This window comes from Gossypium hirsutum, chromosome A10, assembly GCF_007990345.1.
Source record: "Gossypium hirsutum isolate 1008001.06 chromosome A10, Gossypium_hirsutum_v2.1, whole genome shotgun sequence".
In the NCBI taxonomy this organism is placed as follows: domain Eukaryota; kingdom Viridiplantae; phylum Streptophyta; class Magnoliopsida; order Malvales; family Malvaceae; genus Gossypium; species Gossypium hirsutum.
In genome coordinates, this window is record NC_053433.1 from 108,619,194 (window position 1) to 108,691,282 (window position 72,089).

Here is a 72,089-nt window from a genome sequence, read left to right on the forward strand (position 1 = left end):
CTCCAGATCAGTTGAACTCCTAACTCCAAGCTAGTCAACCATCGATTGTCTATCATCCTCTGATGTATTTCGACTGAAAAAGATAGTTAATTTATCAAAATTTATACATTGACCCGATCTTCTTCTGTATTTCCGTAGAATATCCTTAATTACCCGCGCCCCCGTCTTGTTGCTTTACCAAATAAAATGCAGTCATCTGCAAAAAGTAAATGGGACACTTGTGGGCCATTTCTACTCACCTTAACCCCTTTGAAGATCCCATCTCTTATTATTAGCCTCATCAAACTTGATAGACCCTCTCCACAAATTAGGAATAAGAACGAGCTCAGTGGATCTCCTTGACGAAGTCCCCTAGATGGATAAAAATTCTCCTATTCATTCCATTCACCACAACCGAATAGGAAACAATAGATATACATTTCATAATGGAATTCATCCATTTTTGAGCAAATCACATTCTCCTCATAACCTGCCCAACAAACTTCCATTCCACTCTGTCATAAGCCTTACTCATGTCTAACTTGTTTGCCATGTAATCCTTTTACCCCAGTCTCTTCTGTTTCAGCAAATGAAGAATTTCATATGCTAGCAATATATTATCCGAAATGAGTCTTCTTAGAACAAAAGCACTCTGCGTTTCGTCAATACATTTATGTATAACTCTCATAAATTTGTTTGCAATAGCTTTTGCCAGTATTTTATAGAAAACATTGCATAAGCTAATAGGTAGGAACTGTTTCATATTAGACGGGTTAATAGTGTTCGAAATAAACACTATATGCGTTAAGTTGATAGAGCTGACCTCCATATCTTCATTCAATAAGTGTAAGCAATAGGAAACAACATCATTCCCAACAATCTCGCAGCATCTTTGATAGAATAGGGCTGGAAATCCATCTTCCTCTGGTGCCTTTGTGGGTCCCATTTCAAATAGTGTCTCTCAAACTTCCTCTCTAGTATATGGCGCTGTAAGCTTCATATTATCTTCTTTGGTAATACAATGGTTTATCCCTATGAGTAAGTGTTCATTACCCATAGTATCTTCTTTGGCGCTGTATGTCTTCCGTTTCACCTCCACTTTCATTTTGTAACTTATCAATTCGATTCCACTTCCGTCTCTGTGTAGCCTGGCTATCAAAAAATTTTGTATTCCTATCACTGAATTTTAGCTAGTTCAAACGAGCCCTTTGCTCCCAGTAAAATTCATCTTTTTCAATTTCAAAGTTCAACTGAATCTTTGTATCAATCAACTCAGCCAAATTCTTATCGTCCCTTTCAGCTTCTACTAATTTTGATAATTTTTTAGTTAAGAACTGTTTTCTCCATTTACTTTTTGTTTTTATCTGTCCTGTCTAAATTTTCAAACCTATTTGTAAAAAATCCAGCTTCTTCAGTAAGTTTCCAGCTGCCATCCTTTATAGCCACTTGACCTCAGCATCGAAAAAAGTTTCCAATATCTACCAGGCTTCAAATTTAAAACCATTTCCTATCCGCCTATCATCTTCTCTTTTTATGACGAGTAAAAGAGGACAATGATCTGAAAAAGACTGAACCAGGTGCTGAATTTTTGCCCCGGGAAACATCAGCATCCAATGTTCATTTGCCACCCTCTATCGAGACGTTCTTGGATGTTTGTCTATGGTAAATTTCCTCTCTCCCATGTAAACCACCTACCGAAAAACCCAATGACATGTAGCCGACACTCTTCTAATGTTTTTTTGGAAATATTTCATCCATCTTTCATTTCTAGGTAGACCTCCCTTCTTCTCAAACTCGTACATAATTTTATTAAAATCCCCGTACACAAACCAAGGGATCTCATCATCATGATAAAGATTTTTCAAAGTAGTCTACAAGTCTTCTCTGTCGTGGGCGTATGGGGTACCATAAAACCCTGTAAATTGCCATTTGTCTTTAATTTCAATATCTTCTACTATTACATCAATATGTCTTTTGGAAAAACTTTGGAGTGCTATATTTTCTCCATGCCAAACACAATCTTCCTCTAGTACTGTCCGTATCCACCTCAATACCATTTACATAACCACAGCTCCTTCTAACTCTCTCCATTTCAACTCTGCACAGTTTTGTCTCTATAAAGAATACAACTTGGGGATTAAAAATCTTCAGTATATATCGAAGTCTTCGAATTGTCCATGATTTCCCCAAACCACAGACATTTCAACTTAAAATTTTCATTACGATCGGTCGACTGACCTCTTGGTAGCCGCCAATAATAAGTGATTTTGATCCCCCATTCTCCTGTTTCTTGACAATATCTTGTTGACCTCTTCTTTTCCTGATGAATCGTCTCTTTCCCTCCTGGACCTCTTTTTCCCTTCCTCTCCTAATAAGGTTGTATCTTCTAGATCGTGATCCATCGTAGTACGGAACTGATCTAATAGAAAATCTTTCTTCCCTTTGTCAAACCCTAATGAGCCTCCTTCTAAATTAACTCCAAGGATTAGATCTATATTCTGTACACCAATCTTTTTATTTTTTGCCATCCGATGTCTGTTTCCTATATTACCAACGTTTTCTTCAATACCACCCATTATGCCATCATCATCTTCATGTAGCCAAATACTTTTCATGGCTAGGGCTCTCCAGGATTGAGTTCGAAGAGATAAATCCTATCCCATTTCAATAACCTCTACTCCAAGTGACATCTTTACTTCACAAAAAGAATTGATATGACCCAATCGTCCACAATAAAAGCAAAACAGTGATAATAGTTCATATTTTAAGTTGACATATGAGCGTCTCCCATAAAATAGAATATGTTTCTTTCTTTTTAGAGGACGTCTAACATCAAGTTGAACTTTAACCCTCATGAAATTTCTATTCTCCTTCCCCAATTTTGATCCGTCATATTCTAAAAAGACACTGATAAAATTCCCCATCTGTCTTGCCAAATTCTCAAAGAATAGACTAATTGGAACATCATGGATCTGTACCCAAAAAGGTGTCATAACTAACGGCACTTGTAATGGATCCTTCCCCCACTGTAGTTTATAGAGAAGCAGTAGATGATTATTAAAAGTCCAAGGAGAACCTTTAAGAACCCTCTCCAAATCCATAATGTGGAAAAATTAGAACAAATACCTTTTTTCCCCCAGATCTCGGATCTGAACTCTCCGAACCGGGTGCCACAAGTTCGCCAAAATACTCTTCATTACTGGAAAATGGATGATACTGGCTGTCAAAAAATAACCCACTAATTGAAAACTCTCCCCCGTTCCTTCTCTGCGCAGATCTGGTTGTATTTGAAAAACTTCGTCTTCTTCTTCATTTATTGAAAGTTGATCCATATCTTAATTTATTGAAAGTTGATCCATATCGTTTTCCATTCTTTGCAGGTGTAGATTTCAATCAAACAGAGGGGCCGACTCACAATGAAACAAAACCAACAAAAAACACAAAGCAACCTAACACAAATAGCGAAAAACCTTAACCTCTTGCCAAAGACGGCAGACAGTTTCATTTTCATTTTCTTAGAAATTTGAAATATTTTTTGTACCGAATCAAGTGAAATGAAATTTAAGTCCAGCGAAGTCGGATAAATTTATTTGGGTTAAAGTAAAAAAATAAAACCGGCCATTTTGAAATTTTGTTGACAATATAACTAAATTTCAAGTTAAAAACATAAATACTATATAAATATTTGAAAACAATTTGAAAACAAAATAATTAATATGATAAACTTGATTTGATAATTTACTTGTTTTAAAACAGTTTATTTGATTCACATAAATATTTTTAAAAAATTCAACCTTTAACAAAAATTAATAATTTTAATTTAAAATATAAATATTATTGGTATTTAATTTAATCAAAATATTTAGATAAAGTATTCTATTTTAATAATTAATTAATGGACTTTTACTTTAATAACGACTTTTATATTAACGAGAATAAAAAATAAAAATATTATTATTTGATATTAATGAAAAATAAGATAAAATAGTTAATTAAAAATTATTAAGGATACAAGTGTTTTTCACAATTTGCAATTTTAGAGTTGATATTTTTATAAATAGATAGATAAAAATATTAAATTAAACGTCAGTTACTAAAAAAATACGAACATAAAATAATATTAAATTAAACGTCAGTTATTAAAAAAAATACGAACATAAAATAATATTAAAACATAAGTACATGATACAGAAAAAATAAGTAAAATACAACATAAAGTAGATAATAAAAAACTAACACAAATATGATATGATTGCAACAATGTCTCAAAATCATTGTAATACAAATTACTAGCATATAAAAATTATAAAGAACAAGAAAAGAAAGCATCAATTTAACTGAATAGGCACTAATATTGTTGCATAATCTCAATGTTGCGGATTGTAACACCTCCAACTTAGTTTAAGTTAAAAACGTTAAATTCGATTTCCAAAGTAATATTGTAAAGTCATTCTTTTATTTGCGTTGATTTATAAGGAAATCGCTCTTCTATTTTTAGAAAAAAATTTATTATTTAAAACCGATTTTACTTAATAATTCAATTACAATATTATTATGATGGCATTCTAAAAGACGGTTGTAATTTTTGAAAAAAAATTTTATCAAAAATTTTAAGTATTTTGAAAAGCTGTGAAAAACTTTTTATGACGAATGTTAATTGTCTAAACCATCTAGCATGCAATTATCAGATTTTTAATTAAATATCATGTTAAACATAAATATCTTAAATAATCTTAAACCTATAATCTAAGGGCAGAAAATAATTAATAATTACAACCCACAAATAAAATGATTATAAAAAGCTTTAATGAAAACTTTTACAATAATAAAACAAGCTGCTAATTCCAGGTTCTTTCAATGCTATTTTGAGTCTTAATTTTCTATGTTATCCTAGAGGTTAAGAAAAATGAAGAAAGTTTATAACAATTTAGCGTGAGTTTAAATTATAAATCATTATATATAATTATACAATCAATTAAAGCATTAATTGATAGCATAATAGCGAATTAAACATAACAAATGGAACATATAGTGAACCAATGTATATACTAAAATGAAATATTATAAACAAGATTTTTCGAAACTACTAATCAAATCAATCAAGTCATTGATTATACAATTCAACTAATTCGTCCCGTTCAACTAAATAAAACATGCTAATAATTATAATTCAACACAAAAAAATTATATATGTTATTAAAACATAACTAATACAGAAACAAAAAAAAAACCCACTTTTATTGATAAGGTGTGATTGCTTGTTGTTCAGAAAGAAACTTTAAGCTCTGGTGATTTGTTTTGATAAAGAAATGTTGGCCGACCAAATAAGAATGTCATTTCTTCACCGCAAGCAAGACCTTGTCATAGATGGACAAGGCCTAATACTTAACTCCCAATGCCTTACTGAAGTATGCTATTGGCCGGCCATTTTGTTGCAAAACAGCCCCAACCCCTTGACCACTAGCATCGGTTTCCACACAAAAGGGTTCTTGAAAATTTGGTAATGCAAGAACCGGGGCCTGACAAACGACCTTCTTGAGCTGATCGAAAGCAATTTGTTCCTGCACTATCTATTGCCATGGTACATCATTTTTTAGCAAAACAGTAAGGGGCTTAACCAACAGACCATAACCTCGAAGAAAGCGTTTGTAGTACCCGGAGAGTCCCAAAAACCCTCGCAACTCATTGACTGATGTCAGTGGAGACCAATCTAACACACCATCCACTTTGGTACGATCCATGCTAACCACTCCTTGAGAAATCACGTGGCCAAGGTATTCAACCTGTGTAGCACCAAAAATACACTTGGACTTCTTAGCATAGAGCTGGTTAGACCGCAACACTTGAAGCACCTATTGCAAATGGACTAAATGATCAGCCCACCTTTGTGAATAAACGAGTATGTCATCAAAGAAAACAAGAAAAACTTTCTCAAACAGGACCGAAATATCGAATTCATCAAAGACTGGAAGCTCGATGGAGCATTGGTCAGGCCAAATGGCATGACCAAGAATTCATAATGACCCGTATGAGTTTTAAAAGTTGTTTTGTACACATCTTGCTCATACATTCGAATCTGGTGGTTGCCCGAACGCAAATCCAATTTGGAGAAAAATTGTGCTTGCCCCATTTCATCTAGAAGCTCCTCAATGATTGGAATAGGAAATTTATCTTTGACTGTCAATTTGTTAAGTTGCCTATAGCCCACACACAACCGCCAACTGCCATCCTTCTTTTTGACCATCACCATAGAGATGCGAATGGACTGTTGCTATCCCGAATTATGCCCGCATCTAACATTTCTTGTATCAACTTCTCTATTTCTATTTTTTGAACTGCTGGATATCGATAAGGTCGCACTTTGACAACCTTGGACTCATCCATCAAGGGAATTCGATGATCCTGCAATCGGTTTGGTGGTAAACCTATAGGAAGTTGGAAGATGTCTTCAAAGTTAGCAAGAAGACCTTCCAAATCAAGTGGAAGCTGAGCTAGTTGCATTGTAAGATTAGTCTGATCACAAGAAGTCAGTAACATCGGACACGGGCCATTATCGGCCAAACTTAAGCACTTAGCAAGTTGGTTACTGGAAACAATCTGAAGTGAGCCTGGTACAATACCTTACAACACACAGTCCTGTTCCATGTGTTTAAATTGCATGGTCAAACTGGAAAAATTCCACACAATTGGACTAAGGGATAACAGCCACTGAATGCCAAGCACCAAATCAAACCCTTTTACTGACAAAATTAGAAAATCAGTAGTAATCTGATAACCCTACGTCTCTCATGAAACTGTTCTACATAATCCTTGAGTAGATAGTCGAACCCCATTTCCTACCATTACTCGCAAAGTACTACTCAGCTCCACCACTAAATTCAGCCTTTTATCCACCTTAAGTCGACAAAATTGTGTGTACTCCCAGAATCCACCAACACAACTACTTCAGTGTGGTCAATAACAGCTGAGGAACGCATGGTATTAGGTCCTTGTAAACCCTACAAAGCATACAACGACAACACGGGACTCTCCGAAATCGGATCCATTAAGTCCGATGGTTCAAGATAATCCGAAGACCCTTCAGATGATGGACTTTTAACATCAGATCCTTGTTCCTACATTGGTTCAATAACAAGTTGATACATTTGGGACTTAGAACACTTATGGCGTGGAAAGTATTTCGAACCACACCAAAAACAAAGGCCCTTCTTTTGTCTATCATCCAATTCTGCTTGGGACAAAGACTTAGATGGAATTCTTTGTCCCGTGTTACCTTGCACCGACCCCCTTTTGAAGGCGAACTCCCCATTCCTTGTTGTACTCGTAAAGTAAGAAATAAAGGTCGCGATGAACTAAAGCCACTGCCAGTACTAAACCCCTTCTTTGATGGTCCACACACAATATTTTCAACCTGCCTAGCTAGGTTGTAACCTTCCATCAACGATTGAGGTTTAAACAGCCTGAGATACTGCCCAATTTTCGGCTTCAAATTACTGATGAATATACTCAAAGCATAAGATTCAGGCAAGCTTAACTGATTTAACAAACTCAAAAATCCATCACGAAACTGATCACCGGATCCATGTTACTTGAGAGTTACTAACTCAGTCATGGGATCGAGAAAAAAGTCAAAACCAAAACGCTCCCTAATCTTCCTAGCATACAGCTCCCAAGTTAACTGATGTAACCCTTCATACCTCTGTACAAAGAAGTGATGCCAGTTTAATGCCCTCTAAATGTAACATGACCACCCTAATCTTAGAATGATCACTGACACTTTCGGCTTCAAAATATTGGTCTAGTTTAGACCACCGGCCTCTAAAATTCTCACCATCAAAACGCGAACAGTCAACTCGAAAAGAAATATTTACAGTTTCGACTGTACCTCCACGTGAAGACATACTCGAGTGTCCCAAATCTGGCATCGGAGACACTATGAGACGTTCTTTCGCAAAAAACCCAGAAGGAGAACCTAAAATTCCCTTCCCTTTCTCGACGCCAACCCAGTAACTAGAACAGGAGGAACCTGCCCAAAATACTGCTCAAACAACAAATGAAGCTCAGATCTAAGCTCAGATCGTATCTCTGACCGGACTTCCGACTTAAGTCCCTCTTGGAAATCCTTCAACCTCGCGTCAATCCTAGCGTCCAACTGAGAAAACTTAACTTGCAGCTGAGCAAGTTCCCCTTGCATCATACCAAGCTCTTTCTGCACCTTGGTCGTCACTTCTTCCACAATCATGAGGATCGAGAAGCTCTGATACCTTTGTTATGGAGAGAATCTGAAGCAACAAAATAGAGAGAAAAAGAGAAGAAGTCGACGGGAGAAGAAAAGAGAGTTCTGAAATTTCTAATTCAAAAACTTCATAACCGTTTTCTGGCCTTCAATTACCAGTTTTAAATAGACTAAACTTATCATTTAACTAATACAAAAAAACGCACCGTATAACTAAAATGAAAGTAGAAATAAACGCAGTGTTCAGAACAAGAAAAATAATAGTAATAACAAAAATAGGAAATATGAAAATGGAACCATTCCATAATAGTAGGTTCATAATTATAAGTAGAAGCTATCTAGCTATATATATATATTAATACCTTCCATTATGAGATAAAGTGGAGGTAGAAGATGCTATCTGCACAACGTCGAGAGGAAGATTCAAGGTTTCCTTTCCTAACGAGCGATGTTCCTCCTTTGATTATTGACAATTCGAGTCTTTTCGTTTTTAGCCTTATTGACTTTAACAATTCTTTTTTCCTTTTTCAAAGACCTTATTGCTTAAGCTACTTAGCCTTTAAGCGGTTAAATTTTATTATTAGTCCTTATTTTATCTTAAATTACTAATTTAGTCCTTATACTTTAGTTTTACATTTTTAGTTTTTTAGTTTTTCAAATTTTAAAATTTTAGTCTTGATAATTTTTTCTCGACTTGATAATCTTGTTAAATTTATTAAATTAAATTCTATTATTTTCAAAATTTTATACAACAAATATATATTATCACATACTTAATATCTAGATTATTATTTATATATAAATACTCATAAAAAATTGTCATTTTACTTATTAAATTTAATGGCTAGTAATGATTAAATTTTCAAAATTAAAAAAAATAGGAAAAAATTAAATTATAAAACAATGATTAAACAAAGAAATTACTCTTACAATTCACTAAAAGATATTTTTCCTCAAGATGTATAAACCCTAATCCCATTCAGCTGTAGGTAAACATGGAACCAGCTGGCTTGAGCAACTCGACACATGTGCTGCAATTTGGCAACAGGTGTCCTTTGTTGGGTCAAGATTGATAGTGATTAGCGTTTTAGTGTTAGAAACCTTTTTAGAGTTTAAACTGTAATTTATTAAGAATTAAATGAGATTAAAAGGTTCTATATTATCCTTAGAAAAGAGCATGAGAAAAAGAAAGAAAAAAAAAAGGAAGATAGAAAATGAAATACAAGAAGAGATGGGGCCAATTAGTAATAAACGAGACAAATCCTAGCCATGGGAGGCAATGACAAAATCATTAACTGTCGGAAAAATCCTGCATAAAGTCAAAACTATGGACCATGAGCAACTCTTAGCTCTTGGCAAAGAGCAAATCCTGGGTTGAGGAGATAATCATGTGGAGAGCCTACTGACGAACGGGAAAGAGAGCATGCAATGGGTCGTGTGTTTTTTTTTTTTTAATAAAAATTTTGTTGATATAATGATACAATAAGCAATTATAAAGCAGAGGACTAGGGGTGAGTAAAATCTGATTCGATTCGAAAGATTCGATAAAAAATTTGAATTTTAAATTAAATAGTTCGAGTTATTTGAGTTAATCAAGTTATTTAGATTAACTCGAATAAAAAATTAAGTTTTCGGTTTAACTCGAATATGAATTACACAATTCGAGTTATCCGAAAATCCGAATAAAAAAAGACAAAACTACATAGTTTTGATAAATGTTTATTTTATTAAAAGTTAAAATTTAAAATAATTAAGTTAAAAGGTAAAACTACGTCGTTTTGATAAATGTTTACTCATTAAGTTAAAAGACTAAATCATTATATTGTTCGTGTAGTTAAATAATGTTGTACTTCATCTACCAGTTAAATAATCGGTCTATCTAAACACAACATTAAGTATAAATAATAGGATTCGTTAATTCGACTCGATTTGACTCGAAATTTTTTGACTTGATTCGATTCGATTCGAAAAAATTTCAAATTGAGTTTGGTTGCTAAAATAAGATTTGTCAACTCGACTAACTCGAAAATTTTTGACTCAATTCGACTCGACTCGATCGAATACTCACCCCTAGAGAAGACCGTGATTATCACGGAGACTGGTTCACTTTATTTTTATTCAGTTGAAGAGTTGGAGATTGTAAAGAATGAAGGTAAGGTAAATTGGTGAAGTATAGGCTTAGTATTTAATTGTTTAAATTTCATTGTATCATTCTAGTAACGCCTGAAGTGTTATTCCTACCTTATTGTGCATATATAATATAAGTAAAGAACTATTCATCCATTAGTAACATTATGGTAAAAGTCCAGACTTGAAAATACCATATACAACATAATATATGATTTTTTTTAATACAAGTTACTAACATATAATGATTTTAAAAAATGTTGATTTCAGTATTAACTTGTTAGATGCTAATGTTATTGTAGACTTCTGAAAGTTGTATATTTATATATCCTTCATTCAATTTAAGGAGAGAAAATGAATCAAGGATGTATGCATATAATATAAAGTCTTGCACAAAACACCATTACTACAAAATTTCCTCCATAGTTTCTAAATCTTTCCTTTAATGGAAGAGATGAAATCTTTGATTCTTCCCCATTCAGCCAAAACAATACTCTCTTCCTCCTCGGCAACCTTGGCCATGGCCTCATACTCTGCCCATTGCTTTTCCAATGCTTCCAACTCCATTTTCATTTCCTTGGAACTTTTAAATATCTCCTTCCGTTCAGCCAACATATTCTCCCTTTCCTTTTGTGCTTCTTCAACTTGTACATGGAGGGCAGCTAGTTTTTTCTCTACCTGTTTCACCTCTGATTCCACCTCCTTATATCTGATTACATTACGATCCAATTTATGCGTAATTGTCAACTTAATAGATTCCTTCTCAGTAAGGAAATTCTTGTCCTGCAATGCTTTCGCTGCTCGGTCAGCTAGTTCTTTCAAGCTCTCCTCCATGGCCAACAACTCTTTTTTTTGCTCCATTGTAAGGGTGGTAGAGGAACAATCAAAACTAGCTAGTATCTTGAATGCATGCTTAAGTGGAGAAAGCTTCCCTGAATCGTAAAAATTAACCGGGGTCATATTCAAGGCTTTTTCTACTTTAGCCAGTGCTTCCTTTGCTTCTTCTCGAGAAAAAATAGTGTTGAAGCTCCAAAGCTTAGACTCTAAGCTGGTGAAGAATGTGTTCATATCTTCCTCAGTAGGCTGAAATGGTGGAATGGAAATCATACTGATACATAAATGCATTAATATTACCAACTAAGTTAGCTGACTTACCATAATCTGGCAATAAGGTGGAGTTGGTGAAGGATTAGTGATTTCAACTGCTTTGGTTGATGTAGTTCTCTGGTTGTCCATGGCTGCCTTAACACAATCAGATTCCTTGGTCTTAAGTTTATCCGAATCAGTTTTGACTATCAATTCGTGTGAAATAAATCCAATACTCCTATCAGTGAAAACGTAGGCTTCAACCAAGCATGCATCATTGACGAGATAACCTCTTTCAGGGTTGCGTAATTCAGTAAGAGGTAAGAATGAAGGGAAGCCCCAATTATCCGCATTCACATTGAACACATGTGTAGTGACTGCCAAAAGCAGCAAGAGTGTCTATCATCACCAACCACTTGAGTCATTGAAGAGTGTCTATCATCACCACCGTGCCAGGCACAGGTGGAGAGGCTTACAAAATGAATGCTCAGCCCCCAAAGCAGATAAAGGCAAAATACCCAAAACAAAAAATGAAGCTGAACAAGGGATTTTGATCAAGAACAATCAGGAAACCAAATTATAAGTAACTTCGTTTTCCTAAAGCTTTAACGAAGAAGTGACCCAAGATAAATAACAAAAAGAATTGAATTATATAATTGGTTCATGTAGTCACCCTTAAGAGCTAGCATTCAGTATACTATAACCATCTTTGTATGAAAACAAATAAATTAGAATCAAATACCTATTACCCATAGTGATTAGATGTGTTTTGTACACTCATTAACTAAGAACAACCATAAAAATGCTGATCCTTTGTTCTAAAGAGATGTTATTGATTTAACAAAAAAATACCTTCCGTAATGGAAAGTTCACGATCAAATTGGTCGATCACTGCTAATCCGAAATGGGCATATCTGATCCATCCAGCAGGCAAAGTTGATGAATCTGCAACACCTAAATAAATTGACAAATGATCCACAGCGTCCCCCTTGGGGTAGATAATAAATCGCCTGCCAAATAAGTTGGCTAATCCAAGTCATGGGACATAATCATAAAATGCAAATTAAAAAACATAACCGAAAAGAACGAAAATCAACGTTACCATTTGTTGCCATCAACAGTGAAATTTTTAGAGCAAAGCTTCTTGTCTTGAATAGTGGAGAAGTTCTCAATCCTCCATGTGACCTTCGTTACTTGTCCATTAACATCCATAGACTTACTATGAACATCACTCAAAACTTCAATCTTCCATGTCACCTTCGTTATTTGTTCATTAACATCCATAGGCTTAGACTTACAATCCACTGCACTCAAATTTCAGTAAAAAAACAGGGCTTGGATTAGAGAAGTTGGAAATGCAAAACAAAATGTAGGGTTCATAATTATAAGTAGAAGCTATCTAGCTATTATCTATATATATATATTAATACCTTCAATTATGAGATAAAGTGGAGGTAGAAGTTGCTATCTGCACAACTTCGAGAGGAAGATTCAAGGTTTCCTTTCCTAGTGAGCGATGCTCCTCCTTTGATTATTGACAATTCGAGTCTTTTCGTTTCCCATAAAGTCAGTCTTATTGACTTTTAACAATTCTTTTTTTCTTTTTCAAAGACCTTATTGCTTAAGCTACTTATCCTTTAAGCGGTTAAATTTTGTTATTAGCCCTTATATTATATTAATTTACTAATTTAGTCCTTATACTTTAGCTTTACATTTTTAGTTCTTTAGTTTTCCAAATTTTAAAATTTTAGTCTTGATAATTTTTTTTCTTACTTGATAATCTTGTTAAATTTATTAAATTAAATTATATTATCTATAAAATTGTATACAAAAAATATATATTATCACATGCATAATATCTAGATTATTATTTATATATAAATACTCATAAAAAATTTTCATTTTAGTTATTAAATTTAATGGCCAGTAATGATTAAAATTTCAAAATTAAAAAAAATAGGAAAAAAAATTATAAAACAATGATTAAACAAAAAAATTACTCTTACAATTCACTAAAAGTTATTTTCCCTCAAGATGTATAAACCCTAATCCCATTCAGCTGGTAGCTAAGCTTGGAACCAGTTGGCTTGAGCAACTCGACACATGTGATGCAATTTGGCAACAGGTGTCCTTTCTTGGGTCAAGATTGATAGTGATTAGCGTTTTAGTGTTAGAAACCTTTTTAGAGTTGAAACTGTAATTTATTAAGAATTAAATGAGACTAAAAGGTTCTATATTATCCATAGAAAAGAGCATGAGAAAAAGAAACAAAAAAAAAAAAAGAGAGAGAAAGTGAAATATACGAAGAGTTGGGGCCAAGCAGTAATAGACGAGACAAATCCTAGCCATGGGAGGCAATGACAAAATCATTGACTATCGGAAAAATCCTGCATAAAGTCAAAACTATGGACCATGAGCAACTCTTAGCTCTTGGCAAAGAGCAAATCCTGGGTGGAGGAGATAAACGTGTGGAGAGCCTACTGATGAACGGGAAAGAGAGCATGTAATGGGTAGTGTTTTTTTTTTTTTAATAAAAATTTTGTTGATATAATGATACAATAAGCAATTATAGAGGAGAAGGCCGTGATTATCACGGAGACCGGTTCACTTTATTTTTATTGAGGTGAAGAGTTGGAGATTGTAAAGAATGAAGGTTGAGAGCTGAAGGTAAGGTAAATTGGTGAAGTATAGACTTGATAATTTTGGAGAGTCCTGGAAGGTATTTATAGACGAGAGTTTTGTGTAATACGATGTTAAGTGTTAGACTAATTTTATAATTATCATTATGGAATGTGTAATGTGTGGTATAAATGTCATCGATAGGATGAGAATATCTGTAATAAAATAAATTTGATCATTTATTCAGACTCGATGACTTGGAACTTATTCGAATGGTAATGGTTGTGGTGGGTGAGTTCTAGATTTGTTGCCCATCGTCTTGTTGTTGGAGTATCCTTTTTACTTACTACGTGGCCTCACACTAAATCTCACAGAACTTGATGTTATATTCTGTTTTGAAAGTAGCTTCTATTGAAGTATATAAGGTGCCTAGGCAATATTTCTCTAACTAAAGTAGTTTGTTTTTGCAGAAAGAAAACATTGAAGATTTCAAATATTTTAGGGAGGTGGATGTATAATGATATGAACAAGAGGGACAATGATCATGTATCGAAATCCATTTTTTTTTCTGTAAAGGACATCTAAATCATCTATTAGACTCTCTTTTTTTTCTTGTAAATGAACTCAATTTTATCAACAACAGAAACGAAATCAATTTAATAACAACTTTGTCATTCAATTTCACTCGCATTGCCCACAAGCGGAATAAAAAAATATGGTACAGATCTAAAGAAAAATCTCAACATGAGCTTTGAAATAATGACATTTCTTATATGATAGATAAATGAAATTCTAACTTCAGCTCAGTTTTTCAGTTTATTCCTAAGTTTATGTTTAATAAACTGCTAAAAAATAAGTGTTGAAAAAAATTAAATTATTTAATAAAAGGATAATATAATCATAAATGAAATTGAATAAAATAAAAAATAATTAAATTCATTGTCTATTAAATTATAATGATGTTGTAGGCTTCTGGAAATTGTATATTTATATATCCTCCATTCAGTTTAAATAAGAAAAAGGGGAAAGGAGAGAAAATGATGCATATAATATTAAGTCTTGCACAAAACACCATTACTACAAAGTTTCCTCCAAAGTTTCTAAATCTTTCCTTTAATGGAAGAGATGAAGTCTTTGATTCTTCCCCATTCAGCCTCAACAATATTCTCTTCCTCCTCAGCAACCTTGGTTTTGACCTCATACTCAGCCCAATGTTTTTCCAATGCTTCCAACTCCATTTTCATTTTCTTGGAGCTTTTAAATATCTCCTTCCGTTCAGCCAACATGTTCTCCCTTTTCTTTTGTGCTTCTTCAACTTGTACATGGAGGACAGCAACCTCAGATTCAACCTCCTTATATCTGATTAGATTACAATCCAATTTATGCGTAATCGTCAACTTAATAGATTCCTTCTCAGTAAGGCAATTCTTGTCCTGCAATGCTTTTGCTGCTCGGTCAGCTAGTTCTTTCAAGCTCTCCTCCATGCCCAACAACTCTTTTTTTTGCTCAATGTAAGGGTGGTAGAGGAACAATCAAAACTAGCTAGTATATTGAATGCATGCTTAAGTGGAGAAAGCTTCCATGCCTCGTAAAAATTAACCGGGGCCATATTCAATGCTTTTTCTACTTTAGCCAGTGCTTCCTTTGCTTCTTCTCGAGAAAAAATAGTGTTGGAGCTCCAAAGCTTAGACTCTAAGCTAGTGAAGAATGTGTTCATATCTTCCTCAGTAGGCTCCTCAGGTTCAGTAGCCTGAAATGGTGGAAAGGCATTCATAGTGACACATAAATGCATTAACATTAACAACAAATTCAGCTGACTTACCATAATCTGGCAAGAAGGTGAAGTTGGTGAAGGATTAGTGATTTCAACTGGTTTGGTTGATGTAGTTTTCTGGTTGTCCATGGCTGCCTTAACACAATCGGCTTCCTTAGTCTTAAGTTTATCCGCATCAGTTTTGACTATTAATTCATGTGATATAAAACCAATTTTCCTATCAGTGAAAACGTAGGCTTCAACTAAGCATGTATCATTGACGAGATAGCCTCTTGTTGGGTTGTGTAATTCACTAAAAGGTAAGAATGAAAGGAAGCCCCAACAAGTAACACTACACGTGAAATCTTTCATAATGACTGCCAAAAGCAAGAGTATATATCATCACCAAACACTTGAGTAAACAAACTAATGACAGATTCTTTAAAAAAGAATGGCATAGGTAACATGTTTGGCATTTGTCTGTTTTAACCATGCCAAAGCCTCAAACAAGCTGAGCTACTGGGGAACAATGGGAGGTTACTTCTCATAGAATTCAATTCCTGCTTTCAACACAAGATCAATATGAATTCAAAGTGTCCGATTCTAGTACATTTTTTCTGTTTCTATGTATGAATGTACGTATGTAGGTATGTATGTGCAAAGAAGGGACCAAGTAAATAACAAAAAGAACTGAATTACACAATTGGTTCATGAAGTCACCCTTAAGAGCTAGGGATGACCCTTCCCCGATTATACTATGATAATTTTTGTATGAAAATAAATAATTTTTTAGAATCAAATAACCATTACTCATTAAATAAGAACAACCGTAAAATGTTATTCCTTTGTCTATGTTATAGAAATGCCATTGCTGCAACAAACTACCTAGTGTTTTCGAATTTTCACGATGGAATTGGTCGATGACTGCTAATCCGAAATGGGCATATCTACTCCATCCGGAAGGCAAAGTTGCTGAATCTGCAACAGCGAAAAAAATAGACCAAAAACCCAAATTTTTCCCCTTGGTCCCCCTTGGGTAGATAATAAGTCGCCTGCCAAATAAGTTTGCAAATCCAAGTCATGCATGGGAGTTAAAAAGCAAATTAAAACATAACCAAAAAGAAGAAAAATCCAAGTTACCATTTGTTGCCATCAACAGTGAAAATTTCAGAGCAGAGCTTTTTGTCTTTAATTCTGGAGAAGTTCTCAATCCTCCATGTGACCTTCGTTACTTGTCCATTAACATCCCTAGGATTAAGGTCCCTATACCCTGCACTCAAATTTTCAGTAAAAAAACAAAAGACAGGGGTTTAGACAATGGAGGCTTCATGATTATAAACAGAAGCTATATATATATTAATACCTTCCATTATGAGATAATGTGGAGGTAGAAGATTCTATCTGCAAGCACAACTTCGAGTGGAAGAATCAGGGGGTTTCTAACGAGCGACGCTCCTTCTTTGACAATTCACAATTAATGTCTTTCACTTTCCCATATAGTCTGTCTTGATGACATTTTAAAGGCCTTATTGCCTCATCTACTTAGCCTTTAAGCGGTTAAATTTTATTATTAGCCTCTATATTATCCATAAATTACTAATGTAGTCCCTATACTTTAGCTTTAAATTTTTAGTTTATGCAATTTTTCAAAATTTGAAATTTTAGACTTGTTAAAACTTTTTTTGACGGAATAGTTATATTTGTCAAGTTCTATTATTTTTTAAATTTTATACAACAAATATATATTATAACATATGTAATATCAAATTTTTTTTCAACCATTTATTATTGAAGGTCTGCTACCCTAGCACGCGAGAATTCTGCCGCTCTGGCACGTTTTTAGGTTTTTTTTGTTTTGCTCTCTTGTTTGTTCGGCTGATAGGAGGCAAATACGTCATTCAATATTGTTTCTGCACCTACACGATTGTTTTCTGGTTAGTTCCCTTCGCCTGCAATCAATGGAAATTGGGTTAGCGGGGCTAACGCTGAATGAGGATGAAGAGGCAGTATTACAAATTCAAGATGAGTTGATCCCGAATGGAGAGGAGGAGGTTTTCAGGTTAGTGGGCTGTTTTTTAACAGCTAGTATCATTCATTTTCCAGCTATGAAAAGTACTATGACCAATCTCTTGCATCCCGTTCGGGGTGTTTAAATACGGGATTTGGGAGACAGGCGTTATTTGTTCCAATTTTATCATGTTATGGATATGAAAAGGGTCTTGAAAGGGGCGCCTTGGACATTTAATAATCATATACTAATGTTACATGTAGTACAGTGGGGGGAGGATCCTTTACAAGTGCTGTTATTTCTGACGCCGTTTTGGGTACAGATCCATGATGTTCCTATCGGCCTATTCTCTGAAAGTCTGGCAGTGCAGTTGGTTAATTTTGTTGGAAGTTTTCTTGAATATGATGCATCGAATTTGGGGAAAGAAAACAGAAACTATATCCAAGTAAGAGTCCAGATTGATGTTAGACGCCCGTTGAAAAGGAAAAAACAGATCATGTATCGAGGAAGTTGCACATATGTGAAATTTAAGTATGAGCGATTATCTTTATTTTGTTTTTATTGTGGACGCTTGGGTCATAGTGATTCAATTTGTGAAGGAAAGATGGCGTTGGGTGTGGAAGTTGCTAAGTTGGGATGGGATCTATCGCTGAAAGCTCAATCTAGAAGGGCTTTATCCATGAACAGTGTTTAACTAGCTATCTTCGGCGGCTACCAATACGCAAGCCAACCGAATGCAATGAAAATCTTAAGTTGGAATGTCCGTGGATTGGGGAGTTCACGGACTGTACGCAGACTTCGGCACATGCTAAAGACACAGAATCCCCAAATAGTCTTCTTTATAAAGACCAAGTTATACAAGAGTTATATTGAGAAAGTTCGTTTTATGTGTGGTTTTTCACATGGAATTAAAATTGATCTGGAGGGTACTAGAGGGTTATGTTTGGCCTGGAGAAACGAGACTTCTGTCACACTTCAAAGCTTTTCTAAAAGGCATATTGATGTTATGATAAATGATAGTGAAGTGAGAGGTGTATGGCGATTCATGGGATTCTATGGTTCCCCTTATACACACGATAGAGAGGACTCTTAGGCTATCTTGGGGAATTTGTATACTGGAGAGGGAATCCCTTGGTTGGTGTGCCGGGATTTTAATGAAATCATGTATGGGTTTGAAAAAAAGAAAAGACTACCACGAGACGAAAGGCAAATGGAAAGGTTTCGTAATGCATTGGCAGAATGTCAGTTGACAGATGTCGGGTTCTCAGGTAACTGGTTCACATGGGAGAGGAGAAATTTACCTGAAACAAATATTCGAGAACAACTAGATAGAGGAGATGCAAATGGGGAGTGGTTAAATTTGTTCAGAAAGGTTAAGATTTCTCATCTTGTTCACTCTTTTTCTAATCATTGCCCCTTTTTAATTAATAGGGGGAGATTTGACAAAATGGTGAATAAAAAATAGTTTAAGTTTTAAGCCTGATGTATTATAGAGGAATCTTTTGAACAGGAGGTTAGAAATATTTGGCTGGCGTCTTCAGGAGATTTGTTGGAAAAATTAGATACTCTATTAGAATCACTAGATGATGGCGCAAAGATTTACTAATTGCAAGGATATCAGAATTGGCTGAAGCTGATCGGGATGATGCTCATCTGGCAGAAACGATTGACACAAAGATTCAATTGAATCTTGAAATTGATAAAGATGAACATTATTGGGAACAGAGAGCTCGTATTAACTGGCTAAAGTTTAGAGATAGAAACACGTTTTTTTTTCATAGCCATGCGACACACATCGTAGAAGAAATTGCATTCAGAAACTAAAAGATGCTGAAGGGAACGACAAAGATGACGACATTCGGGATATGGAAGGGATTGCAAGATCATATTTTCAAAATCTTTTTATGGTTGAAGCGAGAGGGGATGGTGATCATTTGCTGTCAAGAATTGATAGATGCATTTCAGAGGAGGATAATCAAAGGCTTACGGTGCCGTATAGCCCGAAAGAGATTCAAGAGGCTATTTTCGTATTGGGTCCTACAAAATCCTCTGGTGAAGATGGATTTTCAGCTTTATTTTATCAAAAGTGCTCGCACGTGGTTAGAAGTGATGTAACTAATTTCTTTTTACAGATTTGTAACGAAAGGAGTTTAGCCAGATTAATCACACTCATATAGTACTTATCCCAAAAGTAGCCAATCCGTGTGATATAAAACAGTTTAGGCCAATCAGCTTGTGTAATGTAATTTATAAAATCTTTGCAAAAGCTATTCCCAACCGGCTTAGGAAAGTTATTGAGAAATGCATTGATCTAGCTCAAAGTGCGTTTGTCCCAAAAAGATTGATAACAGACAATATATTGCTGGCTTACGAAATTCTTCACACTCAAGCTGAAGTGGCAGGGTAAAAGAGGTTTTATGGCTGTGAAGCTCGACATGAGCAAGGCATACGACAGGGTCAAATGGAACTTTATCAAATATATAATAATTCGAATGGGGTTTATTGGAAACTAGGTTGATACTATTATGAAGTGCTTAACTTCTGAATCCTACTCGGTTGTAGTTAATGGATATACAGGAGACAGCATTAAACCAGAACGGGGACTTCTCCAAGGAGACCCATTAAGTCCATTCCTTTTTCTATTATGTAGGGAAGGTTTATCTAGTTTGATGCGCCTTGCAACTAAAGAATGATTATTGAAAGGTGTTTAAACTAGCAGAAGTGGACCACAGATTTCGCACTTGCTGTTTGCTGACGATTGTATTTTGTTTAGCGAGGTGACTGGTAGAGGGGACAGAATATTCAAGGGCATCCTACGAGAGTATAGAAGCTGCTTGGGTCAATGTGTAAACTTTGACAAATCTATAGTGTTTTTCAGTAAAAATACATCAGAGGCAAAAGGCGAGGTAGCAAGAGTATTGGGGGTTCGATGTTCAAATGACCCAGAGCGTTAAATTGGGTTGCCTAATATGGTAGGAAGAAAGAAGGCAGCGTCGTTCTAGAATCTAAAAGATCGGATAAAGAAAATAACTGATAATTAGAGTACGAGACACTTATCTCAAGGGGGTAAGGAAGTATTTATAAAGGCCGTTCTCCAAGCCATCTCTACTTATTCAATGGCCTGTTTTTTATTGCCGAAATCATTATGTTTAGAATTAGAAAGCATTATAGCGAGATTTTGGTGGCAAAAAAGTCCTAGCAGAAAAGGAATTCATTGGAGTGTGTGGAGAAATCTTTGCTATTTAAAAGAGGGAGGGGGTCTCGGATTTCGCAATCTTTGCCAGTTTAATATTGTGCTATTAGCAAAGCAAGGTTGGAGAATTCTTTTTTATCCAAATTCATTATTAGCAAGGGTTCTCAAAGCTAAATACTTCCCGCATTCAGATTTTCTTAATGCTCGTTTGGGTAACCTACCTTCACTTACCTGGAAGAGTGTCTGGGCTGCTAAGCGATTGCTGCAGGACGGGTTGTGTTGGAGAGTCGGACGAGGAACCAGAATATCTGTATGGGATGATTGTTGGGTTCCGGGATCCTAACTTTTATTTAATACAGACCAATCTAAAGGATATCTATGGTAAGCTATGGAATTTACAACTACCTGCCAAGATAACAATTACAATATGGAGAATATTTTGGAACTATATCCCTACTCTAGCTAATTTAAAACATAAACGGGTGAGTAATGATGCGGCATGTCCTCGCTGTGGAAGGGGGAAGAAGACATCACCCACATCTTTAGGTATTGTCCTGCAACAGGTGAAATATGGCCATTATTAGATCTGTTGTGGATCAGTGAAAGTACAATTCAAGGATTTTGGGAATGGATTACCTGGGTTTTCAGAATGAGTACCTCTGGGCAATGTAAGGTTTTATGTTGTGGCATGTGGTTTATTTGGAACTCAAGGAATAAATTCATACATGAACAGAAAACAGAAACAGGGAGGGAGTTATCTCTCAAAGTTTAAAACTACATAGCTGAACTCGAAGGGTTGAGGATGAAAACAAGTACCTTAAAACCGAGCAGCAGTTACAGGTATCAAGAGGGAGGAACCAGAGTGACGATTCAGTTCGACGCAGCCTTTGATAGCAGGAATTTTAAGTCGGCATCCGGCCTGCTGGTCTGGGGCAGGGGCGGACGACTCATGGCGACGAAGACAGTTTTACACCAGAATGTTTAGTCTTCATTTGTTACTGAAGCCCTTTTGAGTTTACAGACGGTTAAATTAGGGAGTAAAATGGAGCTCCCCTCTGTGACAGTTATGAGGGATTCCCTAACAATCATTAAGAAGTGCAAAGTCATTAAGAGAGATAAATCAACCATAGGAGCGATTATTCACGATATTCATAATAGAATTAATCGATTTGAAGATATCAGATTTTAGTTTCTAAACAGAACAGAAAATGATTTCACCCATAAGATTGTAGTAGAAGCGTTAAAGTAAAAGGAAGAAACATACCTGGTACGAGGGAGAGACGATTTTTAAGAAGGAAGTTGGAGCAGAGAACCAGATTGAAGAATACAAAGTGAAGAAGGAAATGTAGAGGGTAGCAGGTAATGAGGATATGAAACGGCTACCAAGGGAACAGATGGGACAGATGATGGGAAAAGACTATGGAAAGTGGAGTCCAACTGTTACAAAGTCGACTAGCATTAATTATTTTGATTTCCTTTTTGCATAATATCTGGTTTTGACTTTTCAAAGATGTTTTTGAATTTTGTTTTGCTTTAGTAGTAAACTGATCAAAACAGGTAGGCCTAAGCCCAGGTTGTGATCCAATGTGGGTTTCTTTTTTGAATATTAATAAAAGCTAGTCGAATTTCTTCAAAAAAAAATGTAATGTCATATTAAGTTATTATTTATATAACATTAATAAAAAAGATTATCTCATTTTAATTAATGGAATAACTCAAATTAGGATGATTCTAAAAACTAAGATTTTTATGCACTAATAAAATTTTGTCACATCATCAAATTTTAAAGACATGAAATTATTATTATTATACACTTGTCCATAGAGAAGTAATTTTATGAATCCTTTCCACCACATTTTTCATGGTCCCTTTTCAATTATTTAATAATATTTTAACAATTTTTTTCATGTCATTGACACATAATTTTGGTAATTTTTTTCTCCTGAATCTAGAATATCAAACCCTAAACCAAAAACTTAAAACCTTGAACCCTTGCACCCTAAACTCAAATATTGAACCTCAAACTTGTAATCTATAACCCTAAACTGTTGAACCCAAACCGATAATCTCAAACTTTGAACCTGAACCTTGAATCTCGAACCCAAATCTTAAAGTTAAACCCAAACCTTGAACCTTAAATCTCAAACCCAAATCCTGAATCTCGAGTTTGTGGTTTAAGATAAAATAATTACAAAAATTATATGTGAATGACATGAAAAAAATTACACAAAAATAGAAAATATTAACTTATAAAAAAACAAAATAATTAAAATGTGAAAAAAATAAAATATGTTTGTTTATAATTTTAAAAAATTAATTATTTTAAATAATTTAATTAAAGTTAAATTAAGTTGGAGAAGATATTAGATATAGATGAGTGTATAATAATACATTGTTATCTTTAAAATTTAATGACGTGACACTATTTTATTGGTGCCTAAAAACTATACTTTTTAGGATGATCCTAATATAATTTATTCTCATCCTAATAAAATTTATTCATGTATAATAATATTTTGTTATCTTTAAAATTTAATGACGTGACACTATTTTATTAGTGCCTAAAAGCTATACTTTTTAGATGATCTTAATATAATTTATTCTCTTTAATTAATAGATTTAATGGCTACTATTTAATTCCTGATGAAACTTCAAATTTTGAAAAATATAAAAATTAAAAATAATTAAATTAGAGAATAATGATAAAAAAATTACTCCCAAATTTCACTAAAAGTAATTTTTCCTCCAGATCTACAAACCCTAATACCATTCTAATCACTTTCAAATTTTACTTGTATATTATCATGCAAGTGTTTTATTTCTTTTTTTGCCATTTTTATGCAATCTTTCTTTTTGCCATCTTTATGCAATTAGTTACTAACGTTATCATAAGTTGTTTTGCAAATATAAGTTACTCCACCGCTGAAAGTAAAACAGTAAACAAACAAAATACACAAAAATTGTTTATGCAATTTAGTCTAATTTAATATAAAATATTCACTATTTTCGACAGTAATAACAAGTGACCTTAATTTATCACACACCCACTACAATTTCCTCACCTTAGCACATTGAAGAATGAAATTCTCATCACTAAATTTCACTCAATTTCACTCAATGAAATTTGACGAAGGAAAAAAAAAAAAGAGAAAATGAACTTGTTCTAATGGTTTACATCAGAGATCTACTTATATGCATATAATCTTTTGCTTAAAACACCAATACTAAAACATTTCATCAACAGTTTCTAAATCTTTCCTTTAATGGAAGAGATGAAGTCTTTCATCCTTCCCCATTCAGCCAAAACAGTATTCTCTTCCTTCTCAGCAACCTTGGCCTTGACCTCATACTCTGCCCATTGCTTTTCCACTGCTTCCAACTCCATTTTCATTTCCTTGGAACTTTTAAATATCTCCTTTCGTTCAGCCAACATTTTCTCCCTTTTCTTTTGTGCTTCTTCAACTTGTACATGGAGGGCAGCAAGTTTTTTCTCTACCTGTTTTACCTCTGATTCCACCTCCTTATATCTGATTAGATTACGATCCAATTTATGCGTAATTGTCAACTTAATAGATTCCTTCTCAGTAAGGCAATTCTTGTCCTGCAATGCTTTCGCTGCTCGGTCAGCTAGTTCTTTCAAGCTCTCCTCCATGGCCAACAACTCGTTTTTTTGCCCAATTGTAGAGGAACAATCAAAACTAGCTAGTATCTTGAATGCATGCTTAAGTGGAGAAAGCTTCCCTGAATCGTAAAAATTAACCGGGGTCATATTCAAGGCTTTCTCAACTTTGGCCAGTGCTTCCTTTGCTTCTTCTCGAGAAAAAATAGTGTTGGAGCTCCAAAGCTTAGACTCTAAGCTAGTGAAGAATGTGTTCATATCTTCCTCAGTAGGCTCCTCAGGTTCAATAGCCTGAAATGGAGGAAAGGCAATCATAGTGATACATAAATGCATTAAAATTACCAACTAATTTAGCTGACTTACCATAATCTGGAAAGAAGGTGAAGTTGGCGAAGGATTAGTGATTTCAACTGGTTTGGTTGATGTAGTTTTCTAGTTGTACATGGCTGCCTTAACACAATCAGCTTCCTTGGTCTGAAGTTTATCCGTATCAGTTTTGACTATCAATTCATGTGAAATAAAACCAATATTCCTATCAGTGAAAACGTAGGCTTCTACTAAGCATGTATCATTGACGAGATAACCTCTTGTAGGGTTGTGTAATTCACTAAGAGGTAGGATTGAAGGGAAGCCCCAGTCAGCCTCATTCTCCGTGAACTCTTTCGAAGTGACTGCTAAAAGCAAGAGTGTGTATCATCACCAACCAGTAGAGTAAACAAGATAATGACAGATTCTAAGAAAAAGGAATGGCATAGGTAACATCTTTGACCATCCCAAAGCCTCAAACAAGCTGAGGTACTGGGGAACAATGGGAGATTGGTGTGTCATAGAAATGCCATTGCTGCAACAAAATACCTAGTGTTTCCGAATTTTCACGATCGAATTGGTCGATGACTGCAATTCCGAAATAGGCATATCTACTCCATCCGGTAGGCCATATTACTGAATCTGCAACAACTAAATAAACTGACAAAAAATCCACATTGTTGCCCTTTGGGTAGATACAAAGTCGCCTGCCAAATAAGTTCGCAAATCCAAGTCATGCATGGGAGTTAAAAAGCAAATTAAAACATAACCAAAAAGAAGAAAAATCCAAGTTACCATTTGTTGCCATCAACAGTGAAAATTTCAGAGCAGAGCTTTTTGGATTTAATACTGCAGAAGTTCGCAATCCTCCATGTGACCTTCGTTACTTGTCCATTAATATCCATAGGCTTAGACTTACTATCCCCTGCACTCAAAATTTCAGTAAAAAAAAAAAAAAACAGAAGACGGGTTTAGACAATGAAGGCTTTATGATAATAAATAGAAGCTATATATATATATTAATACCTCCCATTATGAGATAATGTGAAGGTAGAAGATGCTATCTGCAAGCACAACTTCGAGTGGAAGATTCAGGAGGTTTCTAACGAGCGACGCTCCTTCTTCTTTGATTATTCACAATTCAAGTCTTTCCGTTTCCCCCATAAAGTCAGTCTTGTCGACTTTTTAAAGACCTTATTGTTTAAGCTACTTAGCCTTAATTTTTATTATTAGCCCCTGTATTATCCGTAAAATACTAATTTAATCCCCATACTTTATCTTTATATTTTTAAGTTTTGTAGTTTTTCAGAATTTGACATATTTGTCTTGTTAAAAAAATTTTGACTGAATAGTTATATTTATTAAGTTAAGCTTTATTATTTTTAAAATTTTATATAATTAATATATATGATCACATATATAATCTCATGTTAGGTTACTATTTATATATAATTTTCATAAAAAAATTTATATAATTTTAGTTAATAAATTTAATAGTTATTGTTTAGTTGATAACTAAAACTTAGAAAAATATAAAGATTTAATTAAATTAATCAACAATAACCAGACAAAAAAGGACAATTACTCTCAAATTTCACTAAAAGTACTTATCCTGTAAGTGTTTTCTGTTCTTTTTGTCATTTTTATGCTATTAGTGTCAGTAAAGTTTTCGTAAGTTATTTTGTAAATATAAGTTGTCATGTTACCACATGAATAACATGGATTTGTTGTATTAGGAAATAAAGCTTTAAAATAATTACTTTAATAAAAGCTACAAACTGTGAAAAAAAGTGATAAGGAAGTAGACACTCGTTCATTGCTAAAAGTAAAACAGTAAATTAATAGAAGATATAAGAGTTGTTTATACAATTTAGTTTTTCTATGTTTGCAGAGACTAGTTTAGTGGGAATTATCTACTATCTTCAGCACTTACAACAAGTGACCCTAATTTATCACACAACTGTAATAATTTCTTCACCTTTACAACTTAAAAAATGATACTCTCACTGCTAAATTAACTTCCTTTTGAATTCGATAATTAAAACCACAACACAATAGACTTTACTATCAATATGCACTCATATAATAAAGTTTCTCCCAATGACAAATTAAGTGTTTAATTCTCCTAGTACAATAATCTATACAAGTCACAAAATTAAATAGAATCCTATAAAAGTCACCCAATTAAATAGAATATTTCCAGACTTGTTTATATAAGAAGATCTATATCAATCCCTATTAAACAAGGATAGAATAAGATGAATACAATATAATAATAAAGTACAAGGTAATCATGGACCCTTAGTAGCTAAGTAATCAGTGCTCCAATTCAATCCAAAAGATTAAATAGGGTGGCCCGATTTGATTCAATCTCCAAAATAAGTGATACAATTTTCAATAATGGGCTGAATATACGTTCAATAAATTACCAACATCTCAAATATGGAACTATCTAAAACAACTTCAGTGGTAAGAGAGTAGTCACTCCCTTGGCCCTTAATTATTAGTTTCATATTTTTTTACAAAAAAATAACTCCCTTTAATTTTATTAACACTTTTTTGCTTTTTAACTCCCTTTAACCCATTTTAGATAAATTATACATATGGTCACCCAACTATGCTCGCATATTTGTTCTGGTCACTAGCTTTAATAATTTTCAATTTAAGTACTAATGTTTGAATTCATTTTTATTTTGGTCACTCGTCGTTAAATTGATAACATCCCAAAATTTAGTCTTTAAGAAAGAAAATTATTATAAAGGTGAATTAAGTATTTGGAGAGAAAGTATGAATAATGCAATTTATTAAGAATTAAATTGTAAAATTTTGAAAGTCGAAAGACTAAAAGTGAAATCAACCATTTTTGAAAAGGAGGAGAAATTGAATTAATATTTTTGTATGAATGTGATAGGTATTTCTCGTTTCTTTTACTATTTGATTGTTTAAATTTCATTGTATCATTCTAGCTAGTAACGTCTAAAATGTTAATAAAGTGTGTACTTGTAAATATTACTAGCTTACTGTAAACTATTCATACATTAATTAATAACATTATAGTAATATTTTAAATATTACTAGTTTATAAGTAATAAACTATTCATACATTAATAACATTATAGTTAAAGTCCAGACTTATAATAATATCATATTATATGATTTGGAAAGAAAAATAATTAAACACAACACAAATCATACCAATCCTATAAAATTCCTTATACAGTTTTTAAATCTTTCTGTTAATGGAAGAGATGAAATCTTTTATTCTTCCCCATTCAGCCTCAACACTCTTCTCTTCCTCCTCACCAACCTTGGTCATGGCCTCATACTCTGTCCATTGCTTTTCCAATGCTTCCAACTCCATTTTCATTTTCTTGGAACTTTTCAATATCATATTTCTGCTTCTTCAACTTGTACATGGAGGACAGCAACCTCTGATTCCAGTTCCAACTCCTTATATCTGATTAGATTACGATCCGGTTTATGAGTAGTTGTCAACTTAAAAGATTCCTTCTCAGCAAGGCAATTCTTATCCTGCATTGCTTTCGCTGCTCGGCCGGCAAGTGCTTTCAGGCTCTCCTCCATGGCCAACAACTCTTTTTTTTTGCTCATCTGTAAGGGTGGTAGAGGAACAATCAAAACTAGCTACTATCTTGAACGCCTGCTTAAGTGAAGAAAACTCCCGAGAGCCGTAGAAATAAGCAGGGGTCCTATCCAAGGCTTCCTCTAATGTAGCCAGTGCTTTCTTCGCTTCTTCTTGAGAAAAAACAATGTTAGAGATGGAAAGCTCAGACCCCAAGCTAGTGAAGAATTTGTTCATATCTTCCTCGGTAGGATCAGCAGGTTCAAAAGCCTTCAATGGCGGCAAAGAAAGCAATAATAGATACATAGATGCATTGTTCTTAACAACTAATTTACCTGACTTAACACACTCTGCTCAGAAGGATGAGTTGGTGAATCAGCTTCATCGGTCTTATGTCTATCCGAGTCAGTTTTGATCATCAATTCATGTGAGATCCAACCTTTAGTCCTATCAGTAGAAACGTAGGCTTCAAGTAAGCATACATCACTGACGAGATAGCCTCTTTTAGGGTTTTGAAATTCCTTTAGAGCTAATAATGAAGAATGGCCCAGACAAGGCTTATTGGCCTTGAACTCTACCGTACCAACTGCCAAAAGCGAGTGTCTCTATCATCACCAGCCACTTGAGTAAACAAGCTAATGACACAATCGGCTCATGCAACAGAAGATAAGAGGAAGCAATAGGCAAGGAAAATAAATTGCGTCAGAAAAAAGATGGTGAACAAGCAATTACACAATCGGTTCATGCAGTCATATCTCGAGTCGAACTTCCCCTAATCCCATACCATGACAATCTTTGTATGAACATAAATAAAACAAAATTCGCAAAGGGAAGAAAGCAATGTGTGTGAAGAAGTAAAAAGGACAAGCATAAAATGCTCATCTTTTGTTTCTTTTATAGAAATGTGATTGCTACAACAAAATACCTTTTGCAATAGAAGTTTTACGATCGAATTGGTTGATGACTGCCAATCCAATTTGGGCATATCTACTCCATCCCCAAGGCAAAGTAGCTGAATCTGCAACAATGCAAAAAAATTGACAAATGATCCACATAGATACCCTACGTGTAGATAAGAAGTCGCCTGCCAAATAAGTATGCAAATCTAAGTCAGGTAGATAAAATGCGAACTGTAACATAACCAACAATAAGAAGATCAGAGTTACCATTCGTTGCCATCAACAGTGAATTTTTCAGAATAGAGCCTTTTGCCTTTAATACTGGAGAAATTCTCAATCCTCCATGTGACCTTAGTTATTTGTCCATTGACACCCATAGACTAGGACTGGCTATGAACTGCACTCAAAATTTCAACCCTCCATGTGACCTTCGTTATTAGCCCATTAACATCCATAGACTTCAATTTTCAGTAGAAAACCTGGAGTTAGACAGTTACTCTGTTGGATTAGATTATAAGTTGAAGCCATATATATTTATTAATGCCCACACAAGATCCGTTCGTTTTCCGTGACTAAAAAATTAAGTATTGGAATTAAAAATTTAAATATTAAATTTAAGTTATAAAATTTTAATTAAAATTAAATATCGAACATGATTAGATAAATTGATAAAAAAATAATATAATATTAAATTGGAATAAAATACAATAAAAATATTAAATAAAATATTTTATTTACTTATCATATTCTATACTTTTTGTAGAAAAAATTCTAATTGTAAATTATCAAAACGTGTATAGAAAATTTGATTAATGTAAGTATGATACAATGTTTTTGAAAGCTCTTTAAATGACTCACACAAAAATCCCTCGAAAAGCTAAAGAGATTTCTTTGATAATTAATTAATAAAAATTATCAATTTTGTTTCAATTTCCAATAATATATCAAAATAAAAATTAATTTATTTGTATAAAAGAGCGTTAATTTACTAATATAAATTAAAAATAAAAAGAATTAACATTTATTAAGTAAAAACATTTTTTTTGCTGCTCTTATTTTTTAAAGTTACAATTTCAGGTTGTGTTTTTAAATTTATATAATATATACTTTAGATTAAATGTTGCAAATTAAAGGTTAAAAAATTAAGTATTGGGTTTAAATTATAAAATCTATTTTGAATATTAATTAAAATTAAAATAGAATATAATTAAATTGTTTGATAAATATAATTTATGATTTTTTTATTTAACATTTTTATCTTTATTTTTTTAAAAAAAATTAGTTATTTTATATAAAGCTAAATTTAAATGTAAAGTTCTTAAAGAATGATATAATTTTTGAAAAGTAAAGTAAAATAGATTGAAAAGATTCTCAATTAAGTGATAAGTAAAATAATATAAAAAAAATTCTATGAGTTATTTTTATTATATATTATCAAATGCGTTTGAAAAACTTAAATCACTAAAAATATTAGCCTTCATTTAGTTTAAGGAAATAGAGTTGATTTTAATTTTTTAGAAATTTAAAAATATTAAAGAAACTACTATGAACAAAAATAACAGATAATAGATGAATATAAGAATATAATGATTTCTATTGTATTCTATATTTTTTCATCATACTTACAAATAGTATATTCCACTATATATACAGGGAGATTAGACTCTTCATATTCTAATACATAAATAAGAAAAAGTGGCTACAACGAGATGAAAGGTTTAAAGAAGATGGAAGGTAGAAGGTCAAGGAAGATGAAAGATGAAGGGTTGAACATCCATTAAATAACATTCATAATACTCCCCATTCGATGTTCATTGTATAAATGATATGTCTCATTAAAAACCTTATTAGAAAAAATCCTATGGAACAAAAACTTAGTGAAGGAAAAAAGAGTACATAATCCTTTGATACACAGCATGTCACAACTTTAAAAAAAAATATAGTGCGAATTTATTCCCCCTCATGCAAGCATCACTTAAGATCTTTAAAATGATGCAATCCAATGTTGAAAAATAACTTCTCAAATGTAGCAGTAGGGAGCACCTTAGTAAAAAGATCTGCCAAATTTTCACTTGAACGAATCCATTGAACATTTATATCTCTATTTTTTTGTAGATCATGAGGGAAGAAACTTTTTGGTGATATATGTTTTACTCTATCACCCTTAATATATCTTTCTTTAAGTTGTGCAATGTAAGTTGTATTATCTTCATATAAGACTGTTGGAGCTTCCTTTTTAGAGCATAAACTACAATCTTTTCATATGTGATGAATTACAGACCTTAGCCACACACATTCACGACTAGCCTCATGGATTACCAAAATCTATCATGATTACAAGAAGTAGTAGCAATTGTTTGTTTCATAGAACACCAAGAAATTACAGTATCATTATATGTGAAAACATAACCAGTTTGTGATCGAGCATTATGAGGATCAAATAAGTACCTTGTATCTACAAAACCAACCAATCTTTTTTTTGGTAGGTTAGGGAAAAACAAACCCATATCTTTTGTATATTAAAGATAATGAAAAACGTGCTTAATCCTATTTGAATGTCTTTGGGTTGGACAAGAGCTAGATATTGCTAATAAGTTGACAATAAATGATATATCAAGTTGTGTATGACTAGCAAGATACATCAATGCACCAATAGCACTTAAATATGATACTTCAGGACTAATAAAATCTTCATCATTTTCTCCAGGACAAAAAGGGTGTTTATTTACATCAAGCGACCTAACAACCATTTGTATAATCTTCTTAGCACTTTTTCTATATATGTTTTTTTATGCATAAAGATTCCATTCTTTAGGTGCTCAATTTGTAACCTTAGAAAAAATCTTGTTTTTCCGATATCTTTCATTTCAAATTCTTTCTTTAAACACTCCATTATCACTAAAATCTCTTCAGGAGTCCCAATAATATTTAAATCATTAACATACACAACAATTATAACAAATCATGATCCAAACTTCTTTATAAAAATGAATGGGAAAATGGGATCATTCTTATAGCCTTCCTTCAATAAGTATTCACTAAGGCGATTATACCACATACGCCCAGATTATTTCAATCCATAAAGAGATCTATTTAATTTGATTGAGTAATGTTCTCGAGAACATGAATTAGTTGTTTTCACCAGTTTAAAACCTTTTGGGAGTTTCATGTAAATGTTATTATCAAGTGAGCCATATAAATAAGCTTTAACTACATCCATTAGTCGTAAATCAAACCCTTCTCTTATTGCCAGACTAATCAAGAACCTAAAAGTGGTTGCATCCACCACAAGAGAGTAAGTAGTTGCATCCACCACAAGAGAGTATGTCTCTTCATAATCAATAACAAGTGTTTGTGAAAATCTTTGTGCAACTAAAAACGTTTTATATCTCACAGTTTATCCTTTTTCATTTCTCTTTCTCACAAAAACCCATTTATATCCCACAAGTTTTACACCTTCAGGTGTGCGAACTACATGTCCAAATACATCTTTCTTCGCAAGAGATTTTAACTTAGCTTCAATTGCTTCTTTCCATTTTGTCCAATCATCTCTTTGTCTACATTCCTCAATTAACATTGGTTCATTATTCACATTTTCATTCAAAATATATAGTGCTACATTGCATGCAAATATGTCATCGACGTTGATTTGATTTCGGTTCCACTTAATTCTTGACATGACATAATTTGTTAATATCTCTTCATTATCAGGTACTTGAGATTTTTCTTGAACTTTAGTCATGTCTAAAATCTCTTCTAGTGATTCTTTTAAAGTCATTACTTCCTCGACCTGACCATCTTCTATTTTTGCTCATTTTCTTTTTTGAAGATTCTTATCTCTAAAATCGATTGGTCTATCATGCTTCAAATGTGCTTTAGACTAAATAACAACTAGAGTTTGTCTTTCAGGGACATCAATTTTGATTGGAGAATTTACAGTTAGTATATGTGATTTTGTCACTCTTTTTATATCAGTAAATGCGTCTGGCAATTGATTTGCTAAACTTTGTAAATGAATTATCCTCTGAACATCCAATTCACATTGTTTCGGATAAGGATCAATAAGTGGCAATGATAATTCATTCTAATCTATTTCTTTTTCCAGCTATTTTTTTCTCCCACTAACATTAGGAAAACTGACTCATTAAAATGACAGTTAGCAAATCAAACTGTACCCCATTGATGGCTCGAGATATTTACTTATTGATGGAGATTCATATCCAACATATATTCCTAACCTCCTTTGAGGACTCATCTTAAAGCATTGTGGTGGAGCAATCGGAACATATACATCACATCCAAAAGTTTTTAGATGGAAAATATTTGATTCTTGACCAAAAATCATTTGTAATGGGAGAACTTATAATAACTTGTTGGCTTGATTCGAATTAGTGATGCTATGTAACACCTCTAGCCCATTACCGTTGCCGAACTAGGGTTACGGAGAGTTACCGTATAAATCAAAATAGATAACTTCAAATCAAATTAATAATGCTATTTAATATTAATTATTTAAATCTCATACAAATCCAACAAACACACATATTTGAGCCTTAAATTAAACTTTCGATGCCCTAAAAATAGTTTGGGATCAAAATGAGACTAAATTGAAACAATTCAAAAAATCTAGGGAAAAGTTAAAAAATTTAGAAAACAGGGGTCACGCGGTCGTGTGGCCAGGATGTGTGACATAGCCTAGATGATGTAGTGTTCGAATAATGAGACACATAGCCATGTCCCAGCCCGTGTCTTAAACTATGTAACTCACTGACTTAGATCACACGGCCGTGTGTCAAGCCGTGTAACTCTCTTACCTGATACATACGGCGGTGTCTCAGACTGTTTATGGCACACGGCTGTGTGGCGGCCCGTGTCCCAGGCCGTGTGCACCAAAATGAACTTTAAACATCAAGTTTACCATTTCAAGCTTTCTTAGACACCAAGCAACACATTAATCAGTTATTATACCTATTCAAATTATCATAAAACCTACTCAAATCATGCCAATTCAACCATTTTAAGTGTCTAACCAATGTGCCCTCATTGTTACAACAATTATACATACATATACAACGAAATAAATCATCAACCACTCAAACATACAATCTTGTCATTTTAAGCTAATTACCTAACCTTATACTAGCCAAATCGAGAACAACATGTACCATAAGTTATTTTTAGCTAGTTTACCCAAAAACATAACCATAACTTCACAAATTGCACTTATATTTATCACCATACCTAGTAACCATGTAATTATCATCACATTATGATCAACATCAATCTAAGATTAACTAGGTACATACTTCAAATATTTACATATCAAATGAGGTCATTAACATAACCACCTATTACATGCCATATAATCCAAAATAACGTTCAAAAATATCGAAATCGAATGGATAATATGACTTGAGTACTGATCTGATCTTCTGTCCCACAAAAAGGTATCTACAAGAAATGCAAACCACACAAGTAAGCTTATTGAAGTTTAGTAAGTTCGACAAAGAGAAATAATGAATATTAGCGAAATAAACTTAATCAATACATAATATAAAAATGTCATAAATCATAGTCCTGCCATTCATAACCAAATCACAGGTGAGTCATAAACTTGTATACGAATGAATTAATTCAATCAATTATGTTATATCATTTACTATCCCCAATGAATGTTGTAATGGATTCAGATACACAGTTAACCAACCAAACACACCAAATCGCTCAAATGAGCTAACCAACCGAGAACACACTTGGGCACCAAGTGTCAAGCCTGTAGGCTAACATCCCTCTGAAACACACCTCGACACCAAGTGCCAAGCCCATAGGTTTCACATCCGCCTCCGTAACACACCTAAAATAGTGTATTATAGCGTGATAATTCACAACAAATACTAAACTTCGGTATATTCAGTAAACATGAATGAATTCATAATCATCATCTCAACATCAACCAATCCCATACAGCGTGCGATATAACCTATTAGCATGCTAGTTGTATCCTATCTTATGTTGATCGGCTCACATATTTATCATTTAACAACATTTAATACAATTTCTTTCCCAAATCAATTCACTTACCACAATTTAATACTTTCAAGTCAATTAGTAATTTTCAATCCACAAGCAACTAAATATTTAAATTATACTAAAATTTAGCTGTACGAACTTATTTGGACTGAATTGTAATAGTTGCAGAAGTTTAGGGACTATTCAACAATTTTTCTTTTTCCATGTAAGTCAACAGGGTCTTGATCTAAAATGCAAATTTTCCTTTTATTATCTTATATTCATATGCCAATTAATTCTACTTTTATACCCTTTTATTTTTTGAAATTACATAATTACCTTTTACAACTTTTGTAATTTAGTCCATTAACCCGAAAATCATCAAATTAATCATTTTTTTCAAAATATATAGCCGAATAATCTTGGCCATTAAACAGTCCTAATTATACCTCTAAATCACCATCAAACCTTGAAATTTTGACATTTTAACAATTTAATTCTTAAATAAAAAAACTAATAAAAATTACTTCACAAAACAACCAAATACCACAATCAAAGCTTCAGACACTTAATTATCATAAAATACAATAGAAATCCTCATATTATCATATCCATCTATTATCTATTATTTTTATTTATAATACGTTATCAGCACGAGCGCTTACATCAATTCAACAGTCTTGCATTTTTTCATAGTTTGGATCAAGGTATGTAATACATTTTATCAATATGTCTACTACGATAAAATTACTTATATTTATAATTTGTTTAATTTTTTAAGGGTTCTACTGATCCTTTAATTTCTTAAAAACTTCTAATATAGTTAAATTACTTGTAATTTATTTTATGACTAAATTGTTGTAATTATTTGAGTAATTTTCTGTTAAGTTATGCTTGGAAGTTTTGTTAAGGGATTACTAATGTTTGCTTGAATGTTTGTTAATGAACTATTTATATTTATATTAGATTTATATTGTAGCTATATCATCAATGTTGAACCTTGCAAAACTTGAATTTGTGGCTCTTGACATTACTAGAAAGAACTATTTATCCTAGATGTTAGATGTTGAAACACATTTAATGCAAAAGGTCTTGGTGAAGCTATTAGTGAAGGAAATGAAGCATCTAGTCAAGATAAGGCCAAATCTATGATATTTTTTTGCCATCACCTTCACGAGGGACTAAAAACTTAATATTTAACCGTTAAAGATCCACTTGTCCTTTGGAATAGTCTAAAAGAAAGATATAATCATCAGAAAACTGTAACGCTTCCTAAAACTCGTTGCGATTGGCTATATTTGAGATTACAAGATTTTAAATCTGTGAGTGACTATAACTCGACTATGTTTAGAATCACTTCCCAATTAAAATTATGTGGAGAGAACATAACTGTTGAGGATATGTTATAAAAAACATACTCCACATTTCACGCAAATAATGTTGTCCTGTAGACACTATCGTGAAAAAGGTTTTGAGAAATATTCTGAATTAATATCTTGTTTTCTTGTGACTAAGCAAAATAATGAACTGTTAATGAAAAATCATGAGTCACGTCCAACTGGTTCTACTCCATTCCCCAAAGCGAATATGACATCATATAAGGGAAAGGATAAAGGCCAAAGTAGTAGTCGTGGTCGAGGACATGGTTATGGTCATGGTCATGGTCACAGTCGAGGATGTGGATGTGAACGAGGCAGTCATTTCAGGAATACCCACCAGAAAGTGGGATCATAAGGATGGAAAGAATGATAAAAAAAACATCTGGGAAAGTGGAAAGTTTGTGTTATCGTTGTGGAGGTAAAGACTATTGGTCTCATACCTGTCGTACACCAAAGCATCTTGTAGAACTAAATCAACCATCATTGAAGGATAAAGGGAGATGAAAGATGAAGGGTTGAACATCCATTAAATAACATTCATAATAGAACTGTATTTGGTTGAAAATTTTAAAAATAATTTTTACAAAATAAAAACACGTGCAAATTAGAAAACAATAAAAAAATTATTTCAATCACTAAAAAAGGTTGAGCGTTCGATCGAAACGAGTAAAACAATTTCGAGTTTGTCAAAGTTCACAAGTATTATTAAATCATCCTAACTAAATTTGAAATATTATTCACATCGAGTCGAGATGAATAAAATATGAAAGAATAGAAAATAAAATATTTAAAAAATCCATAATTTTGATCTAACATACTCTATTTTCTTCCAATTGGTAAGGATTGATTTTTATGCATTAGGATAGAAAATGATCATCTCCTCTATTTTCTTCCCTCTCATTTTTCTTTTCACTTTTTTTTTTATTTCTTCCTTCCATCCTTTCACTTTTCCACTAAACCAAATGTTAAAGTTGTGTGACCTAAATTCCTATTAAATAAATAAAATATAGTGGCAAAATAGGAGGATCTATGGGGGCGAAGGATCTCCATTAAGCATAAAACTAGACTAGGGTTGTAACTGAAGCCCTCGCGCGGTATGGACTAGGCTGCATAAGTAGAATCTGTATAAAACTACTCTTCTTCTATTTGATATTGATTGTACAAGTAGAATCCGTATAGAACTTCTCTCCTTCTATTTGACAATAATTAGAATAAGGGTTATCAACCTATAATTAGAAGTAGTCGAACCTCCTCTTGTATCATTTAAATTCGAAATTAGTGAATTTTCTTCTCCTCTGCTTGTGGTTTTTCCCGAAAGAATTCCCACGTAGAATCTGTATGTTCTTATTTTTCCTTTTTTTACTTTGCGATCGTTTTATATTGCCATTATCGATGTTCAGATTTTACAACAAACACTCAAGAAATTCTTTATCAAAGTTTATATAACATTTATTTAAAGATGTTAAAAGTATTATTATCTCTCCATATGAGTATCAACACTCAAAGAAGTCTAAGAAAAATGGAGACCATCTTTATAATCGTATAAAGTTGAATTCCTCGTAATAGTTAATGTCATCTTTGTTGATTTTTGAATTATATAAAAATTGAATTGTTTTTTTTAGTAAACTGCTTCTAATTTTATAAAACAAGTTTTGCAATTTAATTGAATGTTAATTCTCTTTCCTTTTACTAATTAATTATTTAATTTTGATTGTATACATCTAAAATGTTATTAAATTATATATTACTTGCTTATTGTGCATATATAATATAAGTAAAGAACTATTCATCCGTTAGTAACATTATGGTAAAAGTCCAGACTTGATAATACCATATACAACATAATATATGATTTGGAAAAAAAAAATAATTAAACAAAACACAAATCATTTTAATACAAGTTACTAACATATAATGATTTTAAAAAATGTTGATTTCAGTATTGACTTATTAGATGCTAATGTTGTTGTAGACTTCTGGAAATTGTATATTTATATATCCTTCATTCAATTCAAGGAGAGAAAATGAATCAAGGATGTATGCATATAATATAAAGTCTTGCACAAAACACCATTACTACAAAATTTCCTCCAAAGTTTCTAAATCTTTCCTTTAATGGAAGTGATGAAATCTTTGATTCTTCCCCATTCAGCCAAAACGATACTCTCTTCCTCCATGGCAACCTTGGCCATGGCCTCATACTCTGCCCATTGCATTTCCAACGCTTCCAACTCCATTTTCATTTCCTTGGAACTTTTAAATATCTACTTCCGTTCAGCCAACATATTCTCCCTTTCCTTTTGTGCTTCTTCAACTTGTACATGAAGGGCAGCTAGTTTTTTTTTCTCTACCTGTTTCACCTCTGATTCCACCTCCTTATATCTGATTACATTACGATCCAATTTATGCGTAATTGTCAACTTAATAGATTTCTTCTCAGTAAGGCAATTCATGTCCTGCATTGCTTTCGCTGCTCGGTCAGCTAGTTCTTTCAGGCTCTCCTCCATGGCCAACAACTCTTTTTTTTGCTCAATTGTAAAGGTGGTAGGGGAACAATCAAAACTAGCTAGTATCTTAAACGCCTGCTTAAGTGAAGAAAACTCCCGAGAGCCGTAGAAATGAAAAGGGTTCCTATCCAATGCTTCCTCTAATGTAGCTAGCGAGCGCTTCCTTCGCTGCTTGAGAAAAAACAATGTTAAGAGTACGAAAGCTCAGACTCCAAGCTAGTGAAGAATGTGTTATATCTTCCTCGGTTGGATCTTCAGGTTCAAAAGCCTGCAATGGAGGCAAAGAAAGCAATAATAGAGATACATAGATGCATTATTATTAACAACTAATTTAGCTGACTTACCACAATCTCTTCAGAAGGGTGAGTTGATGAATCAGCTTCATCGGTCTTATGTCTATCCGAGTCAGTCTTGATCATCAATTCATGTGAGATCAAACCTTTAGTCCTATCAGTAGAAACGTAGGCTTCAAGTAAGCATGCATCATTGAGGAGATAGCCTCTTTTAGGATCGTGTAATTCGCCTAAAGCTAACAAAAAAAAGGAGGCCCCAACAAGAATCATTCACCGTGAACTCTGCCGTATCAACTGCCAAAAGCGAGTGTCTCTATCATCACTAACCACTTGAAAATAAATTGCCAATCGGTTCATGCAACAGAAAAAAGATGGTGAATCGGTTCATGCAGTCATGTCTCATGTCAAACTTCCCCAAACACCATACCATGACCATCTTTGTATGAACATAAATAGAAAAAAATTCACAAAGGGAAGAAAGCAATATGTTTGGAGATAAGTATATTCAATTCTTCAGAATAAAAAAACTATACCCCCATTAAATAAAGTAAAAAGGAGAACCATAAGTATTACCCCTAGTGATTAGATGTGTTTTGTAAACTCATTAACTAAGAACAACCATAAAAAAGTTGATCCTTTGTTTTGTACAAATGTTTTTGGTTCAACAAAAAATACCTTTCGTAATGGAAAGTTCACGATCGAATTGATTGATGACTGCAAATCCAAATTGGGCATTTCTACTCCATCCCGAAGGCAAAGTAGCTGAATCTGCAACTTCTAAAAAAAAAAAAGACCAAAAATCCACTTTGTTCCCCTTCGGGAAGATAATAAGCCGCCTACCAAATAAGTTTGCAAATCGAAGTCAGGTAGATAAAATGCAAACTAAATCATAACCAACAAGAAGAAGATCAGAGTTACCATTTGTAGCCATCAACAGTGAAATTTTCAGAATAGAGCCCATCGTCTGTAATACTGGAGAAATTCTCAATCCTCCATGTGACCTTCGTTATTAGTCCATTAACACCCATAGAGTTGGACTGGGTATGAAGTGCAGTCAAAGTTTCAACCCTCCATGTGACCTTCGTTATTAGTCCATTAATATCCATAGACTTCAATTTTCAGTAGACCGTTCCTCTGTAGGATCAGAGAATTTGAGAAACCAAAACAAAATGGAGGGGTGAAGATTATAAGTTGAAGCCATATATATTTATTAATGCACACTCAAAATCCTTTCGATTCCCGTGAAGCCATATATAAAAGAACGTTAATTTATTAATATAGCTTAAAAATTACCAATTTTTAACATTTATTAAATTAAAACATTCTTTTTTTTGCTGCTCTTATTTTTTAAAGTTAAAATTTCAGAGCTGTGTTTGAAGTTAAAATTATCAATGAAATGGTCCAAGCATGATTTAAGTTTAACTTAAAATTCAAGTTTTAGTTTACACTTAATCCAAATTCAAACATATAAACAAACAAAATGTGTGATAATTATTCAAACATAATATGGGTGAAATTTAATTGTATATTTTGTCATTTATTATAAACAAAAACTTTGAAAAAAACTGTTTCCTGTTTCCAAAAGAATTTTAAGAAAAAAATTGTTAACCACATTTAATTGAAAAGTTAACGATGTTATTATTTAAAATAATTAGAAAAATATAAAGACTCAAATGGTGTTAGAGATTAAAGTATAAGAATTAAATATCTAATTTAAGCATATTAGGACTAAAATTGAAATTAAAGTATAAGAATTATTTCAAATTTAAGCATATTAAAAGGACTAAAGTTGAAAATTAACCGATTTATAAAATGAAAAAGACAAAAAAGCAGGTGGGTGTGTGCCACGTGTCAGAGAAAAGGAGAGCAATAGAAATTCAAAAACCTTTCCATTGCCGGGTCTTCTGGGTGAAAGACAGATATCTTAACCATTGGACGACAATGGATTGATGTTTACAAGGTATTGTAAGTATTATAAATAGCATTGCTTTTATAAAATTGACAGAAATGGAGTATGAAAGGTCATCCATGATTAGATTTCCATTCGTGAATAAAAACTCTTTATTTCCCACATTTAAACTTGGCTCTTCCTTTCTGTCAAATTTACAACCCATTTGACTGATGCAACCTTCTGAAATCATTCCATCACTCAAATACAAAAACTAAGGTGAGTATTCGATCGAATCGAGTTAAAAAAATTCGAGTTAGTCAAGTTGACGAATTATATTTTAGTAACAAAACTCAATTTAATTTTTTTCGAATCAAACCAAATCGAGTGAAAAATTTTCGAGTTAAGTCGAGTCGAGTTAACGAATCATATTATTTATACTCAATGTTGCGTTTATATGGACCGATTATTTAACTAGTAGACGAAGTATAATATTATTTAACTATATAAACAATATAATTATTTTACCTTTTAACTTAATGAGTAAATATTTATCAAAACAACGTAATTTTACCTTTTAATTTAATAGTTTTGACTTTTAGCTTTAGAAAAGGTAAACATTTATCAAAACAACGTAGTTTTGCCTTTTTTATTCGAATTTTCGAATAACTCGAATTGTGTAATTCATATTTGAGTTAAACCAAAAAACTTAATTTTTTATTTGAATTGATCTAAATAACTTGATTAACTCAAATAACTCGAACTGTTTTATTCAAAATTTGAATTTTTTATCGAGTTTTTCAAATCAAATTGAATTTTGCTCACCCCTATCTCCCACTACCTCTTTCCCTATAAAACCATCAAATAAACAGACAAGTAGCATCCCCCACACTCTCTCTTTCTCAATGGCATAAAAGCGTTCAAGTCCTATTGAAGTCTCAGTAGCCATTTTTTCCTATGAAGAAGATAAAGAGGTGACTTTTCTTAGGAAAAAGAAGAGTCTTTGATAAGTGTCAAAAGTAATATATTTTAATTCTATTCTTAATTCGTTTTTATGGTGAATTTTATGCTTTTAATCTTTTAAATTTATGTTTTTTATATTTAGGAGAGCATTTGGGACAAAAATCAGACAATTGGAGTAGATTTCAAGAGTTACACGGACCGACTACACGGCCATGTGCCAAAATGTGTGCATTTCGCGATTTGCACTTCAAATATGCGAAAAAAATATAATTTTTAGGTTTTTCGGGTATTCTAAAACCTACATATACCAAATATAAGAAGAGTAAAAACCATCAAAGAAGATTCAAGAAAACAACTAGGAAAACACCATTGAAGCAGATTTCCATCAAGATTGAATGTCTCCTTTTGATTTCTTTGAAGTTTATTATGGGTTTTTCTATTTCTTGTGGTTATACTATTTTTAAGATGTTTTTATTCATGATTATTAACTAATTTTCTAAATACCTAGGGGAGATGAACCCTATGATCAATTCTGTCTTTTGATTTCTGTTTTACGCAAAAAATACTTGAATATTATTCTCAGTTATGTGTACTTAATTCTTAATTTAATATTTCTGGATTATTAATTCATGTCTGATGTGCTTTAATTCAAAGGAGAAATAGACCCTGTTTAAGAAAATGGAGTTGCATGCAATCCTAAAAATAGTACCATATAAATCTATCGAATTAGAATCAAATTTAATAGGGGAATCCATAAATCGATTTAATGCGATAATAGAGATTTTAATTAGAAATAAATTTCAATTAATTAAGTTAGAGTCAATTGCTCTTAGTTTTGAAGGGATATATTAGCATAATTTAGGGATTTCTACGAATCAAGATATTAAGTGAAAAAATTGTTTAATTCAGATTGATAATGAGAGTGGATTCTTTCTTGGGTGTTGGTTCACTCCTTAGTTGTTAATCAATTATTGTCTCAATTAGTTCTTTGTTGTGTTCTTAGTTAATTAATTTAACTAATTTTAGTTTTAACCAATCATCCCAATTTGTAGGTTAAATAATATAAAGACGATAATTATTAATACTTTTAGTCTTCATGAGAACCAGGGATTTAAATAGCAATCCGATACTGCTATAGCGGCCGTTATATAGCGGTAGCGGCACCGTCCGAAACCGCTATTATTGTTTTACAATAAGTTGTGTCAATTTTTAAAAAAATTCACGACTGCGGTATCCGCAATGACCGCAACAGCATCCGTTATGTCCACAACTGCGACAAACGTAACGCTACCGAAAACGCGACCGTGACCGCAATTTAAATCCCTGATGAGAACAATATCTTACCCACCGTAATTATACTATTTATCAATTGGTACACTTATCTTTGTAGTATTTTTAGTTGGTTTTATGGACATTAGTCTTCTAAAGAAAAGATAAGAAAGATCCCAAAACCCACTCTACTCCATTGACCCACAAGACCCCACCACCCAGAAAGCTTGAAATCGCTTATGATGAATCTGATTCTAATTCCGAATCCGACAACGCTGCACTGGATGCTATTTCGACGAAACCTAGATCTAATAAGCCCTTGGCTTCTTCATCTAAACGACCTGGGGAGTCGAGGTTGGATGCCATTTACCAAAAATTCCTACAAGGCATTGCCATTTTGCTGCCATTTACCAAAAATTCCTCACTTCTAAATCAAGCTTTTTTTGGTTCCAAAATTGCTTCACTTTGTTGTACAAATCAGGTACTGAACATGTTAAAAAATCTGCTGCTATTTGGCTTAATTTAATGCCGCTTTATCATCTCATTGTTCACCCATTATTTCCATTCAAATTGTTTTGAAACATGCTGCTAATTGCTCCACCGTTTGCCTCAAAAATCCAAAAATAATGGGTGATTGCTCCTTCAAGGCTTGCTTCCATAGCTGGATTGAACCGATTGAGGCCACTGTTGCACCAACCAAAATTCTTGGCACAAGCTACTGCGTTTTTGGTTTTCAATTGGCTACTGTGTTGTTGCCGACCAGCAGTTATTTGCTTTCATCACTAACCTTCAATTGGCTCTCTAAATAAATAAATAATTTCGTATATTGAACATATCAATCATAAGGAGAGGTGAAGGGGATATTTTAATAAACCAGTACAAAAACCTTAGCAGAAACACCAATGACTACAGCGAGTACCAATTAATTGTTATAATAGTGGGATCATGACCATGCAAAGAGAAAAATAAATCTTACTAAGAGGCTTCAGCCATTTATACAGAGGAGCCATCTATCTCAAAGGACTCGACAAAAACACAGTCATGAATTCGGATCCTATTAAAACAGCTGAAACGTAATTAAAGTGAAGATTTAGATTTAGGCTTAGGTAGGTACTAAAGCCCCTGCATCGCCGCTATGGAAACTACAACACTCTCACCTCTTTTATGACAAAACCAGCTCTCCCTCTTTCTAAATTCCAACGAAACAAGAAATAAATAAATGTATCTGTATCCACTCAAAAGGTTTCTCTTACACTTCCAATCAATTTAATTCAACTACAATGTTTTCTTTTTTTAATCAAATATGTCCAACCTACGTTTCCTATTATTCCACGTGCCATTTACTTATTCGTCATTGCACCTCAAACCCCATTCCTACTTTTTCTTATTGCATCTAGGAATCTGAATTTCTGTCCCGTAAATATGTCAAATTCAATTCGAATTTTATTTCACTCGACTTGATTTAAAAAAAAATTCAAATCAAATTAGAATGATATAATAAGATTCATCAACTCGAAATATTTTCATTCTGTTCGATTCAATCAAATGCTCACCTTTATTAACATGTCGAGTTACTATTACGACATATCACTCATAAAATAAAATTACGAATATTTTTTAAATTATTATTAAATTTTCAAATTTTAAAAACATAAAAATTAAAATTGATTAAAAAAATTGATCTCAAAATTCTCTAAAAGCCATTATTTTCCCTCAATCTACAAACCCTAATCCCATTCCAACTACTCTCAAATTTTACTACAATTCAATTATCAGGTAAGTGTTTATTTTGCCAAATATAAATTGTCATGCATATAGCTACTTAGATTTGGCGGTGTTAAAATATAACTTTCTTCAATTTTATATATATTGTATGTTTTTCAACATAACATATCTAAGCTATTGATAATACTCTAGAACGACATATTTTTATGTGCTAATTGCATGCTTATTTTGAGTATGATCCTACTAATTTGGGTTATTTTGTGGTCTTTTATCTTTTAGGGACTAAATTAGAGGCAAGAGGAAATTTAAGGGAAAAAAGTGCAAATTTAAAGATATAATGGGCCAACATGCAAAGAAAGAGAGAAGTGGTGCCAAAAATGCAAACATGGAAGACCCAAGGACAAAAATGCAAAAGAAGAGATTTTATAGCGCAAGACTCTATTTTAATTTTAATTATATTAGGATAATTATTAAGGATAATTATTTAGATTTAAATTTTAAGATTTATTTTCATTTATATTTAATTATCTTTATTTATTTTTAATTATCTTTTAGAATTTAATTAGGAATAGACTAAGTTTTCTAGTACTATAAATAGGGGATGAAGTGGCACATATTTAACATCTCTTTTTTCTGTAAACACTCCCTCTCCCAAAAATCCTGTCTTTGTTCTCTCCATAATTTCTTCAATAAAAATCTCATTTATATTATATTTGTTTCTTTCCCAAAAATCATGAGCCACTAAATCAATCTAGCCGAAGGTTGTCAAAATTCCCCAAAAAGATTCATGAGGCTTAGAATTCGCGCTTAGCCTTCTCAACAACGTATTCATCGCTTCTCCGCATTACGGGACTGACGTTTCCATCCATGTCCCTTAATAGGTGATCTTTTCAACTTGTGCAAGGAACGACCGCTTTGTACGTTTTGGGAAGGTTTCACAGTCAGTTTGTTGGCTTTCTGCATTAGAGGTTGGCGAATCCAAGAGACAAAATGGTGTGGTATTCGCCGTTGGGAAAATGTGATCTAGCAAAAGATAGTCCCACAAAGGCGATTATTAGCTAGAGTCAGGCTCCGCCGTTGGAGCTGGTGGTCGTAGGCGTCCTCTTCCACTATAACTGGCTTATCCTCCTCCAGAAGGGTTACTTAAAAGCTAAGGATTGAACCCAAAGTGGAACGAGACAACCGGAAGCTGGAATCTTGCCACATAAGAAACTTTCTCTTTTCCCAACTCTATTTATTTTTATATTCCTCATTTTAATTTCTGCAATTTACTTAATTTCGTAATTTCAATTTACTTTTAAATTCTGTTTTTATTTTTCCAAATTCTTAATTCTTTTTATTTTTATTTTTCAGGAACGCAGGTTTTCTTGGCAAAGAAATTGTCCAGGATTTTAAGAAACGAGCATTCGTACAATCCGATCCCTGAGGATTCAACCCTACTTCCCCATTACTATTATTTTTATTATTTTACAGGGAATATGATATTTTTGGTGCTCTCAATGACCGCATCAAATTTTGACCAATTCTCCCTACTTAGCCCATGCTTGCCCTCAAGTATGGTTCGTGTCCATTGTGAAAATTAAATCCTGGCATGAAAGAAATACTACTCCAAAGTTTTATAAAAATTAGTCAAAATGCATATGAAAAATAAAGAGAACCCTTAACTTGCTTTAAGTAAAATTAAAAAAAAATATTCCAATTAACACACACAAAAATTAAGATCGACTTGGATTATTTCATGAAAATTAGGTAATTGACCAAACCTATCAAGACACCCTATTCGTTTCTACCTTTAGTCCTCACACTTTATTAATATGTCTTTTTTTTTCTTTTTTTTTTTTAAATTTTTTAAATTTTTTTCTTTTTTTAATTTTATTTATTTATTTTTACTTAGGAATATATTGAACCTTTTGACGCGAAGAGAGATGACAGCTAAGCACCCCACCCCGGTTGCTCAGCCCAACACATTCCTAATTTTTATTTTTCTTAAGAACATATCGAACCTTTTGATGCGAAGAGAGATGACAGCTAAGCACCTCACCCTGGTTACTCAGCCCAACACATTCTTAAAAATTAATTCCGGTTAGCAGAGTTTTACCTAACACGTCACACAACCTTTTGACGCGAAATAGGATGACAACCCAAGCACCCTACCCCGGTTACTCAGCTAGTCACATCTTAAGTTGCACTCATAACCACGGAACCATTATTATTAAACGATATTTTAATTTTAGAGGACTTAGGAAAAACGATCAAGTGTCAAAAATAAGTTTTAGTAATCACCTTAATAGTCATGAACATATTTTAAGTATGCAATTGTATTAAGTGTTTTCTTGTATTTAGACTTAATCAAATTTACCAAAATCAAGATAGGGTTAACTCCATTAATCATAATCATTTAAACTAAAAGAAAAAAAACAATGGAGATGAAATCTATCAAGCAAAATCATAATTAACTCAGTAGATAAGGATCATGCATGTGGGTCAAACAGTAAGCAAGTTGTGGTCAAATTCTTAGGCATGAAAAGAAAAACAGAATATGCTAAAAAAATAATTGTGGGCAGAACGCAGCAGCAACAATGATATAACAGCAAAACAGCAGATAAATGACAGTAACAACGAATAATACTTTCCCCTATTTAGAACACATTGTCCTCGATATGGAAGAAAATAAACAAATAGATGGAAGAAAAGTTTATAAGAACTCCCCGTGTAGTTACCGTCGTTCGCGCATTATAGTAATGAGTTCTTGCTATTGTTGCTTCAGTTTACCTAGACAAAAGAAGAGAATTTTATTAATATCTGAAAATAATAAATAATAAATAATAAAATAAAAATAAAATAAACTAAACTAAAAAAATAAAAATAAAAATAAAAATTAGGTTACCTCTCAATAAGCGCTTGTTTAACGTTGCTAACTTGATGCCCCAACTAGAATTGAGGCTGTTTTAGCTAAATTTTTTCGTTTGTATGGGTTTGGAAATTCTCATTTTTTATCACGTCCACCATATTTGGGTTTAATCGTCCTTGCGCCTCTTTCTTTGGTTTCGTTTTTTCCTCTAAGGGGTTGATCCCTTTTAAGTCGGCAATGGTCATCATTCTCCAAAAATGTGCATTTGAAATGTTTAGGAAGTGATTTTAATTTCAGATCTAGTGCCTGCACAACAGAAGGTAGAAGTTTAGTATTCATGGGAGCCAATAATTTATTAACAGATTCAAAATCATCAAACATCATTTTAAATTTATCCCTATAAGATGACTCAAAAGTTTTTTCTACTGATGAGTCAATTATATCGACACGGTTTACGTCCAAGACTTCACTTGGGTGACTAATTGATAATGCTCTAGAATAACGTATTTTTATGTATTAATCATGTGTTTATTCTGGGCTTGATCCTACTAATTTGAGCTATTTGTCTTTTTATCGATTAGGGACTGATTTGGAGGCAAAAGCAAAATTAAAGGACAAAAATGCGAATTTGGAGACACAATGGGCTGATATGCGACACAGGAAAAAAATTGTGCCAAAAGTGCAAGCATGGAAGGCACAAGGACTAAAAATGCAAAAAGAAGAGATTTTCTTTTATAAGACTCCATTTTATTTATATTAGGATAATTAATATTAAGATAATTATTAGGATTATTTAAATTTAGGATTTTATTTTAATTATCTTTAATTATCTTTAATTAAATGTATTTATCTTTTTAGAATTTAAGTTCAATTAGACTATCTCCCTAGCACTATAAATAGAGGATGAAGTGACTCTATTTGGGTTCATCTTTTTCTGTAAACACTCTCCCCCTGAAAGTCTAGGCTTTTGTTTCTTCATATTTTCTTTCAATAAAATTCCCTTTTCCCTTTTTATATTTATTTTCTTTTTCACCATTATCATAAGCCACTAAAACCTATTTAGCTGAAAGTTGTCAATATTCTCCAAAAAAGGTTCTTGAGGGCTGGAATCCGTACTTAGCCTCCTCGCCAAGTATTCATCGTTTCTCTACACTACGGGCTGACGCTTCCGTCCATGGCCCTTAAGAAGTAAGCTTTTTAGCATATGCAAAGGCGGCCGTTTTGTATGTTTTGGAAGGATTGCACAGTCGGTTCGTTAACTTACTGCGTCAGAGGTTGGCAAGCCAAAGAGACAAAATGGCGTGGGATTCGCCATTGAGAAGCGTTGATCTAGCAAAGATTACTGGCTAGAGTCAGGTTCCCTAAAAATCGTAAGTCTAATCTTTGGAGCTGGTGGTCATAGGCGTCCTCTTCCACTATAACTGGCTTACTTGAGTTGAGAAGGATTATTTAAAAGTCGAGGATTGAACCCAAGGTGGAATGAGACAACTGGAGGCTGGAATCTACCAATAAGAATTTCTTTTCCTTTAACTCTCTTTATTATTTTTATTATTTTTGCAACCACAATTTCAGTCAACTTTAGATTCTGTTTTTATTTTTATTTTTTTCCAAATCAAATCTTTAATTCTATTATTTTTTATTTTTTCTGTCACGCAGGTTTTCGTGGGCATGATTCTGCCCAGGATTTCGAGAAACAAGCATTCGTATAATTCGATCCTTGAGGATTCGACCCTACTTCCCCTTTACTATTCTTTTTCATTATTTTGTAAGGAATAGGATATTTTTGGTGCTCTCAACGACCGCATCAAATTTTGGCACCGTTGTCGGGGATCGGTAACGTACTAATCTTGTTTTTTGTTTCTTGTGACCAGATCTGCTCCAGGAACTCTTGCGTTTGATTCAGAAATTGAAAAGACTGTGAGATCTAATCGTGAGGAAACAAAGCTAAGGAAAAAGTAGTCAGCAGTGGTTGGGACTCAAAGTAATCCACCGCCAGAAATCAGAATCGACGACGAAGCAAAGTCTAGGATTAACGAAAACCCTACTCAAACTTTTGAAGGTGAAAAAGTAGAAGTCGATTCCCCAGAAGAAGTGCTTAACGCTAGGGTTGACGTAAACCCTAATTTAGCATCTCAACCTATGGCTCAAACAATTCGGCAATTGGCCGAAGTGGAGATGGAACAACCGCCACTATGCATCGAGTATCCTACTATGGATACTGATTTCGAGCTAAAATCAGGATTGATTCAGCTACTGCCAACTTTCTGTGGGTTACAAAATGAAAACCCCCACAAGCATTAAAAAGGATTCCTTATAGTTTGTTTGAGTATAAAACCTCAAGGGGTAACTGAGGATCAAATTAAATTGCGCGCTTTCCCTTTTTCCCTAGCAGATTCAGCTAGGGAATGGTTATTTTATTTACCTCATGGATCCATTACAACTTGGGCTGATCTATCTCGTTTGTTTCTTAACAGGTTTTTCCTAGCGTCGTGTGCAGCTGAGTTAAGGAGAGAAATCATGAGAATAAGGTAAAAAGACGCAGAGTCTTTGTACAACTACTGGGAGAAATTTAAGAAGTTGTGTGCAAGTTGCCCACAACACGGTATAACGGAACAGTCTTTGCTCCTGTATTTTTATGAAGGCCTAAAACCCATGGAGATGAATATGGTAGACGCCGCGAGTGGAGGAGCGTTGGTCAACATGACTCCACAACAAGCAAGAAACTTAATCTCCATGATGGCTGCAAATTCTCAACAATTGCGAGCCAACCCTGAATCTCCTAGAAGGATTCACCAGCTAAGTAATTCGACCTTAGAAGATAAGGTTGATAGAATTGCTAATATTCTGAATTCTCTTGTTGCAGAAAAAGCAAAGATAGCCCGAGTATGCGGAATATGTGCTACCCCTGAACATACAACTAATGCATGTCCCAGTTTGTATGATGATACGGTGGCTCATTTAGATACTGTGGGAAATTTCCCTGGGCCACCATAAAGGCAATACGACCCTTACGCTAATACCTACAACCCAGGATGGAGGGATCACTCTAACTTAAGTTATGGGGCCAACCCACGACTTAACCAGTTAAACCAAAATCAGTTTCCACAACAGCCTCGAGATTTAGGTAATTCTCTAGAAACCATGGTCAATAAATTAGCAGCTAATGTCCTTGATTTTTAACAGCAAACTCTTAATTTCCAAAGAGAGACGAAGGATTTCCAACAGAAAACCGAGGCATCTATAAGGGAGTTAACCATATCAATCGAGAGATTAAACTCGCAAGGGAAGCTGCCATCACAAACAGAACTTAATCCAAGACAACACGCAAATGCAGTGACGTTGCGAAGTGGAAAAGTACTGGAACCAATTCCTGACAGATATCTTGGCCAAGAAATCGCTTAGGAAAAACCCGAAAATGACGAACAAGTCCGAACGAAACCCCCACTGCTGAAAATCCAACCTCCATTCCTAAGACGATTAAACCAGTGTCGAAAAAGTAAGGAAGACAAAGAGATCCTCGAAACATTCAGAAATGTCGTGATCAATCTACCACTGTTGGATGCCATTAGACAAATTCCGCGGTATGCCAAGTTCCTTAAAGAACTCTGCACCAACAAAGAAAAATTAACAGGTAATGAAAAGGTAAGTGTTGGTGAGAATGTATCTGCAGTGTTACAGCGGAAAATGCCAGCGAAGTGTAAAGATAGGGGCATGTTTGCAATACCTTGCAAAATAGGTCATTTAGGAATTAAGAAGGCTATGTGTGATTTAGGGGCCTTCATAAATGTCATGCCATTTTCTATTTATAAATCACTTAACGCGGGTTTTTTGACAAAGACAGGTGTTACCATTCAGTTGGCAGACAGGTCCATTGTACATTCCGAAAGGGTCCTCGAGGATGTATTAGTCAAAGTCAATGGGTTTATCTTCCCTGCAAATTTTTATGTGATAAAAATGGAGGAGGATAACTCTCCTGGGTCTTCAGACATCTTGTTGGGGCAACCTATCCTTAGTACTGCAAATACTAAGATTGATGTACGAAGCGAAACCCTCACGATAGAGTTTGATGGAGAGATCGTGAAGTTTAACGTTTATGACACTATTAGTCACCCAAGTGAAGTCTTGGACGTAAACCGTGTCAACATAATTGACTCATCAGTAGAAAAAACTTTTGAGTCATCTTATAGAGATAAATTTAAAATGATGTTTGATGATTTTGAATCTGTTAATAAATTATTGGCTCCTATGAATACTAAACTTCTACCTTCTATTGTGTAGGCACCAGATCTGAAATTAAAACCACTTCCCGAAATCTCAAATGTACATTTTTGGAGAATGATGAGACTATTGCCGACTTAAAAGGGATGAAGTGACTCTATTTGGGTTCATCTTTTTCTGTAAACACTCTCCCCCTGAAAGTCTAGGCTTTTGTTTCTTCATATTTTCTTTCAATAAAATTCCCTTTTCCCTTTTCCCTTTTTATATTTATTTTCTTTTTCACCATTATCATGAGCCACTAAAACCTATCTAGCCGAAAGTTGTCAATATTCTCCAAAAAGGGTTCTTGAGGGCTGGAATCTGTACTTAGCCTCCTCGCCAAGTATTCATCGTTTCTCTACACTACGGGCTGACGCTTCCGTCCATGGCCCTTAAGAAGTAAGCTTTTTAGCATATGCAAAGGCGGCCGTTTTGTATGTTTTGGAAGAATTGCATAGTCGGTTCGTTAAATTACTGCGTCAGAGGTTGGCGAGCCAAAAAGACAAAATGGCGTGGGATTCGCCATTGAGAAGCGTTGATCTAGCGTAGATTACTGGCTAGAGTCAGGTTCCCTAAAAATCGTAAGTCTAATCTTTGGAGCTGGTGGTCATAGGCGTCCTCTTCCACTATAACTGGCTTACTTGAGTTGAGAAGGGTTATTTAAAAGTCGAGGATTGAACCCAAAGTGGAATGAGACAATTGGAGGCTGGAATCTACCAATAAGAATTTCTTTTCCTTTAACTCTATTTATTATTTTTATTATTTTTACAACCACAATTTCAGTTAACTTTAGATTTTATTTTTTTTTCCAAATAAAATCTTTAATTCTGTTATTTTTTTATTTTTTCTGTCACGCAGGTTTTCGTGGCACGATTCTACCCAGGATTTCGAGAAACAAGCATTCGTATAATTCGATCCCTGAGGATTCGACCCTACTTCCCCTTTACTGTTTTTTTTTCATTATTTTGTAGGGAATAGGATATTTTTAGTGCTCTCAACTCGTAAGGGTTTCGCTTCGTACATCAATCTTAGTATTTACAGTACTAAGGAAATGTCGCCCCAACAAGATGTCTGAAGACCCAGGAGCGTTATCCTCCTTCATTTTTATCACATAGAAATCTATAGGGAAGATAAGTCCGTTGACTTTCACTAATACGTCCTCGAAGACTCTTTCGGGATGCACAATGGACCTGTCTGCCAACTGAATGATAACACCTGTCTTTGTCAAAAAAACCCGCGTTAAGTGATTCATAAACGGAAAAAGGCATGACGTTTATGGAGGCCCCTAAATCACACATAGCTTTCTTAATTCCTAAATGGCCTATTTTGCATGGTATTGCAAACATGCCCCTATTTTTACATTTCGCTGGCATTTTCCGCTGTAACACTGCTGATACATTCTCACCAACACTTACCTTTTCTTTACCTATTAATCTTCGTTTGTTAGTGCAGAGTTCTTTAAGGAACTTGGCATACTGCGAAAATTGTCTGATGGCATCCAACAGTGGTAAATTGATCTTGACATTTTTGAATGTTTCAAGGATCTCTTTGTCTGCCTTACTTTTTTGACACTAATTTAATCGTCTTGGGAATAGAGGTTGGACTTTTGGCAATGGAGGTTTCGCTTGGACCTGTTTGTCACTTTCGTGATTTTCCTGGGTGATTTCTTGGCCAAGATTCCTATCAGGAATTGGTTCTCGTACCTTTCCATTTCGCAATGTCACTGTATTTACGTGTTGTCTTGGATTACGTTCTGTTTGTGATGACAGCTTCCCTTGAGAGTTTAATTTCTCAATTGATATGGTCAATTCTCTTATAGATGCCTCGGTTTTCTGTTGAAAATTAAGCATTTTAGCTGCTAATTTATTGACCAAAGTTTCTAGAGAATTACCTGAATGTTGTTGCTGCTGTGGAACCCGATTTTGGTATGGCTAGTTATATCGTGGATTGACCTCATAACTTAAGTTAGGGTGGTCCCTCTATCCTGGGTTGTAGGTGTTAGCGTAATGGTCGTATCGCTTTTGTGGTGGCCTAGGGAAGTTTCTCGCAGCATCTAAATGAGCCATAGTATCATTATAGAAACTGGGACATGCATCAATTGTATGTTCAAGGGTAGCACATATTCAGCATACTTGGGCTGGTCTAGCTTTTTCTGCAACAAGAGAATTCAAAATATTAGCAATTCTATCAACCTTATTTCTAAGGTCGAATTACTTAGCTAGTTAACCCTTCTAGGGGGTTCAGGATTGGCTCGGAATTGCTAAGTATTTGCAGCCATTGTGGAGATTAAGTCTCTTGCTTGTTGTGGAGTCATGTTAACCAATGCTCCTCCACTAGCAGCGTCTACCATATTCATTTCCATGGGTTTCAGGCCTTCATAAAAGTACTGAAGCAAGATTATTCCGTTATACCGTGTTATGGGCAACTTGCACACAACTTTTTAAATCGCTCCCAATAGTCGTACAGAGACTCTGCGTATTTTTACCTTATTCTTACGATTTCTCTTCTTAACTCAGCTACACGCGATGCTGGAAAAAACCTGTTGAGAAATAAACGAGACAGATCAGCCCAAGTCGTTACAGATCCAGTAGGTAAATAAAATAACCATTCCCTAATAGAATCTGCTAAGGAAAAAAGAAAAGTACGCAATTTAATTTGGTCCTCAGTTGCCCCTTGAGGTTTATACTAAGGCAAACCATATGGAATTCTTTCAAATGCTTGTGGGGATTTTCATTCTGTAACTCCCGAAAAGTTAGAAGCAGCTGGATCAAGCCTGACTTTAATTCAAAATCAGTATCCATAGTAGGATATGCAATGCATAGTGGCGGTTGTTCTGTTGGCGCTTCAGCCAGTTGAAGAATTGTCTGAGCCATAGGTTGAGGTGCTAAATTAGGGTTTTCGTCAACCCTAGCGTTAAGCACTTTTTCTGGGGAATCGACTTCTACTTTTTTGCTTTCAAAAATTTGAGTAGGGTTTTCGTTAACCTTAGACTCTGCTTCGTCGTCGATTCTGATTTCTGGCGGTGGATTACTTTGAGTCCCAACCACTGCTGACTGCTTTTTCCTTAGTTTTGTTTCCTTGCGATTAGCTCTCACAATCTTTTCAATCTCTGAATCAAACGCAAGAGTTCTTGGAGCAGATCTGGTCATAAGAAACAAAAAACAAGATTAGTACGTTACCGATCCCGGCAACGGCGCCAAAATTTGATGCAGTTGTTGAGAGCACCAAAAATATCCTATTCCCTGTAAAATAATAAAAATAACAGTAAAGGGGAAGTAGGGTCGAATCCTCAGGGATCGGATTGTACGAATGCTCATTTCTTGAAATCCTGGACAATTTCTTGGCCAATAAAACCCGCGTTCTTGAAAATTAAAAATAAAAAGAATTAAGAATCTGGAAAAATAAAAACAGAATTTAAATTGAATTGAAATTACGAAATTAAATAAATTGCAGAAATTAAAATGAGGAATATAAAAATAAATAGAGTTGGGAAAAGAGAAAGTTTCTTATGTGGTAAGATTCCAGCTTCAAGTTGTTTCGTTCCGTTTTGGGTTCAATCTTTGGCTTTTAAGTAACCCTTCTCGAGGAGGATAAGCCAGTTATAGTGGAAGAGGATGCCTACGACCACCAGCTCCAAGGATTTGGACTTAAGATTTGGCGGAGCCTGACTCTAGCCAATATTTGCTTTTGTGGGGCTATTTTCTGCTAGATCACCTCTTCCCAACAGCGAATACCACGTCGTTTTGTCTCTTGGATTCTCCAACCTCTGACGCAGAAAGCCAACGAACCAACTATGCAACCTTCCCAAAACATACAAAGCGGTCGTTCCTTGCACAAGTTGAAAAGATCACCTATTAAGGGACATGGACAGAAGCGTTAGTCCCGTAATGCGGAGAAGCGATGAATACCCTGTTGAGAAGGCTAAGCGCGGATTCTAAACCTCATGAACCTTTTTAGGGAATTTTGACAACTTTCGGCTAGATTGGTTTAGTGGCTCATGATTTTTGGGAAAGAAACAAATATAATATAAATGAAAATTTTATTGAAGAAATTATGGAGAGAAGAAAGACAAAATTTTTGGGAGAGGGAGTGTTTACAGAAAAAAGAGATGCTAAGTATGTGCCACTCTATCCCCTATTTATAATACTAGAAAACCTAGTCTATTCCTAATTAAATTCTAAAAGATAATTACAAATAAATAAATATAATTAAAGATAAATGAAGATAAATCCTAAAATTTAAATCTAAATAATTATCCTTAATAATTATCCTAATATAATTGAAATTAAAATAGTCTTGTGCTATAAAATCTCTTCTTTTGCATTTTTGTCCTTGGGCCTTCCATGTTTGCATTTTTGGCACCAATTCTCTCTGTCTTTGCATGTTGGCCCATTATATCTTTAAATTTGCACTTTTTGCCCTTAAATTTTCTCTTGCCTCCAATTTAGTTCCTAAAAGATAAAAGACCACAAAATAATCCAAATTAATAGGATCATACTCAAAATAAGCATGCAATTAGCACATAAAATATGTTGTTCTAGAGTATTATCAGCTATTTATGATATAAGTACATACATATTTACAATTTGATCTATATATTTTAAATATGTTTTACATTAAATTTGAATCAATATTTAATACCAAAATTGATAGCTAAACTAAATGACTTAATTGATATGTACGAATATTTTGAAGATTTAGTTAAAATATTTTGAAGTTAGGGGCCAATTTAAAATTTAAACGATAAATTAGGAACGTTTGGTGCAATTGACTCAAGTATAAACATTAAATTATGCACACATTACTATAACATATAGTGAATAGGCATTGATTGAGTCTTAACTTGACTGATATTGACATTGTTACCAATGCAGGAGGATGTGGGTTCAAGTGCGCTGAAAAAATTATTCTCCTATTTAAGGGCCGGGGAGATCTATAGGCAGTTTTAGATATTGTATCAAAAAGAACTTATATTATAACAACCTTTAATAAGATTAATGTTAATATATATATACAATGGATGGGCCAATATTAGATACCACATGACTACACCAATAAATAATTTAAGTATGCAATAACAAGAATACCATATATATATACCTACATATCATTTATATAAAATATATAAAGTCTTGTTCAGAACACCAATATTTAAATATTAACTTTAATGGAAGAGATGAAATGTTTAATTCTTCCCCATTCAGCCACAACAATCTTCTCTTCTTCCTCACCAACCTTGGTAGTGGCCTCATACACTGTCCATTCCTTTCCCAATGCATCCAACTCCATTTTTATTTCCTTGCAACTTCTGTATATCCCCTTTCTTTTAGCCAACATCTTCTCCTTTTTCTTTTGTGCTTCTTCAACTTCCTCATGGAGGGCAGCAAGTATTTGATCCACCTGTTTCACCTCTGTTTCGACCTCCTTATATCTGATAAGGCTACTCTCCAAATTAGAATTCATTGTCCGCCTCATAGATTCCTTTGCAGTAAGTTGATCCTTGTCCTACACTGCTTTCGCTGTTCGATTAGCTAGTTCTTTCAATCTTTCCTCCAAGCCCAACAACTCACTCTTTTGCTCAATTGTAAGGGTGGTGGAGGAACAATCAAACCTAGCTAGGATCATGAATGCCTGCTTAAGTGGAGAAAACTTCCCTGAATCGTTAAGATTAACTGGGGTTATGTTCAAGGCTTTGTTTATTTTATCCAGTGCTTCCTTTGCTTCTTCATTAGAATAAACAACTCTAGAGCATGAAATCTCGGACTCTAAACTAGTGTAGCATGTGTTCATATCTTCCTCAGCAGGCTCTTCGGGTTCAGTGGCCTGAAATGGTAGAAAGAAAAGCAATAATAAGAAAGACATATTTGCATTAATATTAACAGTTGATTTAGCTAACGTACCACAATCTGGCTAGAAAACTGAGTTCGTGAAGGAGGTGTGATTTCTACTGGTTTGGTTGTTGGAGTTTTCTGGTTGTCTATGAATGCCTTTACACAATCAACTTCCCTGGCCTTAAGTTTATCCGAATCAATTTTGACTATCAATTCATGTGTATTGAAGTTATGGTCAGCATGCAGCAACCAAGACTGTCAAAGGCACTACATGCAGAAGCTGCTGGTTCACCTAGTCAGCAAGCTGTTTATGTTTCATTTTGTAATTTTAAGTTAGAGTAATGTAACTTAGTTGCTTTATAACTATGTTAGGTTTATGCTTGATGTAATTTTGATGTTGATTGAGCTGATAAATCAGCTTTGTTTATTTGTTCAAGCTAATTAGCACAAGTTACTATGTGTATTAGTGGTAGTAGGTGAAGTTTAGGTCAACCTACTGTTTTGTCAAGATTGTAAACTTGTTTATGTATTGGCTTTGGGCCAGTTTGAAGTTTAAGGAATGAATTCAACAAGTTTTCATCCATATGCTCTCCATTTTTAGTTTTGCTTAAAAATCCATTTGAGTTTTCTGCTTTGTTTCTCCTACAAGTCACGAGACTTGCCAAACAAGCATTCTGCTGAAGCTTGCTGCTGCTGCCTCTTGCTCCAACAATTGGTATCTAGAGCCGTATTCTTAGAGGACCTGTTGTAGTTCAACATCAAAACGATGGCATCATCAGGTTTTTCACCAGCTTCACCACCTGTCTTCAATGGAGAGGGCTTCAACATTTGGGCAGTTAAGATGAGGACTTACCTGCAGGCATTCGACCTATGGGAAGTTGTCAACTCAGATGCTGAGCCAGCACCTCTTCGAGCTAATCCAACAGTTGCTCAAATAAGGCAACACACTGATGAAAGAACAAAAAGGCACAAGGCCATGTCATGCATACAGAATTGTGTGACAGATGTGATCTTTATGAGGATCATGGCCTGTGAAACACCAAAAGAGGCTTGGGACAAGCTGAAAGAAGAATTTCAGGGGACTGAGAAAACAAGGCAACAACAGCTGCTTAACTTGAGAAGAGATTTCAAAAATCTCAAAATGAAAGAGGAAGAAACAGTTAAGCAGTACTCAGATCGGATTATGGCTGTTGTAAACAGCATAAGGCTCCTAGGAGAGCAATTCAGTGAAGCTAGAATGGTTGAGAAAGTCATGTCCACTCTACCAGAGAGGTATGAAGCTAAAATTTCATCCCTCGAAGACTCAAGGGACTTGACAACTATCTCCTTAACTGAGCTAATCAATGCCTTGTATGCACAAGAGCAAAGAAGAGCCAGCAGACAAGAGGAGCACCAGGAAGGGGCTTTTCAAGCCAAAGAAGCCTCGAGCATCAAAACTCATAAAGGCAAAAAGTTCTGGAAAAACAGGCCTAAGCCTGATGCTGCTAGGAGCAGTGACCAACTCTGCAGACATTGTAAAAGAGCTGGTCATCCAGAAGATAGATGCTGGTTTAGACCAGATGCAGTATGCCAACACTGCAAGAAAAAAGGCCATGCTGAAAAAGTTTGCAAGAATAGAAGCAAACCAAGACAGAATCAATTTCAGCAACAAAAGGTAGAAGCTCGAGTAGCTGAAGAAAGCAGTGATCAAGAAGAACATGTTTTTGCTGTGTCATGTGCAGCAAATCAGAAAAAGGGTTCAAAGGGCTGGCTTCTAGACAGTGGGTGCACAAACCACATGTCACCAGATGCAACTATCTTCAAAACCCTGGACAGAACCTGCAAAACCAAAGTAAAAATTGGAAATGGTCAGTTAATCAATGCTGAAGGAAGAGGAGATGTGCTGATTCATACCTCTACAGGTGGCAAAATCATTTCAAATGTACTTTTGGTACCTGAAATCGATAGGAACCTTCTCAGTATAACTCAACTACTTGAGAAAGGTTACTCAGTTGTTTTCAAGGAGAAAGAATGTCAAATTTTTGATCCAAGTGGATCAAACCTCATAACAGTCACCATGACTGATAAATGTTTTGAAGTAGACTGGCCAAATGACACACATTCAGCCTGCATAGCCTCTACTGATGACTTGAGACTCTGGCACCAGAGGCTTGGACATGCAAACTACAAATCCATAGCCCGCATGGTCAATGAAGGTCTGGCAGAAAATTTCATCGATTCAGTGAAGAATGATGAGCTTTGTGAGATATGTCAGCAAGGAAAATTGGCAAGATTGCCATTTCCAACAAGCACAACATGGAGAGCATCAGAGAAGCTTCAGCTTGTGCATACAGATGTGTGTGGACCAATGAAGACTGAGTCTCTCAAAGGAAGCAGGTACTTTATTTTATTTATTGATGACTTAACAAGATACTGCTGGATTTATTTTCTAAAACAGAAGTCAGAAGTTCCATCTGTGTTCCTGAAGTATAAAGCTGCTGTTGAAACTGAGTCTAGTTGCAAACTTAGAGCAATGAGGTCAGATAATGGAACTGAGTACACCTCAGCTCAGTTCCAAGCCTACTGTGAAGAAGCAGGTATCAAACACCAGTTGACTAATGTGTATACACCCCAACAGAATGGGGTCAGTGAAAGGAAAAATAGAAGCTTGATGAACATGGCAAGATGTCTTCTGTTTGAGAAGAATTTGCCCAAAACTCTGTGGGCTGAAGCTGTTAACACAGCAGTCTATCTCTAAAACAGGCTCCCAACCAAGGCTCTGGCTGAGAAGACTCCATTTGAAGCCTGGTTTGGGTTTAAGCCATCACTGGCTCATCTCAGAACCTTTGGTTGTCTGTGCTACACACAAGTTCCAGCTGAGAAGAGAAGCAAGCTAGATAAAAGAGCTCAAGCAGGGATTCTGATCGGCTATAGCTTGGTTAAGAAGGGCTACAGAATCCTAGAACCTGCTACAAACAAGATATTGGTTAGCAGGGATGTTGTTTTCAATGAAAAAGGACACTGGAATTGGGAGAAGGCTGAACCAGAGGCAGTGGCTGAAGATCTCGCAGTGGACCAAGTTGAAAATGATGAAAACACACCTGAAATGGATGTAGATGATGTTCCAATCAGAGGCACTCGATCACTGGCTGATGTTTATGAAAGAGCACAAGTGGCTACTGTTGAACCAAGTTGCTTTGAAGAAGCAGAAAGCCAGGAGGACTGGAAGCAAGCAATGATTGAAGAAATCAGAATGATTGAAAAGAATCAGACCTGGAGTCTGGTTGATAAACCAACAAACAGGAAGATTATTGGTGTCAAATGGGTTTATCGAGTAAAGAACAATGCTGATGGTAGCCTAAACAAGTTAAAGGCTAGATTGGTTGTGAAAGGTTTCAGTCAAAGGTATGGGTCAGACTACCTGGAAACCTTTGCACCAGTGGCCAGGCTAGACACTATCAGACTGCTAGTTGCCTTAGCAGCACAAAAACAGTGGCTGATACACCAACTTGATGTAAAATCAGCATTTCTGAATGGATTCCTTGAAGAGGAGATTTATGTGGAGCAACCTCAAGGTTTCAAGGTGTCTGGCAAGGAAGAAATGGTGTACAAGCTCAACAAAGCCTTGTATGGCTTGAAACAGGCTCCAAGGGCCTGGTATAGCAGAATAGATGGCTATCTGACCAGTCAAGGATTTGAAAGAAGTCTTAGCGAGCCAACTCTGTATGTTAAATCAACTAGTGCTGAAACTCAGCTCATTGTCTCAATATATGTCGATGACCTACTGGTGACAGGAGGAGATCATGAGATGCTAAGCAGCTTTAAAGTCAAAATGCAACAGCACTTTGAAATGTCAAACTTGGGATTGATGTCTTACTTCTTAGGCATGGAAGTAACCCAAGCTAAGAATGGGATTTGGCTAAGTCAAAAGACCTTTGCTATGAAGGTTCTCAACAAATTCTCAATGGAGAATTGCAAAGCAACCAGCACACCAGTTGCTGTTGGAGAAAAACTCTCGAGCCAAGACAAGCATGAAAAGGTTTGTGAAACAACCTATCGAAGTCTAGTTGGATGTTTGTTGTATTTGACTGCTACTAGACCTGACATAATGTATGCTGTGAGTCTACTCTCGAGGTTTATGCATTGTTCAAATGAAAGTCATTTTAGAGCTGCAAAAAGGGTTCTAAGATACATCAAAGGAACTTTGTCCTATGGAATGCAGTTTACCAAGGCTGAGAACTTGAAGCTAGTTGGATATTGTGACAGTGATTGGGCTGGTTCCTTGGATGACATGAAGAGCACTACAGGTTATGCATTCAACATAGGCTCTGCTATGATTTGCTGGAGCTCAAAGAAGCAGGGAGTAGTGGCTCAGTCGACTGCAGAAGCAGAATATGTGGCTGCTGCTGCAGCAGTCAATCAAGCCATATGGCTTAGAAAAATTTTGAAAGATATCAATCATGAGCAAAAGGAAGCAACTGAGATAATGTGTGACAACCAATCAGCAGTTGCTATTGCAAAGAATCCTGTTTTTCATGGAAGGACCAAGCACTTCAACATCAAACTTCATGCAGTTCGAGAAATGGAACAAGCTCATGTTGTTAAGCTGATACATTGCAGTTCTGAAGAGCAAATTGCTGATATTTTAACAAAAGCACTAAGTGTTTCCAAATTTCAACACCTGAGAACTAATATGGGAGTTTGCAACATGCTAACCAAGGAGGAGTATTGAAGTTATGGTCAGCATGCAGCAACCAAGACTGTCAAAGGCACTACATGCAGAAGCTGCTGGTTCACCTAGTCAGCAAGCTGTTTATGTTTCATTTTGTAATTTTAAGTTAGAGTAATGTAACTTAGTTGCTTTATAACTATGTTAGGTTTATGCTTGATGTAATTTTGATGTTGATTGAGCTGATAAATCAGCTTTGTTTATTTGTTCAAGCTAATTAGCACAAGTTACTATGTGTATTAGTGGTAGTAGGTGAAGTTTAGGTCAACCTACTGTTTTGTCAAGATTGTAAACTTGTTTATGTATTGGCTTTGGGCCATTTTGAAGTTTAAGGAATGAATTCAGCAAGTTTTCATCCATATGCTCTCCATTTTTAGTTTTGCTTAAAAATCCATTTGAGTTTTCTGCTTTGTTTCTCCTACAAGTCACGAGACTTGCCAAACAAGCATTCTGCTGAAGCTTGCTGCTGATGCCTCTTGCTCCAACAATGTGAAATCAAATCTAGAGTTCTATCAGTGAAAACGTATGCTTCAACCAAGCATGTACTATTGACGATATAGCTTCTTCTAGGGTTGTGTAATTTAGGAAAATGTAAGAATGAATTGAAGCCCCAATCAGCCTCCCTCGTGAATGTTGAGTGACTGCCGAAAACAGAAGTGCCTTATCATCAACAACCAGTCCAGTACACAAGCTGACAGATTCTATGAAGAAAGGATGGCACTCAGCATATCAGTGACCCACTGACGCTTCCCTTATTCCCATACTGTGTCCATCTTATATAGGTTCTTTAAATAAATTAAATAAGAACAAGAATAAAATGCTGATCCCTTGTTTGTACTACAAACTTGTGATTGCTGCAACAATATACCTCTTATAATGGAAGTTCCACGATTAAATTGATTGATGACCCCGAATCCGACTTGGGCATATTTACTCCATCCGTAAGGCAAAGTAGCTGAATTTGCAACATCTAAATAAATTGGCAAATGATCCACATCATTCCCCTTGGGGAAGATAAGAATTCGCCAGCCAAAAAAGTTTTGTAAATCTAAGCCATGGGGAGATAAAAATGGAAATAAAAACATAAAACAACAACAAGAAGAAAAAGATCAAAGTTACCATTTGTAGCCATCAACATTAATGTTAGAATTGTATGACTCAAATTCTTGTGAAAATAAAATATAAATGGCAAGATAGGGGGATTTACAAGTGGCATCCGTATAGAAGTTTACTTCCTCTATTTAATGTTGATTAGAATAAAGTGTTTTAAACCTTACTGAATTACTTCTATTTGACTTTTATTAGAATATAGTTTTATAAACTTATAAAAAGTCATAGTCATCTCTCATTTTGTATTATTCGAATTCGACATAGTGAATTATCTTTTCATCTGCTCGTGATTTTTTTCCAGAAATAGATTCTACGTAAAACTCTGTGTGTTTTCTTTTTCTCTTTTTGATTCTTAGCCATTATCGATGGTCTAATTTTTTAGACGTAAAAACTTTGAGAGTAGAGCTTTTTTACTTTAAACTGGAGAAATTATGAATCCTCTATATGAACTTCCTTATGTTTACATCAATATCCGGAACTTACTATCCACTGCACTCAAAATCTTAAACATTACATACATAATAAAGAGAAAAAGAATTATAAGTAGAAGCTATATATACCTGCCATTATGAGAGAATATGGTGCTACCTGCAATGCAGAAACGTCGAGGGGAAGAAGATCTGTTTTTAGTTTGATTAAATATTGACAATTCCTCTTCTTTTTTCCAAAGGTCTTGTTCACTTCAACCACTTAGCCTATAAGCTATACTTTTTTTCCTTTTACTATTTTTAAAAATTAATAGAATGTTATGTAAATATAATTTTCTATTTATTTAAAAAATAAAAAAATGATGGCAAATTCTATTAGTTGAGTCACTCAAGTACTAATGTATTTGTATTTTGGTCATCTAACTTTAAATATTTTCAATTTCATCACTAAAATTACCGATGTTGATTTTTTTATATGTCAAAAAAACCCTTAAGAAAATGCAAATAACAAATCAATTAAGCCCCTGTATTAAATTCACACCCAATTAAGTTCCTGTCCATAACAAAAATAATCAATTAAGCCCCTTCATTAACAGTTTCTGTCATTGACCATGTTGAAATAAATTGATAGACTAATCAGATGGTTACACATGACAACTTTTGGTTTAATCTAATATTTTTCTCTTAAAAATAATAAAAAATAAAAAATTATAAAAAATATTTAAATTGATATAAACTTATAGATATTATAAAAAATATAATAAAACTAATAAAACTTATTTAAAATATTTAAAATAAAAACATATTAGAATAACTTTTAAGAATTATAAAAAGATTATAAAAACGTGAATTGGACCAATTAGCTCAAAATTGGCAAGTGTATCGATCCCAAAAAAAGCCTAATTTGGTTGACTTGGGAACCAAACAATAATTGATTCTTTTTAAATAATTTTTATCAAACCAAAATTTCATTATCCAACAATTAGCAATAACATATGCAAAAATGAAATATTTTGACTAAGGTTTTCATAACCGAATTGCTGGTCGAATCAGTCAAACTATTGATTTTGCAGTTTTATTGATTCGTCCAGTTCAATTAAATAAAAAATTAAAAAAATAAAAAATATAATAAAAAAAGTTGGTTCAACCGTCCGATTCCCAGGTCAACCGATCTAATAGCTTTCTTCGGATTGATACCCTTGCCGATTTCTATCTAATCGATCCAACTGACTGATCTGCTCCAATTTAAGTTTTTATGATTTTTATAATTTTATTTCAATTTTAATACTTTTAATATTTTTATGACGTTTTATGATTTTTTTAGTATTTTAATACATTTTTATAATATTTTAAATATGTTTTATTAATTTTATAATTTATTATAAATTTTACATCTTTTATAATATTTATATTTTTTTAAGTTTATATCAATTTTCATATTTTTTGAAATTTTTTTCTGATTTTTCCTTTTTTATGTTTTTATGAATTTTAAATATTTTTATGGAAAAATTATTAGATTAAACTAACAGTTGTCATGTGTTACCATTTAGTTGGTCCGTCAATTTATTTTAACAATTAATATGGCCAATGATAAAAATCGTTAAGGGCTTAGTTAATTAATTCAGTTAACGACAAAAACTTAATTAGATGCGAATTTAATACAATAATTTTCTTAACATATAAATCTTTTTTTCTGTCACTACTCAATCAAATCTCTAAGGTTTACACATTTTTGAATTTATCCCAAATAAATAATAAAAAATTGATTTTGGGCCGAACTTCATTAATAATTCAAAATTGGGCCTTGGACTAGACCAATCCTAAAATAATTGGGCATTTTTAAACAAAACGGTTTAAAATAGACAAAACTAATCAATATCTTACATCTTTAGCCAAAACTCATTTAAACATAATTAAGATTTAGAACCCCAAATATGGTCAAAAGTGTTCACCGTTTCAGTATGACCTGAATTCAAGCAGCACTAGTTGCATTTATTGTTCGAGCTTTACCTTATTATTGTAATTCACAAAAAAAAATACAATTAAAAATTTTAAAACAAACCATTCAACAATCTATATCTCAAGCTACCTAACTATTACCATATTTTATTTTAATATTATCAACATTTAATATTTTAATCATTCCTCTATTAAATTATTAACAAGAACTAAATTGTTTCATTTAGTTTTACAAAGATTAAAATAATCCTATAGTACAAGGAACTCCTGGATATTTTGGGTTGTAATAGATAATATTCTACCCTTGCAAGTATGATTAGTTAAAGAGAAGGATAATTTAGAAAATACTTAATTTAGAGAAAATATTTTAAACACAATATTAGACAAAAGCAAAACCAATTACACAAATTAAGATGCATATCTACCTCAAAATACCAATCCTATAATATTCCTTCAACAATTTTTAAATCTTTCTGTTGATGGAAGAGATGAAATCTTTGATTCTTCCCCATTCAGCCTCAACACTCTTCTCTTCTTCCTCACCAACCCTGGCAGTGGCCTCATACACTGCCCATTCCTTTCCCAATGCATCCAACTTCATTTTTATTTCCTTGCAACTTTTGTATATCCCATTTCGTTCAGCCAACATCTTCTCCCTTTTCTTTTGTGCTTCTACAACTTCCTCATGGAGGGCAGCAAGTATTTGATCCACCTGTTTCACCTCTGTTTCGACCTCCTTATATCTGATAAGGCTACTCTCCAAACTACGAGTCATCGTCCGCTTGATAGATTCCTTTGCAGTAAGTTGATTCTTATCCTGCACTGCTTTCGCTGCTCGGTTAGTTAGTTCTTTCAATCTTTCCTCCAAGCCCAACAACTCATTCATTTGCTTAATTGTAAGGGTGGTGGAGGAACCATCAAAACTAGCTAGGATCATGAATGCCTGCTTAAGTGGACAAAACTTCCCTGAATCGTTAAGATCAACTGGGGTCATATTCAAGGCTTCATTTATTTTAGCCAGTGCTTCCTTTGCTTCTTCTTTAGAATAAACAATTCTAGAGTTTGAAAGCTCGGACTCTAAGCTAGTGAAGAATGTGTTCATGTCTGCCTCAGCAGGCTGTTCAAGTTCAATGGCCTGAAATGGCGGAAAAGCAATCATAGTGATACATACATAAAATGTATTATTATTAACAACTAATTTGGTTGACTTACCAGAGTTGGTGAAGGATTAATGATTTCTACTGGTTTGGTGGTTATAGTTTTCTGGTTGCCTATGGCTGCCTTAACACAATCACCTTCCTTGGTCTTACGTTTATCCAAATCAGTTTTGACTATAAATTCATGTGAAATCATATCTACAGTCCTACCAGTGAAAACGTAGGCTTCAACCAAGCATGCATTATTGAGGAGATGTGTTAGAATTGTGTGACCCAAATTCTAAGAGATTGCTTGCAAGTCAAGTTAAACAAAAATATATTTTCTTTCTAGAAGATTTAGTATTTATTAGTATAATATATTTAGCATTTATTAGTATAGTTTATTTGACTTACTAATTTAGCCTATAAATAGGCTCCTTTACAATCTTAGAATTAAGAGACACCCGTTAGATTAGAACTCATAACACATTCAGAGAATTTTGTATTTACGTTTGAGGGTTCTTTGTTTTTCGGGTTTTCGGGGTTTAGTTTTTATCTCCATCTTTTGTACTCTTCATTCTTTTGCCATTATAGTAAAATTATCTTTGCCCGTGGTTTTTTATCCTCTTTTGAGGGGTTTTTCCACGTTAAATTTGTGTGTTCATCTTCTCAATTTCTTCTACTATTTTTACTTGTTCGTTGCTTAATCGGGACGATCCTAACAAGTGGTATCAGAGCTAGTTTAACTTTCATAGATCAGCCCGGTCAGAGATGGCAGCAACAAGGTTTGAAATTGAGAAGTTCGATGGTGAGACAAATTTCAATCTGTGGCAAGTTCGGATGATGACAATTCTAGTTCAAAATGGCTTGAAAAAGGTTGTTACAGGGAAAAAGCCTGAGAATCTAAATCAAACAGAATGGGAAGAGCTTGATGAAAAGGCCTTGTCTGCAATCCAGTTGTGCCTCGCGAATACAGTATTGCAGGAGGTATTGATGGAGAAGACCTCATTCGCCTTGTGGAAAAGGTTAGAAACTCTTTATGCGACTAAGTCTCTGGCTAACCGTTTAGTGTTGAAACAACGTCTATTTACGTTTCTCATGAACGAAGGTGAGCTTCTTAAAGATCACATCAGTCAATTCATTACTCTTTTAAATGATTTAAAGAACGTTGAGGTTCATATTGACGATGAAGATCAAGCTATGCTATTATTGTGCTCTTTACCCTCTTCATACAAGTCTTTCAGGGAGACCCTGATTTATGGCAGAGACAAACTCTCGTTCGAAGATGTGAAGGGTCATTTGTTGAGTAGAGACAAACTCGACAATGAGTTTGATTTGAATAGCAAAGCAGATAGACAAGCTTCCGTTTTGGTAGCATCAAAGAAACGAGACAAAAGGTGTCGCTATTGCAAAAAGTTAGGTCACGTCAAAGCAGATTGTTATAAACTGCGAAATAAAAGAGCTGCTGAGAGTAACGAGGAAGATGTAGCTGGTGCTAATTTGGTTGATGAAGGCGGTGATGATTTCTTGTTAGTGTCAACGAGCGATAACTCCAAGCTTACGTCTGAGTGGATCCTAGATTCAGGATGTTCTTTCCACATGTGTCCCAATAGAGAATGGTTCTCCACATACAGTTCAATTGAAGGTGGAGTTGTGCACATGGGAAACGATTCATCTAGTAAAATAATCGGTATTGGTACTGTTAAAATTAGGATACACGATGGGACGATTAGGACACTCTCAGATGTCAGGTATGTACCTGATTTACGAAAGAATCTCATCTCCTTGAGTATTTTAGACTTGAAAGGATGCAGAATCAACATCGAGTCGAGCGACATTAAAGTATCTCGTGGAGCTCTCATTTTGTTAAAAGGTAAAAGAACCGGCAGTCTTTATATTCTGGAAGGTTCTACAGTGACCGGTGAAATCGGACGTCCCTCGTCCGTTACGGAGTCAAAGTCAACTCATTTGAAGCGGAGGCAACTTGGTCATAGGAGGGAAAAAGGTATGACCGTTTCGTTGAAGAGAGGTTCTCTTTTGGATGCAGGTTTTGAAAAGTTAGGGCACTGTATTCGTGAAAATCAGACCCGGGTTAGTTTTGATTTGGCAGTGCACAAGTCAAAGGCTAGAAGTCTTCCAGCTTCTAAGCATAGATTCGACTCAGTTAATTCCCTGCATAGTTCAAGATAGGCCCGTGGCGGGTTTTGGCAAAGATGGCATTGAAAGAATTCGTGTCAAGGTGGAGATTGTTAGAATTGTGTGACCCAAATTCTAAGAGATTGCTTGCAAGTCAAGTTAAACAAAAATATATTTTCTTTCTAGAAGATTTAGTATTTATTAGTATAATATATTTAGCATTTATTAGTATAGTTTATTTGACTTACTAATTTAGCCTATAAATAGGCTCCTTTACAATCTTAGAATTAAGAGACACCCATTAGATTAGAACTCATAACACATTCAGAGAATTTTGTGTTTACGTTTGAGGGTTCTTTGTTTTTCGGGTTTTTGGGGTTTAGTTTTTATCTCCATCTTTTGTACTCTTCATTCTTTTGCCATTATAGTAAAATTATCTTTGCTCGTGGTTTTTTATCCTCTTTTGAGGGGTTTTTCCACGTTAAATTTGTGTGTTCATCTTCTCAATTTCTTCTACTATTTTTACTTGTTCGTTGCTTAATCGGGACGATCCTAACAAGATGCCTCTTTTAGGGTTGTGTAATTCAGTAAGAGGTAATAAATTGAAGCCCCGAGAAGGGCGGATCGCGTTGAACTCTTTCTTAGAGGCTGCCAAAAGCGAGAGTGTGCATCATCACCAAAAACTTGCGTAAACAAGGTAATGACATATTCTAAGAAAAAAGAGAGCATAGATAACATATTTGACATCTGGTCTTTGACTGTTTTAACCATGCCAAAACCTCAAACAAGCTGAGCTATTGGCGAACAATGGGAGATAATACGAAACCCATGACCATTATGAATTCTAAGTTTCCCCTGTAACCCCCCGGGCCGAAACTTCTTCTAGTGGCTCTGTTCCAATTTTTATCGTCATTAAAACAACATAAGAGGTGTTGGTTCTAGTCTATCTTTTCTATTTCTATGTATGTATATGGAATGCTCAAGCATTCACCACTGAGCGAGAGAGGGCCCAGGTGAGCATAACTAGTGTTTTGGAATTTTCACGATCGAATTGGTCGATGACTGCAAATCCGTAATGGGCATATCTAGTCCATCCGGAAGCCAAAGTTGCAGAATCTGCAACAACTAAATAAATTGACAAAAAATCCTCATTGTTGCCCTCTGGGTAGATACGAAGTTGCCTGCCAAATAAGTTTGCAATTCCAAGTCATGCATGGGAGTTAAAAAGCAAATTAAAACATAACCAAAAAGAAAGAAAATCAACGTTACCATTTGCTGCCATCAACAGTGAAATTTTCAGAGCAGAGCGTTTTAGCTTTAATACTGGAGAAGTTCTCAATCCTCCATGTGACCTTCGTTACTTGTCCATTAAGACCCATAGACTTACTAGTACTACCAACATCACTCAAAACTTCAATCTTCCATGTCACCTTCGTAATTAGTCCATTAACATCCATAGGCTTAGACTTGCTATCCACTACACCCAAAATTTCAGTTAAAAAAAACAGGGCTTTAGACAATGGAGGGTTTACGATTAAAAAATATAAGCTATAGAAGATGATATCTGGACAACGTCGAGAGGAAGATTCAAGGTTTCCTTTCCTAGAGAGCGACGCTCCTCCTCCTTTGATTATTCACAACTCAAGTCTTTTCGTTTCCCATAAAGTCAGTTAAAGACCTTATTGCTTAAGCTACTTAGCCTTTAAGCAGTTAAATTTTATTATTAGCCTCTATATTATTATTAAATTACTAATTTAGTACCTCTACTTTAGTTTTAAATTTTGTACTTTTTCAAATTTTAAAAAAATTCTAGAGTTAATAATCTCGTTAATTTTATTAAGTTAAATTATTTCATTTTCAAATTTTCTTCAACAGTTTTTTAAAATATTTCCTTTAATGGAGGAGGTGAAATCTTTGATTCTTCTCCATTCAAATTAATAATCTTTTTCAGCTTTTTTTTTTTCAAAATCAATCTAAAAAAAGTAATTAATTACGAAAATGATATATTTTTTTACAGTAAAAGTTGATGCCGTCAACCTCACTGATGGCACGACCATTCATCATTACTCGATGATTGTCACTTATACCATTATATTTGATAGTATCGATATGCATTTTTTAAAATATATTTTAAATATGTAAGTAGGGGTGAGTAAAACTCGATTCGGCTCGAAAAAATAAAAAAAATTTAAATTTCGAGCTAAACGAATCGAGTTATTCTAGTTATTCGACTCA

The 72,089-nt window shown here is 34.1% G+C and overlaps 3 protein-coding genes and 1 long non-coding RNA gene across 12 annotated transcripts; all 4 read right to left on the reverse strand.

Annotated features, from left to right (window-relative positions):
- Window positions 1-5,023: 5,023 nt before the first annotated feature.
- LOC107896263 (uncharacterized) lies at window positions 5,024-8,734 on the reverse strand. The gene is made up of 2 exons (XR_001683664.2): window positions 8,578-8,734; window positions 5,024-8,261 (listed from the first exon to the last, which is right to left on the reverse strand). It is a non-coding gene; the product is annotated as an uncharacterized lncRNA (long non-coding RNA).
- A 1,963-nt stretch (window positions 8,735-10,697) lies between these two features.
- LOC107896264 (MATH domain and coiled-coil domain-containing protein At3g58270) lies at window positions 10,698-13,057 on the reverse strand. Of its 2 annotated transcripts, none has more exons than XM_041078023.1 (5): window positions 12,859-13,057; window positions 12,531-12,732; window positions 12,281-12,373; window positions 11,498-11,805; window positions 10,698-11,425 (listed from the first exon to the last, which is right to left on the reverse strand). In XM_041078023.1, the coding sequence occupies exons 2-5, from the start codon at window positions 12,541-12,543 to the stop codon at window positions 10,772-10,774; spliced, it is 1,068 nt and encodes a 355-aa protein (XP_040933957.1). In that variant the 5' UTR covers window positions 12,544-12,732; window positions 12,859-13,057; the 3' UTR covers window positions 10,698-10,771. The 2 variants fall into 2 exon arrangements, with proteins under 2 accessions (XP_040933957.1, XP_016676868.2); XM_016821379.2 differs by having other exon boundaries at window positions 12,281-12,438; window positions 12,859-13,047.
- Window positions 13,058-14,967: 1,910 nt separating this feature from the next.
- LOC107896265 (ubiquitin C-terminal hydrolase 12) lies at window positions 14,968-22,484 on the reverse strand. Of its 8 annotated transcripts, none has more exons than XM_041078025.1 (9): window positions 22,266-22,484; window positions 21,818-22,079; window positions 21,638-21,706; window positions 21,233-21,555; window positions 17,164-17,749; window positions 16,941-17,070; window positions 16,686-16,852; window positions 15,870-16,177; window positions 14,968-15,797 (listed from the first exon to the last, which is right to left on the reverse strand). In XM_041078025.1, the coding sequence occupies exons 5-9, from the start codon at window positions 17,168-17,170 to the stop codon at window positions 15,516-15,518; spliced, it is 894 nt and encodes a 297-aa protein (XP_040933959.1). In that variant the 5' UTR covers window positions 17,171-17,749; window positions 21,233-21,555; window positions 21,638-21,706; window positions 21,818-22,079; window positions 22,266-22,484; the 3' UTR covers window positions 14,968-15,515. The 8 variants fall into 8 exon arrangements, 7 of the variants coding, with proteins under 7 accessions (XP_040933959.1, XP_040933958.1, XP_016676872.2 ...); XM_041078024.1 differs by having other exon boundaries at window positions 21,223-21,555; XM_016821383.2 differs by having other exon boundaries at window positions 21,638-22,079; window positions 22,266-22,446.
- A 2,294-nt stretch (window positions 22,485-24,778) lies between these two features.
- On the reverse strand, window positions 24,779-26,066 carry LOC107896266 (ubiquitin C-terminal hydrolase 13). The gene is made up of 4 exons (XM_041078026.1): window positions 25,722-26,066; window positions 25,476-25,633; window positions 24,984-25,291; window positions 24,779-24,911 (listed from the first exon to the last, which is right to left on the reverse strand). The coding sequence occupies exons 1-3, from the start codon at window positions 25,829-25,831 to the stop codon at window positions 25,053-25,055; spliced, it is 507 nt and encodes a 168-aa protein (XP_040933960.1). The 5' UTR covers window positions 25,832-26,066; the 3' UTR covers window positions 24,779-24,911; window positions 24,984-25,052.
- Window positions 26,067-72,089: the final 46,023 nt, after the last annotated feature.

Excerpts from the sequence above, each read along its gene's own strand:
- LOC107896264 (XM_016821379.2), bottom strand. The coding sequence starts at position 12,712 with ATGGATGTTAATGAACAAATAACGAAGGTGACATGGAAGATTGAAGTT. Across the intron at positions 11,806-12,280 it reads TGAACTTTCCATTACGGAAG|TCACTACACATGTGTTCAAT; the intron begins GTATTTTTTTGT and ends TGCTTTTGGCAG. Across the intron at positions 11,426-11,497 it reads CACCTTATTGCCAGATTATG|CCTACTGAGGAAGATATGAA; the intron begins GTAAGTCAGCTA and ends CCACCATTTCAG.
- LOC107896265 (XM_041078025.1), bottom strand. Across the intron at positions 16,853-16,940 it reads ACTGTTGATGGCAACAAATG|GCGACTTATTATCTACCCAA; the intron begins GTAACTTGGATT and ends CTTATTTGGCAG. Across the intron at positions 15,798-15,869 it reads CACCTTCTTGCCAGATTATG|GCTACTGAACCTGAGGAGCC; the intron begins GTAAGTCAGCTG and ends CCACCATTTCAG.
- LOC107896266 (XM_041078026.1), bottom strand. The coding sequence starts at position 25,831 with ATGGATATTAATGGACAAGTAACGAAGGTCACATGGAGGATTGCGAAC. Across the intron at positions 25,634-25,721 it reads ACTGTTGATGGCAACAAATG|GCGACTTTGTATCTACCCAA; the intron begins GTAACTTGGATT and ends CTTATTTGGCAG. Across the intron at positions 25,292-25,475 it reads TGAAAATTCGGAAACACTAG|TCACTTCGAAAGAGTTCACG; the intron begins GTATTTTGTTGC and ends TGCTTTTAGCAG.